Below are 72,089 nucleotides of genomic sequence, written 5' to 3'. Positions count from 1 at the left end.
ATGGGGATCAGTGTTTTGTGCTCCTGAACGCCCAATGATGTCATCTCAAACAATTGCACACCGTCATCATCGTTGTCCGCCTGTCCTGAAAGGAAAACGAAAAAGACAAAGACAGTCTCGTCTTCCGAGAAACCCTTAGCCATGCATCGACGTCACTCCCGGAAAAGACCCTATCGTCCAAAGAAAAGGAGAAGCCAGCAAAGGGGAGGACGTTTTGGCATAGAACATGTGGTCCATCAATTTAAACAAATCCTTGAACAAAAACATTTATCAGATAAAGGTAAAGCCATGGACTTTGTATTTTTTATGTGTGCTCTTGAACGCCCAAAGATGTCCCCTACAATAAGTGCACACCGTCACCACGTCATTAATGTGTCCAAAAAGAAAAGGAAAAAAGAGGACAGTCTCATCATCCGAAAAAAACAATTAGCCAAGCATAGACGTCACCCCCAGAAAAGAAACAGTCGTCCAAAGAAAAGGAGGAACAACCAAAAGGGCTGATTCTTTGGCAAATTTGGGAAACCCATTTTCACCTTTTTGACAAAGCGATAGTCAAAAAAAGATTAAAGGACGTGTGGCAAGTCATCGACGTCAGTGTATTTTTGGTGAGAGCCCCGGAAACGACAAACAAAGATGTCACCTCCCCAGAAAACATTCTTCTTCACTCCCAAAAAGAAAGAAAATGAAACGACTTCCTCCTCGTTAGTCAAACGTTGGGACATGTTGTCCGGCTGTCCAAAACTTCTCCACCTATGCGGGAAAAAAACTCATTCAAACAGCCTCTATAAACGTCATCGATACCGTGTGACAATGTTGTTTGAATGTCTTGAAAAGCACGATACCTTTGACTAAACACCAGAAAATATGCTTAGCCAAACATCGACACGTTCTTCGCCAAATGGTCCAAAAGAAAATACCCAACCTTCAAAAGAAAGAAATGTTGATCCTACACGGAGGATTTTTACCCCTGTTAGGAGCTCTTGTCAAAGGAATAATAGAACCTACATTGGGGCTCCTGGGAAGTATTTTACCCATGCTTCCAGGAAGGTAAAAGGGACCTCTGGAGTCAAAAAATCTCAGATGTGACCATTGAAATCGAATGGAAGGACAAAAACTGGCTTCAGTGCCTTACAAATGATGGATGGACTACCATCGTTGGCATGAACAACGGACCTGGCATTTGCCTCCCAATACTCATTGACCGAGTGTAGTAAGATAACCGGGTGATATTTCCGGATTCACAACAGAACACTTTTGGCGATGATATAAATACAATGTTTAATAATGAATGGTTTGAATGAGCAATTAATTATGAACATGTGCGTGTATATATAATCCAAATATTGAACAATACAAATAAATTGTTGTACAAAATACAAAGACAAGGGGTGAATGGCTCACAACGATTTGACAATGAAAGGATTGATATAGTTTACTCAGCTAGTAAACAATGTAGAATTTTACTCATGTAGTAAAATGAATTCACTCAGGTAGTGAATTTATGGTGATAAAAAAGGACAGATATACAACTTATCTTTACAGCCCCGAAAGATACAATGGGTTTTACGAACCCCAAGATTAGCAAACGGCTAAAGGATTATATGTAAGGAGATACATTCCGTCATTAGCACACTTTATTTCAGCTCCACGGCTGCTGCAGGTCAGCTTCACGGCTACTACGTTTAATTCCTGTGATTGGCTTTACAACTTGCACCACGTCGACCCCGATCACTGACAAATTTGAGCGCTCGGGTCACTGTGGTCACTCTAGACACTCTAGACACCCTAGATACTCTGGATACTCCAGACAGCTCTACACAGCTCTACGCACCCCGAACAATCAGGACACTCGGAACATTTCGAACACTCCGAACACTAAGAACACTCCGAACAGCTGAAAATATATCCAATACCGTGTACTATACATGACACGGGCATAAAAACGTAATGACGTTATATACGGTAAGTTATCCGGATTACATTACCGGTACAATAATTACACAACAACAGGTTCAGAAGTAAACCTAACCATGCTCGATAAGAATCCTGCTGTACTAAACATTTCTTAAATAGGTAGCCTTATATTACTAATAAAAATCCCTTGCTAAGTCGCAAACAAGAATAGAAATACGTGCATTATACTGCATAAACCAAAGCTACATAGCAAACATACAAACATTAACGTAGTAGTACAATAGTTATATCTTATACACAAACAATTAATAAACTTACATACCTCTACAGCTGAAGATATGCAAGTCATTATAGTAGACCGCTGACTGACAAGACTACCCGTAATGTAAAGAGCTTTACCTACGGCGAGGTATTTATACACAGATATCGTCTGTGCACTGAAGTCATTCGGTTCTTCCCATCGAAAGCACTTCACACGTGCGGCATAGGATGAACCGAACTCACAATACACATAAATTACCATAGGGTATCGTTGTATACGAAAAAATGAAACCCGAGTACATGTATTTCATAAATAAAACAGTTTATACTATTCCGTGAAACCGAGATGTCCTAGTTACAACACGAATTGCAATCGCTAATGGATCGCAACGATTTGTCCGAAACAGAAAAATCGCAGAAGTACGATCAGCTGTTGCAACGACTGCAACTCTTTCACCAGAAAGCTTTGGACGAAACAGCTCTGAGAACTTTGAAAAATTGTAAGACCCTGATGACAAGTCCATCACCACCACCACCGCCAGCAGTATAGACGGACGCAACCCCACAAATGCCTGAGGAAGAAAAGGTAAGAGAAGTTTTTCAAACACCTTCAGCAGCTCCCATTCCTAGTAAGGTTGTAGCGTCAATGTTGACTCCCTCCCCCACTCCCCAACGAGAAGAACTTAAAGCTTGGATTAAAAAGATGATGTCCACTATTCCTTCAACAGAAGTCAAAAAGAAAGAGAGGAAACCAAAAGTAAAAAATGAAAAGAAGACCAAAGCCATTCCATAATCACCCCCACTGCCACCACTACCTTCGACTTCTACTCCCGTGGCACATAGGACACGTAAAGCCGTTTCCAAACCACCATTTCGCCCCATCCAAAGTAGCATTAGCAAAGAGTGGGTGACGTATTAAAACATGGAATTGTTTGCTAGCATTTACTACGATCCAGCCCATCCTGCAGGTTACGGAGGAGTTCAAAAATTGTATCGAGCTGCCAAAACCCGTCTGAAAAGTCTCCGTTTACCTCAAGTGCACCAATGGTTACAATAACAAGCCACCTACACTTTACACAAACCCATTCGACGAACATTTTCCAAAAGTTGCACACGAGTGGAGGACATTGATCATCAACGTCAAGCCGATTTAGCCGGTGTCTCTCATTTGGCCACCTACAATCGTGGCTACAAATATTTATTTTGTGTCATCGATGTCTTTTCCATATTTGCCTAGGTCATGCCATTGACTTCCAAAACGAGCAGTGGGTTAATGTAAGCCCTCAAACTGGTGTTAAAACAAAGCAGTCGTCACCCTCTTCGAAGGCAAGCTGACAAAGGCACCAAATTTCTGAACCAAGCTTTCCAAAAAGAATTAAATGAACGTGACATTCATTTCTTCACCACTGATAATCCAGAACCTAAAGGCAACATCGTGGAAAGTTTTCAACGCCCCTTGAAAGAATGCATGTGGAAATATTTTACGCATCAACACACTCTCAAGTACATTGACATCTTACCGCACCTGGTCCAGGCGTACAACCAATCTTTCCATCGAAGCATCGGACGTGTCCCCCCCCCCCCACAAGAAGTTACTCCCGACAACTAAGCGACCGTTTTTGAGCGCCTGTTGGATACGTCCCCGACGGTGGCTGTCCCCAAGAAAGTAAATTATTGACAGCAGGATATTGGATGCACATTGGCAAAACCAAATGCACTTTCGACAAAGGTTGCTTACTCAACTGGACCTCCGAATTGTTTCGTGTCATTGGACGTCTTGCCGTCTATAAATTGGAAGACATGAACGATGAAGAGTTATAAGGAACGTTTCACTTGCCCGAGTTACAACGCGTGTCCAAAAGAAAAGACGAAGTGTACGATATCGAAAGCATTCTCGAACGAAGAACACATAAAGTGGGAAAACGACGTGTCAAAGTAGTCAAAGTACGTTGGAAAGGATATATTCTTATTTTTTATTCTTGGATCGACGCTTCGCAAGTCATCGACTATTAAAAGAGGTGACCATCATGCCCTTCAACATAGCCTCAGCTACCGCTACCCCCTCAGTGACCACCCTTCACCGAGTTCTTTTCTGCAAGATCTACAAAGAAAACTCTTGTGGGTGTCGTCTGGAAAACGTGTGCCTAAAATGCAAATCATTTTTTTTCTGCCAAATCTTTGTGGTGTATTGTCTCATCGGTGCTGCCATTGCCAATTTCAGTTTGCAACAAGGAGACAAACAATTGTGGACCATTGTTCGGAGCAGTTGCATCAGTTACCTTCTTCCCAATCCTTCTCTGAAACAAACCTCTAACGGGAACAATGGGATTCTTGTGCTCAACGCCAGTCACCGCCCCAACAACAACAACCACCAAAATAATCCTCTTTTAGAGACTCCTCTGACATCGAGTGACCCCTCAGACAGCAGAACTCGGTAATTATAAACAACAACCAATTTAACTTAACGTTACCCAGTGACAGTACCATGGAGGTGATTCCCAACAATACTTTATGCTGTTTCACGGCCAAATTACCTCAAGCTATCCATTTGGATCAGGAAACCCATTGGGAAGTGGGTTTGGTCTAAATGATTCATCCTACACAATTCCAAAACACCACTGAAAAGCGATGCACTTTCTATTTCGAAATCCTGCACAAACAATTGCAACAAGAGATGAATACAATCAAGTTTTCAGGTGACATCCAGTAAAACACAATCCATCATTCTTCATCTATACTGTGAAAACTCCGCCAAGCTACTTTTTAGTGGTCAACATTAGGTGGATACAATTGCTGACAGGTTCGAGGAAGCGTTTGGCAAAGCCCTCTTCAGAGCCACAATAAGTGTTAAGATTCAGTACCATAAAGTGGCTCGTCATCTAATGATGAACTTTCAGGATAAGAAACGTTGGCAATTACTTTTAAGGGTACTTTCTTTTAAATTTTGGGCGGATATCCAAGGATGGTAGCACAGAATTTGAGCCCAAAGATCAACAGCAATATGGACTTTTACAAATCATTTCGTTCCCCGATAGAACTGAACGAAGGACTCAATTTGATCTTTGTGTACTCCGATGTGGTGGAGTTCAACGTAGTGGAACACACCTCTGTACCGTTACTGCGTGTCATTCCTTTCAAAGTGGATTCTGTCACGACCACTGACCAGGAAGGTGGAAACACCTATCCGTTCACCACGAATTTGTACATCCTCACTATTTACCCGTCAGTAAGTCGTATTTCGACACTGTCAACATTGCTGTAAAAGGAGATCTGGTATAAAATATTGCATTCACCAAAGGAAAGGTCACGGCAAAACTCCATTTTCGAAAACGATTCTCTAACGAATCGTAAGTCATGTATCCATTGTACCGAGGAGTCGCTCAACAGTGAGGTCATGGTTTAAGAGATATGTTGAAATCAGCCTTTTGTTCGTTACCCCCGTGTTGAAACCGATGGTGACACGATGATTGCACGCGTTGAAAGATATTGCGTTGACGCTCGGCAAAGAATTTCTCCAAAATGTCATCATCGAAAAACAAAATCACAAAGAAGCTTTCTTGAGAGCAGGCAAAAATGTCTTGCTGAAAACGGATAAAGACATTTTGGTTCGTTGAGAAACGCCTATAAATACTCTATACGCTGCTAGTCAGACATTACTGCTTCCCGGACGGCACAGCAAGGACAACGCTGAAAGAGACGAAGAAAACACCCCTTCAGAAGCCTACATACCCCCACAGCTAGAAAGACCAAGAAAAGACGAACATTTCGAGACTTAGACGTTTTCGATTATTGAAAAGAAACAGAGATAAAGAAAGAAAGAAAGTGATCCACCGAGAGTCTTGCGCGCGTTCCAAGTTGGAACTGGATCTGTTTGCCATGCAACCCCCTATGATGACGATGCAAGAATCCCAATGGGTAGAATTTCATCCCGTCTCCTCTTTGACGATATCAGCCCCCATTGAGTTTGAAATCAAAGGACAGCCTGAAGATTACACTGATCTGAAAGGCAGTTACTTGTACCTGAATGTCAAGGTGACTCAAACGGAAAAGGACAGTCTGGGAACCGATGATAGAGTAGCTCCTGTCAACAATTTCGTGCATTCCTTGTTCAGCTCAGTGGATTTGTACTTGAATAACCAACTGCATAGATACTTACCCTTACCAAGCCTACCTGGAAAACCTCTTGACATACAGAAAAGAAGTCAAGAACATCCATCTGGATGTCTGCGTGTTATGGAAACCTGAAACAGCAACCAAGTTCAACAGCACTACGATTGCTGGGGACGATCAACATTTATCGGGATTTATCGAGCGTCGATAGAAGATCAAAGAAAGCCGTAGTTTAGAACGGATGGATCGTTTGCATTTGGACATGTGGTTGCAAGACAAGTATTTGTTGACCGGTGTGAATGTCCGCCACAGACATAACCATAGCAGTGCCGCTTTCTATTAGATACTGCTTACAAAACTGTCATCGAAGAAGCCAGAATTTACCTGCTACGCGTGGAAGTCTTACCTAAAGTGGGAAACGACATCAGTCACACTTTGAGCAGAACGACCGCCAAATATCCGATACGACGCTTGGCAGTGAAAACTTTAACCATTCCCGCTCGACGGCAAACCATGATCGAAGATCATCTGTTCCAAGGACAGTTACCCAAACGTTTAATCATTGGCATCGTCAAAAAGTCAGCCTTCAACGGAATATGCAAGGAAAATCCTTTGGAGTTTAAGCATTACAAAGTGTCCAAGATGGAAGTCAGTCGCGATGGCAAAACTTTGTGTACCAGACCCTTCGAACCTAAGTTTGGTAACGAGAAGAATTATTTGAGATAAAATTGTCCCTGTACGAAGCCACGGGACAGTTACGAACCAACAGCAGTCAAAGTATTACGTTCGAAGATTATGTTTTGTGAGCTTTTTGATTTCACTCCCGACCAAGGCAGCGACGAGACATTTCCACCCTATAAAATCCGGCTAGATTCGTGTGGAACGTCAGTTTGCAGAACCTTTACCCGCAAATAACACGGTGAACGTCATTTTGTATGCCGAATTCGAGAATACCATATAAATCAACAGTTTGAGACAAGTCATTCTAGACTATTAAAAACTATGGAAGACTGTAATTCCTCTTTGAATGGTTGAGAAAATATGGAAATGGAATGGGAGGATACCGTGGAAGCATAACCCCAAGACAAAGACGAAAAGGACATAGTGATGAAGTCCAGATGGCCAGAACAAGAACAACATTTAGTCTCCTGTTTTGCCAAACACATTACAGATACAATTACGGAATAGATCAAGAAAGAGTGTTATGGATGTCAAAACGATCATCCCAGTGAAATTCAACACAATACATATATGATGCTGAGTCAGGAAGAAAAATTGGACGAGTATCTGTACAACGCTTGGGGTCGAATCTCATAAGAAACACTGTGGCATCAGCGGTATACGGACTTGCGTGATCATTCTTCTCCACTGATTGCTCTAGAGATCCATCACATCGAAGTTCTCTTGCCTCAGAATGTGAACATGAAGCGAAGAAACGATTACTTGTCAGAGATTTTTAAACAAAAAGTCAGGATTGAACTGATGATTTACCATTACCTGTGAAAAAACAAGTAAAGAGAAAAGAAAAATGGATACCCAAATCATCTACTTCTTCCTGGAACGTCTTCATTTTATTCATTGTGTTAGAAGCCATCTTCTTAGATTATTCATTGTTGAATGGCACAAATGACGAGCGCTTGACTTTACACTTGTAAAGCACGGACGTGAATGAAAACATCCCGTACACTCACTTCACATATTATCTACTATCCACACAGAAGGGAAGATTAAACTACCCAGTATCTACTATCAAAAACCCGCCAATATTTGCTATCAAAAACCTCCATATCTAATAACCACACAAAAGTGCGAGCAAGCATACAAACACACTCTACTATGCACACAGAAGGGAAGGGTGAAAAAAAATATCTACTATTAATCCTCCCCAACATTTACTATCAAAACCCCCAATATCTACTATCCACACAAACGTATGCGCACACATACAAACACACACTCTACTATCCACACAGAATGGAAGGGAAAAAAACAATATCTACTATCCACACAAACGTACGCGCACGCATGCAAAGACATGCTCTACTATTCACACATACCTACGCACATGCATACAAACCCCAAATCTACTATCCACACAAGGTACGTGAACGCATACAAACAAATACACACACACTATCACTTCAGTAAAGGAGTTTGTGTTTATAATCACACTACATACTCCACATTCATGAAAATTAGCGACTTCAAGAATCTCTTTCCAAGAGATTTGGTTAGCTCTAAGAAGGTCTTCTTTTTCTTTAAACTCCTAATACACCTTGCTATAGGCTACATCTCCCGGGCCTGACACCACAGACACATCTCTGGCTCCAATCCTGCTCCCAATTGATGAGTGTGGCTGGTAACGCAGAGTGGGGTTGACTAACTTCACTCTCCCAGTCTTCACTTTCAGGGATAGTGAAAACTTCCCTCCGTCTCCTCCTATGCCACACGCGTGGATGCTGTGACCTCCTTATTTCCACACCCAGTTTTCAGTCTGGCGAACCACCGATCTTTTTCTGGTGGCAGAGGCTGTGGCTGTTGTGCTGGTACTGTCTGTGGAGTCGTCATCACCTCAGGCTTGACCTCACACAGAGGTCTTATCACGAAGTTAGGCAGGGTCCCTCTCTTATTTTCCTCTTCTTTTTTTTTTTTTTTTGTTTTTTACCTCTTCTTTCTCCTCTATCCTGCCATGTTCGGCTATGGCTTCCATAGCCAGCTCATCCAATAAACGTCAGGCATACTCCCGGTGCATTTGGAGTTCAAGCAATTTAGCAATTCTGTTACTCATGTTGTCCAGTTGAAGTTAGAACAGCAAGGATACCAAGTGGTGGAAATGTGGGAACACGAGTACGACCACCGTTTGAAAACCGACCTCGAGTTTAAACGCATCGTGGAAAGTTACAAGTTGGTGGACACACTGAAACCGAGGGACAGTTTGTTGCTACCCTGTTTGCTGTACCAAGCCGACGAGGAGAAAGGAGAGGAAATCAAATACTTGGACCTGTGTTTGCTGTATCCTTACGTGTGCAAATATTTTCATTTTCACGCAAGGCACCCGCAATTGCAGACGGAACACATTGATCTGGACAACATTCGACAATATGAAGGGTTGATCAAGTGCAAAGTTTTGCGTCCCACCTACTTGTACCATCCCGTTTTACCTCACCATTGCCAAGGAAAACTGATGTTTCCCTTGTGCCGTACTTGTGCAAAAGGTGCGACCAAGATGGACCTTGCCAACACACCCAGGAAGAACGCGCTTTGACGAGAACGTGGGTCAGCGTGCAATTTTGCTCAAGCTCTGGACTTGGGATGCTAACTGTTAGAAGTGTACGAACTTTACTACTTTCCCAAGACAGAACAGTACCACAAGAGCGACTAGACTCAGAAAGGCATTGTCGCAGACTACGTGGATGACTTTTTGAAACTGAAACAAGAAGCCAGCGGCTATCCTTCCTGGTACCACACTCCCGAAGATCAAAAGGCATTCAAAGAGAAATACTGGGAACAGGAAGGCATCACTTTAGACCACATCAAGAAAAACTAAGGCAGGCGATCGTTTGTCAAGTGATCTTAAATAGTTTGTGGAGCAAAATGGTACAACAACCGTGTTTCCCCAAGACAGAGTGTTTGACAGAACCTTCCCGTTACTTTCAGATGATTCACGACAAAACCAAATACATGAAACACGTAGATGTCGTTCGTGAGGACTTTATCTTAGTAAATTATGAAGAAGAACTGGACTTTGTAAAAGCCGACAAATTTGGAAATGTCATCATTGCGGCCTACGTGACAGGCCATGCTCGCTCAAAATTCTACGATGCTTGCGAACTGTTAGGTGATCGCATCCTGTACTTTGACACGGACAGGTGCATCTACATCGATCGACTAGGTCAACGTCACCATGACATCGAAGGAGACTGTTTAAAGCCTGGACGGACGAGCACCCCGATAACAAGATTCTAAGTTTTGCTAGTGGCGGTTCCAAAAATTACGACTACGAATACCGGGACCCACAAGGAGAAGTGCACCCCGAGTGTAAAGTAAAAGGATTGACTCTCAATTATCGCAACAGTTGAGTGGTGAACTTTGGTGTATTGAAAGAAGCCTTGCAGTCTGGACATGATGGAAACTTCAAAGTGACCACCTATGAACCGCACACGATTGTATGTTTACGCACACACCTAATCGTCAGTCGACCCTTGGAAAAACTGTATAAAATCGGGTACCAGAAGCGAGTGAGGCTTCCCAACCACTTCACTTTGCCGTACGGTCACGTCGATATTGGTCAGCATACAAAAAGGGACATTGTCCAAGACCGATAGTTCATTGTCACTTCTAACATCAATTGAGATAAATGAATCCTTTCAAAATGCAAGTATGGAGAGTAAGACTCAAGTCCAATGAGAAACTCGGTGTGATTATATGACACAATCACATCACCAATGTAGGACCACATCTTAGTTGTTTATATACTAACGCCATGACAAACTACGTCCAACCATTGCAACTTCCAGACCACAAAACTTTACCTTATGGACATACTGATATCACCCAGTATAAAAAGTGACGACTTCCAAGAATGACACTTCATTGCGAGGACGAGCGACGAGAAAGATGAATAACTATATTCAGAAGAAAAAAGAGAAGGAACAAACATCATTGTCCTCTTTAACCAGTATACCGTCACAGCAAAGTGCGTCCAAAAAGGGAAAGGATTCAGTAGACCTAAAGGAGTATTTTAGCATCCAAATGACTCAGACAGCGACCTCGAGAAACTTTAGGATGACAACTTACACCTACACGGTTAAATGTAAAGATTTCGCGTCCGACGTTCCAGCCGAGGAAGTAGCAGGTTTCATTACAGACCTACTTGACTCACTGTTAGAGGAACTCAAATGGCATTGCCACGCCAAAGTTCTAGGTCGTTTGAGCCTATCTATGTATCACGACAGTTCGAAACTGCCTGTATGTCTCGGGTTTAGCACACCTGCAGGACTAACTTCTTCCAAACTTTAGAGGGCTATAGAAGATGTGCAGACGATGAGAGAAAAATTTGATGGAAAAGTGATCATTCATACAGCATACGTTTTAACTCCATGGGAAGAAGACGATGACTGCACTTGTACTGCTTACCGATAAGTGTACCTAGCACGATGGACGTAACAGCAGATTTACTAATGAACGGGAGTAAGTGATGGGAAACATCTACGCTGGGACACAAATGGTAGCTGACCAGATTTTTAACAACGTGTGTGACGGATATAGAGAGAAACATGAACTTTGTCCTACTTGATTGGTTGTTACTTGTTTTGTTTGAGCTTTTTCTTATAAATGAACATTAAATGTAAATATGTTGCATATGAAGTGATTTTAGAAAGGCGTGAACTTTAATTTTAAACAGTAGTTTACTAGAACCAAGAACTAAATAACTGGTAAATATGTTTGTTTCATGTCCAAATGTTTATGTATTAAATGGATAGTGCTTAGACCAAAGCACAGGCCAGAGAGCCCATGTATATACTTGGATAAATGTTTTGAACCCATACAATAGACTTTTCTTTTTCGAGTCTCTATTCTATCTGTGAGTCTTTCTTTAGAACATTTCTGTCCTCTTTTCTGTGTGTTTGGATGTGTATTTGTTTGTTTCTGTATGTTTATGTTTGTCCCTATCAACCCTTTGTCCCTACAAATACAATTCACCCTATAAAAAGTTTTGACCCTATTAGCCTCAGGACGCCACCCAATGTTCAATTCTCATTGATCTCCAGGTGAAATTCCCTATGTTAAATTCTCATTGACGCCAAAAGTGCAAACCCCATATTGTAACTTTACAGTCTCATTGATGCTAAAGTTTCCCACTATACTACTGGTGTAAATACAGGTTTGTCAAACAGCGGCATGTACTATCTTGGACAGGTGTGTTACTGGATGATATCAGTATAATTTAAGGGCGTGTCCGTTGTGTATCTGTCAGATGCATATTTACTGTCAATGGGCTTGCTATTGAATTTTAGCTATTTGTCTTTATTTAGGATGTATATGGATGTGTATCGGTTAGACACATACACATTGAAAGACGGTTATACTGACTGATGTAGTCTATATGTCTCTACTAAGACGGAAATTATTTATATTGGTCAGATCACATATAATATAGGATGAAGCTAATGACGGATACTAATTAGCTGTCTTTATTTAAACTGTGTTTGTCTATATCAGTCCGATGCATAATGATGCCTATTAATGGATACTCCCTGGAAATCTTCACAGACGTTGTGGATGTAAGAAATATGTATCATAAAGGTCAATCTAATTTATGAATGTTGTTTGTCAGTCTCTGTACGTGCTTTCTTGAGTTACAAACACGCACACACACACTCACTATATATATATGAGAGATAGATAGATATACAGACTGACAGATTGATAGACAGACAGATAGATAGGTAGATAGATAGATAGATAGATATACAGACTGACAGATAGATAGATCGATAGATAGATAGATATACAGACTGACAGACAGACAGATAGATAGATAGATACATAGATAGATAGATACATAGATAGATAAACAGATAGATAGAACCTGTATTTTTTTCTCATCCTGAAAGCCAAATATTCAATCAATTGTTCCAGAGCTGTACGTTATTTTATTTTCTTCTTTTTTTATAAATAAAACCAATTCCCTTGGTAAAAAGTTAATGAAAAGAAACGGTGCAACATTAGATCTAATATTTCATTGACAATTTTCTTCAATAAATGTATTTGATTTAGATCAGTGCATATACATTTCTTAATTATCCGCACTTCGGCATTTTTCTTTACATTAGATACCATGTCCGCGGCTATTCTGTTTAAGGAAACATCAAGGCTGACAAATGTCCATACAAGCTATGATCACATTAACTTTCCTATATTGTATGTACATTTGTTTTTTAGTAATGCACTTTCCATTTTCCAAATCTTGAGAAAGATTCAAATTGCTAAATAATGATTCAGATGGCCGCCCTTCCTTATAAGGCTTGAGGCAGCTGTTCTAGAGTTTTGTGCTGTTTCTCGTATGTGTTTGTTGATTGTTTTCATCTGTAATGGTGGGTTTGCCATCCATAGGCTTTTCTGTTGGAGTGTGTTTCTTCATTTGCTTGTTTTTCAGGGCTGGGGAGAACTATTAGACCTGTTCTTGGTCATTGTGCCCCAATTGTACTACAAGCATCTTTTGTTTTAAACGCGATGTCCTCACGTTATAATCGCCAATCAACCCATTTATGCATAACGGTCAGGATATTGATGAATCTTTCCTAACAGAAAAATGGCTAAAATAATCAGGTAATGGGCCAAAGTTTGTGGATCGAACACTCTCCAGTTACTATATCAAGTTGTTCCCACAAAATTCCCACGAAGGCGGCATTGCTGTCATAGCAAGCAACTCAATAGTTAATCATACATTCATTTACGTATTCTTTATTTTCCTCATTCCATTCACTATGGTAATAATAATTTTCATCAGAATAGTGGCAAAGATGATGCATATGAAAACAAATGTAAATGACAAGATCAGGATTCCTTGCTAAACTGAAATGCATAGACTCTGTCAGTTTATGAGAAATAAAATTCATTTTGTCACAGTTACTTAAATAAAATCATATTTTGTCTGCTGCGTATTTTTAAGGTGTGGGCATTAATTCTAGGTGATGCATTTTAATTAACAAACATAATCTATTTCACTTAGTTTTTGCTTTAGTGACATGCAATGGTTATATCTGATAATGAAATCTGGAAAAGATGATCAAAGATATTCGTTATTATTTCTGGTTTATTTCAAGAAACAATAAAAAAGGTCAAACACAACAAACTAACCTTAATGATGTATAAGTGGATAACATTATTGGAACCACAGCAATTACTGTGTGCAGTATGTCATCTGACACTCGTCAACAATAAAAGTTATTTGGAAATTATCATGAGGACGTGGCTTTTCCTTTGTGAAATGTTGAATTATGCAAGATAACTCAAAGTAAGCACTATACTGCAATGGTAATTTATAATTGCTAATAAAACAATACATGCATTTAAAGTAAATCTAACTAGCAAAGCAGTCACAGCATGAAAAACCAAATTTGAAACAACTCTTTTCATTATGCATGTCTTCATCTATATGGCCACTGACAAATAATCAAAATGAAACAGAAAATGAACAAATGTTGACAAACTTGTAACTGAAATAAAAATAAATTGAAGCACAAAATATTCTGCAATTTGCTCACATGAACTAAAAAGTATTGGGTTAATATGAATATTCAGAAAATTAAATAAAAGAAATCGAAACTATTATATATATATATATATATATATATATATATATATATATATATATATATATATATATATATATATATATATATATATATATTGCATACAAAAGAAAAGAACAAATCACAAGACAAACTGTGATTTGACATTGGATCAATTATCTCATTTTTGTAATTTACACAAGACCATAGAATCAGGCCTCCTAATAAACGATTGGTAAATTTTCTGACAGATCACTGAAATTCCTGCCCTCATCAAACTGCCACAGCAGGAAATTTTCTGCCATCGTTTTGTGTCAACTTCATCTGATGAAACATCGGATGGAATTCTGTTTCATGATTAACTGATGTATTTATTGTGTTAACAGAGTAACTTCAAGAAATGGCTATGTGTTCTTTCATGTATCAAGTAAATATGGGTTCTGATTGTCAAAATAGACTGCACACTAATCTACCCAGGTATACTGATCATATTCACTCATTCCAATAATCAAGATATAATAAGGTATTAGGTAAGTCCCACAGCCACAAATGGTGAATGTAGCCAACACAAGACTCTAATAAAAATACAGATAGAAACACATTGGCAAAAACTTTGCTAGTCACAAAAGTTAATGTTAACTGAGTCAGATGAAATATAACAAACAACAGATTACTGTTGATCAAGACTCACTGAGACAAGAACTGAAAAAATATGGATGTTCTTGCATCGTGCACAGTCATCACCTAAACAACAGAAATTTGATGATGACAAGAAAGAGAGCAATGGTAAACATCATAAAGATAAGTGAGTGACAAAGTACAAGAAATCCTGGAAAAATTAATCTGAATGGTCAAAATATGACCCAGAAAAGAATATGATGTGTAGTTTCCTCATTGAGCATTTTGAAAGATATGATGTACAAAGACCTGGAAAATGTAAACAGGATTTATCTGTTAACTGCACTTGTATGGGAAAATAGAAACGACTTTTTCGGATGGATATACTGCATGACCTCAGGAGTGTAGTATATCCATCCGACAAAACAAGTTCATATTTTCCCATACAAATGTAGTAACCTTTTTATTATTTTCTTATTCTACCTAAGGTTTAATTATATCAATAAAAATACACTAAAAGAAACAAAGTAACTGAATTTATGCTGTATTTCAAACTAAATACACAAGCACAGATTCATCAATACACAATAACAACATTATTAATGTGCACATAACTCCGCCCAGATAAATTTGAACTTAGTCGTGCATTAGACATCATTTTCAAAAGAAAATGGCATTTTGGTCTACCTAAAATTGAAATTTAGAGTCATATTGTGAATGAATGCACATTGTAACAACTTTTCCATTCGATTTGGAATGAATGGAGTTTGGTATTTTAGTTGATTCTACTAACTTTCATGCTTAAGGACTATATTTATTCGTGTCAATTATACAAGAAGTTCATCTTATTTCAGCAGCGTGGAAGCAGTGTGTTCACATCATCATGTGTGTTTCTGTTCTGTCAATAAATGTTTGGAATCATAATGTGGGAAAAATATAGTCTTTTTACTGTAATTATCAAAAAGACGCTATGGAATATAATATTCATTTCATTTTGAGTGCAGTCAGGAGGATGTAACTGCACCTGGAATGTAGTCGAAATTACAGTACAATAACGAAATGTGTAATCAAGCTTTAGAACCGATGACATAGCTCATGTAATTCGGATTTGTGGAATTAAGAAAATACATTTTGAGGTAATTCAGGATCAAAACTGTAAGTATATTTTTTGCCATTCTTATTACCAGCTAAAGCAGACATGTTTATTCATTGGCACATGAATGCTCTTTGTAGAAACCCCAGCTACTTTATGATCTCTCTGACGTCTATCACTGGCCAAGATCTGAAACACTGTATCAAAACGTTAATGCGGAATATTGCAAAGAAGCTGGTATTTGGCAGTCCAAGAAACAGATGCTTTAGTGCATTCAGAAGTAATTTAAGCTATCAAAACATAAAGCGTCTACTACATAAGTGTAAATGATTTGTTTTCAAAGTAGTTCATAATACACTATACAAATATTGAGCACACTTGTCGTGCACATGAGTGCAATATGAAGGTGTGCAATATCGTAAAATATTGCGCCATTATTACTAAGTAAAATTTACGGAGACAAAATTTAAGCATGTAAGAAAACTAAAAGTCATATGCAAAGAGTTAAACTGACTTGCAAACTCATGGTATACATTATCAATGGCAAGATTAAAGGCAAATCACATGCACTTCATTTTTCTTTAACAAGAAATAGCCATTTCCCAATTTTCACATGCATTGTTTTAAATAACATTAAATATAAGATGATGATGCTTTTATATTTATTTGATAAGGTTCATGATATGAGTGATACTAAATAAATATATAGATTTATTTTTATCCATCTTTTGCATTCCAAATTGGTGGCATTCCTGTCTTGTTTGCTTTTATTCTCACTGTCTGCATTTTGGGACCATTTCAGTTTGTTCCATATCACAGGCCTCCTTAATCAGCTTTTACCTACTCTCTTTCATAATATGTGATAAATTGTAGCCACCTTCATTCCTGCTCCAAGTTCATCTTATAACTTGCGCTAAACACTAAATATCTATTTAAGAACTTGATGAATTTGGGGATTATGGGGAACGTCCTTTTGGGATTACCCATGGTGAATGTGGCAGTCATTTGATTGTTTCACTGACAGCTGCCTGCAGAGACTTTTACACACCTGTGGAAACAGTATTCAGCATGTCCTAACTAAGGTAAATTGTCAATCATCTGTAGGCCAATTGTCTGTATGAAATATACATCCCCCAGTGAGTCCGGATAATCAACATTATACTGCAACCAGATTTGTGAAGTTTCCTTATACCGACTTTATTTAGCTGCTGAAAGGCATATTTGTATGTCATGGCGATGCTGACAAGAACACACAGACACCCTTTAAGTATGATTGGCTTTACACTGTTTCTTCAAATGCCACCATGTGTGATTATGAAACTCTCTACCAACAAAAGATCACACAACATTTTATAAAAATAATAATTAAATAGTATGGTGCCCTAAGAAGATTAGTCAGTCACCATGAAATTTATTTTGATAATAATTGTTATGGCAAGTCTTTTTCTTGTTTAGAAAGTTTTAGAACCATTTCAGACAGTATTCCATTATTCCATCAGTATCGGTACCTCTGTCTTCAATCTAACTGCATCTCATTATTGTCTTTTTGACAAGACCATGGGCCCTGAAGTAAAACAAACTTTGATTCACCATAAATTAATATGACACTGATCCAAACATGCTATTAGAATGTAATGGTCTAGTACAAAAACCGTTCACACAAAATACATCTCCTTAAATCTAAAATCAGAAGGACATGCACATCAGGATTCTATTTACTTGAAATTTCATCATCAAATAAATATTACTGCATATAACAATGAGGAAAGTTTTACCAAAGATGAGATAACTGTTTTGTTTTGTTGGTTTGCTTATTTGCAAATTATTTAATAGCAACAGAAAAAAAGACATGAGAGGAAATATTATCTTGATGCAGCTGTAGTGTATTGTTTTGCCCAGGGAGACTCTAGTGTAGTGTAGTGTCTTGCCCAGGGACACTCTAGTGTAGTGTATTGTCTTGCTCAAAGACACTCTAGTGTAGTGTATTGTCTTGCCCAAACATACTCTAGTGTAATGTATTGTCTAGCCCATGGCCACACTAGTGTAGTGTATTGTCTTGCCCAAAGACACTCTAGTGTAGTGTAGTGTCTTGCCCAAAGACACTCTAGTGTAGTGTAGTGTCTTGCCCAGGGACACTCTAGTGTAGTGTATTGTCTTGCTCAAAGACACTCTAGTGTAGTGTATTGTCTTGCCCAAACATACTCTAGTGTAATGTATTGTCTAGCCCATGGCCACACTAGTGTAGTGTATTGTCTTGCCCAAAGACACTCTAGTGTAGTGTAGTGTCTTGCCCAAAGACACTCTAGTGTAGTGTAGTGTCTTGCCCAGGGCCACACTAGTGTAGTGTATTGTCTTGCCCAAAGACACTCTAGTGTAGTGTACTGTCTTGCCCAAAGATACTCTAGTGTAGTGTATTGTCTAGCCCATGGCCACACTAGCGTAGTGTATTGTCTTGCCCAAAGACACACTAGTATAGTGTATAATCTTGCCCAAAGACACCCTAGTGTAGTGTATTGTCTTGCCCAGGTCCATACTAGTGTCGTGTAGTGTCTTGCCCAGGGAAGTGAGAGTAAGGAAGTGTCTTGTGAAAGGGAGGAGGAAACAGTATACCAGTAATTAATGACCATATGTATTTAAGTGAATTGGTAGAATATTAGATTTTAGGTCTCTGTTCTGTTGGTTTGATGTGGCTGTCCTAATATTTGTGTGTTGGTGTGACATAAAAATCGCTTAACTTGAAAGGAAATACTGAAAGCAATGAAATGACATGTGTAAGATATTAATATATATACTGCATTTTTCTTACTATAATGATGCTGCCTGTGTTGCTCCATCCCTCTCTTTGTGGTAAATTTCTTCTCACAAATGTCGCACTGATAAGATTTAATATCTGTTAAAAGAAATTATGATAATAGAAAGCTCTTTGGAAATGCAACACAACATACCGTGGAAGTAGTAAAGCATGATAATAGAAAGCTCTTCGGAAACGCAATACAATATACCGTGGAAGTAGTAAAGCATGATAATAGAAAGCTCTTCGGAAACACAATACAATATACCGTGGAAGTAGTAAAGCATGATAATAGAAAGCTCTTCGGAAACGCAATACAATATACCGTGGAAGTAGTAAAGCATGATAATAGAAAGCTCTTCGGAAACGCAATACAATATACCGTGGAAGTAGTAAAGCATGATAATATAACTCTATTCAAACTGAATCTAATTTGATTGGATATGAAAATGATTTTTCATTTATCTGTTTAGTTTAATGTTCTTTAGAATAATGTAATATAATCAAACTCAGAATGTGCTCAATGTTCTTTAGAATAATGTAATATAATCAAGCTGAGAATGTGCTCAATGTTCTTTAGAATAATGTAATATAATCAAGCTGAGAATGTGCTCAATGTTCTTTAGAATAATGTAATATAATCAAGCTGAGAATGTGCTCAATGTTCTTTAGAATAATGTAATATAATCAAGCTGAGAATGTGCTCAATGTGCTTTAGAATAATGTCATATAATTAAGCTGAGAATTTACTCAATGTTCTTTAGAATAATGTAATATAATCAAGCTAGGAATGTGCTCAATGTGCTTTAGAATAATTTAATATAATCAAGCTGAGAATGTGCTTAATGTTCTTTAGAATAATGTAATATAATCAAGCTAGGAATGTGCTCAATGTGCTTTAGAATAATGTAATATAATCAAGCTGAGAATGTGCTCAATGTTCTTTAGAATAATGTAATATAATCAAGCTAGGAATGTGCTCAATGTTCTTTAGAATAATGTAATATAATCAAGCTAGGAATGTGCTCAATGTTCTTTAGAATAATGTAATATAATCAAACTGAGATTGTGCTCAATGTGCTTTAGAACAATGTAATCTTTAGAATAATGTAATATAATCAAGCTGAGAATGTGCTCAATGTTCTTTAGAATAATGTAATATAATCAAGCTGAGAATGTGCTCAATGTTCTTTAGAATAATGTAATATAATCAAGCTGAGAATGTGCTCAATGTGCTTTAGAATAATGTCATATAATTAAGCTGAGAATTCACTCAATGTTCTTTAGAATAATGTAATATAATCAAGCTAGGAATGTGCTCAATGTGCTTTAGAATAATGTAATATAATCAAGCTGAGAATGTGCTCAATGTTCTTTAGAATAATGTAATATAATCAAGCTAGGAATGTGCTCAATGTTCTTTAGAATAATGTAATATAATCAAGCTAGGAATGTGCTCAATGTTCTTTAGAATAATGTAATAAAATCAAACTGAGATTGTGCTCAATGTGCTTTAGAATAATGTAATATAATCAAGCTGAGAATGTGCTCAATGTTCTTTAGAATAATGTAATATAATCAAGCTGAGAATGTGCTCAATGTTCTTTAGAATAATGTAATATAATCAAGCTGAGAATGTGCTCAATGTTCTTTAGAATAATGTAATATAATCAAGCTGAGAATGTGCTCAATGTGCTTTAGAATGATGTCATATAATTAAGCTGAGAATTCACTCAATGTTCTTTAGAATAATGTAATATAATCAAGCTAGGAATGTGCTCAATGTGCTTTAGAATAATGTAATATAAGCAAGCTGAGAATGTGCTCAATGTTCTTTAGAATAATGTAATATAATCAAGCTAGGAATGTGCTCAATGTTCTTTAGAATAATGTAATATAATCAAGCTAGGAATGTGCTCAATGTTCTTTAGAATAATGTAATATAATCAAGCTGAGAATGTGCTCAATGTTCTTTAGAATGTAATATAATCAAACTGAGATTGTGCTCAATGTGCTTTAGAATAATGTAATATAATCAAGCTGAGAATGTGCTTAATGTGCTTTAGAATAATGTAATATAATCAAGCTGAGAATTGCTTAATGTGCTTTTTATAGCAAATGATTACAGTCAGATTCATTTCATCCAATTAACATTCTTAGATTTTATCCATCACAATAAACACTCTATGTGCCACCATGCCTTTAACTAGAATTGTTTGCATATGGAGCTGACTTTCTGCCTGTGATAAACATAATAACACTAAAGTTACCAAGAAGGTTAATTCTCTTTCTTTTCTTCTGAAAACTATGTGCTGACTTATGGAACAGTCTATTTTCAAAACTTACTCAATCCTATTACCAAATGAGATCCAGAATTATAGTTTACCGGGCTTTAATTAAAGATTTTTGAGGGTGATGGAAGGAAGCCTCAAGGGATGGTTAAAAACAAAAGTAATCAAACTGTTTCATATGATCATGGAAATCATATTATTTTCTTTAAAGAAGTAGCTGCATCCTTATACATTAAGTTTGGAATATATAAGAAGCCAGAAATATATGAAAGATACACAGGTCTAATTTTTGGTTACATGCTGCTTTTGACACTCACTTTATCAAAAGTTGTGTTTGTTTAAGCTTGAGTTGAAAAGATGCCGACCTAACCAAAATGTATCTCCAATTCTTTTCAAGTCATAATAACTGTGTCATAAAAATCATACAAATTTCAATTATTCTGAAACATCAGTTGTTTCGGATGTGGAAGATCAGTTCTATTTAGTGAATGGCACATGTCCTTCAAAAATAATATCAATAGCATAACTAAATTGATTTTTATAAACAAATCATAGTGTAAGAAATATATGTTTACGTGCACTTGCTATTGTACTTGTATCTTTTAGTCCCATTTCCTTAAATTTTAGTCAGCAAATATAATTAAATGTTGCATTTAGTAAAATAGAATGTGTTTTTAGAAGCAGCTGGTTCCAGCCATTAGATGAAAGAATATTGTATTCTTAAGGCATTTACCTTTGAAAACTCTTCAACTTTAATGGCTATTTCTCCTTGCGAACATTTATTTATATTTAATATTAGATGACAATAATGTTCTACTGCAGAGCTGCTAATACTACCAGCTCTACTTTTGAAGAAAGAAGCTAACATATTTTGAGCTATATTTAACACTCTCTGCTTATTTCAATAGTTTCGTTCTACATTGAGTTTAATCAATAATGAGTGTTATTCAACTGATATTTTTATATACATACAAATTTCAGAATGTGTCATTTCTAGACAAGAATAAAACACAAAAATATACATAAATTGTGGCTATGCTGGCCACAAGATATATAAGTAACACGTGTACAAAATAGACAATCTCTTAATATAAGAAAAGTAATGATTTCTTAAGGGAGGTTCTATACTATTGTGGAAGGAGGTGGATATCAGTAAAGCTGAAATTACAGTACTCCTTCATTATAATGCTGTCAATCGAATCCATTCAGCATATAGCCTTATACTGAATTCAGCTTCTAATGAAGTACACTACACATACAAATTTTAATACTACATAATAAAATAGGATCGTACCTACCTTACAACCGAAAGTGTTATAATGAAAGGCTTTATAGTGAGGGAGTACTGTACTGACAATATGGATGTAAGTGAACTGGGAGAATATCAGCTTTCTATGTCATTATTATGTTCCATCACTGCATTCGGGTGCAATGTAAAAATTGCTGAACAAACAAGAGCAAATTTTAAACAATTAAATGAACTCTGCAATAAAATATACTGTTCAGACCTTTATGACATTTCTTATGCTGCTCCATCCCATTCTTTGTGGAGAATCTCTCATTGCAGACGTCACACTGATATGGTCTGAATTCTGTTAAATGACAGTAAAATCATACAATCATAACCAGTAAAACATTTCCTGAATATATCTAATGATACAATCCTATCCAGTAAAACACTTCCTGAATATATTTAATGAGACAATCCTATCCAGTAAAACACTTCCTGAGTATATCTAATGAGACAATCCTATCCAGTAAAACACTTCCTGAATATATATAATGATATAATCCTATCCAGTAAAACACTTCCTGAATATATCTAATGATACAATCCTATCCAGTAAAACACGTCCTGAATATATATAATCCTACAATCCTATCCAGTAAAACACGTCCTGAATATATATAATGCTACAATCCTATCCAGTTAAACATTTCCTGAATATATCTAATGATACAATCCTATCCAGTAAAACACTTCCGGAATATATATAATGATACAATCCTATCCAGTAAAACACTTCCTGAATATATATAATGATACAATCCTATCCAGTAAAACACTTCCGGAATATATCTAATGATACAATCCTATCCAGTAAAACACTTCCTGAATATATATAATGATACAATCCTATCCAGTAAAACACTTCCTGAATATATCTGATAATAGAATCATATCCAGTAAAACACTTCCTGAATATATATAATGATACAATCCTATCCAGTAAAACACTTCCTGAATATATCTGATAATAGAATCATATCCAGTAAAACACTTCCTGAATATATATAATGATACAATCCTATCCAGTAAAACACGTCCTGAATATATCTGATAATAGAATCCTATCCAGTAAAATACTTCCTGAATATATATAATGATACAATCCTATCCAGTAAAACACTTCCTAAATATATCTAATGATATAATCCTATCCAGTAAAACACTTCCTGAATATATCTAATGATACAATCCTATCCAGTAAAACACTTCCTGAATATATATTATGCTACAATCCTATCCAGTAAAATACTTCCTGAACATATATAGTGATACAATCCTATCCAGTAAATAACTTCCTGAATATATCTTATGATACAATCCTATCCAGTAAAACACTTCCTGAATATATCTAATGATACAATCCTATCCAGTCAAATACTTCTTGAATATATCTAATGATACAATATACTTTGGACACAAATAAAGCATCATAATATTATTTCATTCCACTTGAACGTCATTTGCATAAATATGAAGAACAAAATTAATTCATGATCCTCTTCAATAATTTAGTTATTACTTTCCATAGCAAACAATAAACATCAGCAATATAAGCAGAGAATGTGATCAGGGTACATGCTTATAACAAAGTGTCAGAAACAATGTTTAGGTACTAGAGGCATTTCATCAAATTAAGTCTTGAGTAGTTAACCCGCATTACCCACCACATGAATACCCTTAATGCCACCACATCCACTGAGTTGGAATGGTATGCATAGGGGCATACCTTCTGCCTAAAAGTTCTCTATCTTTCCGATTTTTTTCGCTGCAAATGAGTTCTGGCTCAGAATGGATCATTTATTATACCTGATACTAAACACAGTTTATGTTGTAGTGAAGTTCAGTAAGTATTTATACACTGGACTCTCCTTCATATTTTGGATATCCCTAAGGTGTTCTTTTATTCTTGCTTCAAATTCCCATTTAGTGTCACCCATACTACAGATGTGGCAGGTAAGTAAATGACACTACATCTAGTACAATTACCTCTAAACTGGGAAGTATTTTTAAGGTTGTCAATGTCCTACTAATTAAGATTTACATGCAAATGATGCGATCAGTGGATCTGCAGTCTAGTACTTTGTGAATGATTTATAAAAAAAATCCAGGTGTTTACTTGAAAACTTAATTCTTATTAAATGGTTACTCAATTTAAGACCAATTATGCGTGCAAACAGACTTTGGAACATATCTCTCAGAGTCAGGTTGACAACTGACCAGAGAGTTCTAATTGCACATTGGAGAAAATAATTATCTTTATCATATGTAAATATAACCAGTAATACACTACTAGATTTGTTAAACTTCTGAATATGGTCATTAGATGTTAGGTAACGGACTTTACTATAATTGCCTAAGTAGTAAATAACCTACTTGTGTTGCTGTGCGAAAAACCAACCAACCAATCTCTTTGTAATAAACGTAACACCTCATACCTTCGCAAGTGATATTATGATATTATACAACTCATAATGTCGCAAATGACATTAAAATATGCACGTATAACATCACAAATGACGTTAAAATATGCAATCATAACATCGCAAATGACGTTAATATATCATGCAACTAATAACATTACAAATAACATCAAAATATCATGCAAGACAAAGATAAAGACTAAGAAAACGAATGTATCTCAAAGTCATTTCACCACAATATAAAAAGGTGACTAGACCACCTCAGCAGATTGGGGGGGGGGGTCATTTCACACTCTACATTTCTTCAGACAGTACCTTCAACATGTGAACACCAAACGTTAACCAAAAACTCAGGTTAATACTCTTTCCCTTTCTACTGAAAATCTGCCTGTCATAGTGGCAAGCGAAAACTAGTTATTTTAAGATCTAATTCCATTACCCTTGAGATCTTGAGTAAAATATAAACAGCTTTTCCATAGGGCACCTTGTGGATGTAATAGAAACATTTAATGGATGGTGGAACATAACAAAAATAAAATGAAATATAGAATTCCCATCTATTCTTGAACGAAGTTGCTGCTTTGCTTATATAAAGGGTTCCTATGTATATTTAATTAGTATGCAGGCTTTTATCTATCATTATAGATTGTACGGGTCATTTATTAAACAACATATTACATAACTAATTAATATGATTGTACATTTAAGATAATTATTACCTGTAGATAAACATATTTACTTGGATTTGAGTTCATGACACTGGTTTTCCCTAGAAATCATTCCTTATCTACTTGGCGTTTGTCATCTTCTTTACTAGTTTAAGTGAAAGACATGACCTTTTGTATAACTTAGAAATTTTACCATCATCCTTGTCCTGTTATTGTGTCTTATGTTTTTACAGCAAGGTTGTTTGCATCAGTATTATTAATTCCTGTCTTAACATCTAAGTGGAATCAGTCTTTTAGTTGTGTTCAGTTTTAATTTGAGAGGATTCATTTATTTCAATTTTCACTGGACTTACAACGTGCGTATTAATACTTTCAGGCTTATTCACTATTTTGGGATTACTGAGAATTCCTTTAGAGACATTTTGGATAATATTAATTGTAATACATAAGAATGTTAGAACATCAACACTATTCCTGTCTATAGATACATCAATATATTCAAAACTAGAATTCATTCGGAACGTCATTGGAAATCAATTAAAACTCAATGTTTTTGGACTTGTGATAGAACTTCTAGGACCATTTGGGATTTAATTTACAATACTGTAAATCCTTTTCTAATTTCACTTTGTACTCTAGGCAAATAAATTGTTTGTTGAAATTCACTCAACTTGATGGTTTTCGCTCTTTTCCGTTACTTTGTTTAAGACCAGAGTCATATCAGGATATTGAAACACGTATGCAGCCAGACATATACAAGTGACACCTACCAGGCTTTTTATACATAACTCTTACATTAACACTCTCGAACATTTTGCTTCTTTAAATTTTGATTCAATAACATGCAACAAATTGACATAAAACCCATTTCAATTAAACTAAATTCCTTCATAACAAGCATCATTGGTTCAACAGTTATGCAACATCATTTGTTTCAAATGTGGAAGGTTAATGTTGGTTAGTGAAGGCTTATGCTGGTTAGTGAAGGTTTATGTTGGTTAGTGAAGGTTTATGTTGGTTAGTGAGCAACAGTATCTCCTCTTAAAGGAATCATAACAATTGTACTAAATATATTTTGTAAACAATTGATGTTGGAAGACATTACATTTATTCTTTAAATTTTATTACATCTTATAGTCATGAATGTTTAATATCCTTATAATCTTGACATAAATCTACAATTAAATTTTGCACTTGGAACACTTGTACCAGTTGTGAAGCAGTTGTATATACTTATTAGGTGAAATACTATTTTATTCTTATTGCCTCTAGCTACAAAATGCCATCTGCTTTAAGCGTAAATTTTCCTACGTTCGTTTCATTTCCTTTAAATTTTACAGATATTTATCCTTTGAAAGGGAATGTGCATCAAACTTATTTGAGAGGGAAAGGAAGTGTAAATTGGATGGACAATACTGGTTTACTGCATAACTATTAAATACTACCTGTGTAACTGATATAGACCAATAACATATGTCCAGCATTCTTATGGAGATGCTAGATGAGGCGAAAATAATAAACGGATACATTAGCCATGCTGTGCTGGATACAACATACATCAATAAACGTTAAAGAAAGCAAGCTCGTTTTTTTAACAGTTTGCAAATTAAAAGTGAACATTTCCAAAACAGAAGATACCATGTTGCTAAGGAAGAAAGTAGGACACAGTATATCTAGAGTTACTGACAAAAAGTGTTTAAATAAAACAGCAGCTTAATAACTTAATATGTCAGTACTTTGTTGGTTTGATTTACATATTCACACAATGAAAAACCTCCCTAACTTCCAATAAATCTTTTGAAGAAAGGAAGTATTATGATGCGAATATAAATATATTTTTCTTACCTTCATGATGTTTCTTATGCTGCTCCAGTTCATTCATTGTTGAGAATATCTCATCACAAAAGTCACACTTATGGTGAGTTAAGTTTCCTAAACAAAATATGATTGTACAGTGCTCTTTCAGAGGGGAATATATGTTTCTAATATACAGTATAGGTCACATAGCACAATAGTGTATTTGTGTTCCATTTGATTTGCACAGAGAAGGCAAATTGCTTTTAATGTTCCCATGCATACAAATAAAGTGAATGTTGCTAAAATAAGACAGAAGAGAATGTGCTTCTTAATTGCCAAATGTAATATTCTGCTGTCATGGGTCACTTTATTCAATGAAATATTAATTACAACAGCTTAGAAACACCAGTTGTTTGAGAATGTTTTTAGAACTGCTAAATATACAAAGTAGGTGAAAGATTGTTTTTTCTGTAGGCATCTGACATCAATGCTCATCAATTGCAAAAGAAAATTCCACATCAAGTCCTTTTTTCTCTGTACATCTTATAGTAATTTCCTTTTAGTCAATTGCAAATAAAGGAAAATGGGAGTATATATTTGTCAAGACAATGGTGTTACTGCTAATGGAACCTAAAAGCACTGTCGATCTAGAAAAATTACATATTTTGAATTACATTCTAGTCTTCAATTTATTTTCTCTCTTCATGAAATTGGGTCAATATTGAATCTTATTTAAATTACACTATTGCATGCATATTTCTATCTATGTCAAGAAACCAGTTTTGAACGCAAGTTTCTCTGATAATAACCTCCTAATTATCATACTTCAAACTAGTCTGAAGTAACAGAGTTGTCTTTCTGGATGAAAGTTTAGTCACACAAGAGGGAACTCCCCATGAAAAGAGTGACTGGCACAAATTCCCATCCATACTTCAGTAACTACTGGATCAGAAACAAAGTTAGTACAATTTAACTGTGTGGAGGTTGTGAGGGTGTGACCGTGTTATGATCAAGTAAACATTATTGAAGAAACATATTCCACGTTAAAAATTAGTTTCCTCTTCAGATATAAACCCAGTCATGATGGCTTATAAGAATAGGTAGGCAGTTGAGGTAGTTACATCCATTGATCCCAAAGAAAACCTTAACTCCATTCCTCTATGGTAAGCGAAACAGTTTAAAAGTTTGTAAAATATATGGGATAGAGTAGCAATTATATGACTAATAGCCTCCACCACTACCAACCCTTTGCCCTCACAGTGAATCAAATAGAAGTTGAGTCACTGCATCATTGTGAAGCTGCCAGTTGACTCAATATGATGTTATATTACTAGTTTATACTTCAACTAAACTCTCTGGGATGAATGAGTTCCAAGAAAAAAGCACAAGTAAGAAAAATCTGCCCTCATTCCCAAGGCTCTCATAATGTCAGTTATGGAACAGTTGCTCTCATATCCTATGTCAGTCGCCACTGCCCTAATTTCCTGAGCTCGTGAATGCATTTGGTCTTGGGTAAGTTCTATATGTGTAGAGTGAATAACCCAGCATATTTTGTCTGTTAGAGTCTAAGCTGAAATATTGACCTTTCCTACCTTCCATTGTGGAACTAAAAAGAAAATATTAGTCTCTGCACTGGCTCAGTTCTTTTCAGTACCACTTTAAACTTCTTAATAAACTTGCACACTCCCCCAAGGTGAAGGGTCCAATCAGGAAGGAAGTTTCAAAGCAATGGGTTGATTCACCTTTGAGCAGGAGCCAGATGCTTGTAGCAGTGAAAGCAAGTACCGTCATGAGTAAAACTGTACAATAATGATGAAACTGTAGATAGTTTATATGAACCGACAAAGCATGCATATCATCGATTCTGTAATAACTAGAATGACAAGAAAGCGTGTCTTATAAGAGATAAGATAAACAGGCTGAAAAGAGAGGTTAAAACAGTTCTTTATTCATCTATATCAGAACCTAGGTTCCATTTTTGGACACACTGCCAAAGCCTTCGGTTGTGACAAGTCAATGTTCACCAGAAGGTCAGAAAATGTTTTATTTTAACCTATGTTCTTTCTTTTACGGTTACAAATCATGTCTTAGATTGTGAAGCAGTAACCTTTTATAGTGACGGTTCGTAAATGTAATGATTAGCATGTCGGCCAGTCTCTTGTCAGCACCTGAAGTATTTTAATTTTCTTTTATGGATATACAAGTATCAGCCTGGAATCTAAATACAGATTCATATTTTGATGGATCTGATTAATGTGCTATTTCTCAGAGTGTAAAATCTGACAAATTAGATCTATTTTAATCCGGTATTTTCCGAGCACGAGGCCGTCTAAAGTTAATTATTGCAATCTGTACAGTTTGTGAGGAAACTATAACTATTTAAATTTTAAAGTGTTTGCACAATGGAATGAGACTGATGTACAAATTTTTAATCAGTCTCTCTGGTGAGTAAATTGTATATTGTTCCTTTTGGACATTTACTACATTAATTAGGTTTAAAGTTTACAGTTTGGGTTATTGCACACTTAAGAATATTCAAATAGTTGTGAACAGTTTAATGGTTTATATTTAAACCTACCCTCTAATAGTAACTTACAAACTCACGTAGTAACTGAATTGGCAGAATACTGGCCTCCTAGTTCACTGTAATGTTAATTTGATGTTGAAGTACTAACTTGTCTGTGTTGTTATTACATAAAACATACCCGACATGAAAGGTGATATTTAGAGCAATGAAATGATATATGTAAGATGTGGGTATATAATACATGGTTCTTACCTGCATGATGTCGCCTGTGTTCCTCCATCTTAGTCTTTGTTGAGAATTTCGTGCCACAAATGTCGCACTGATAATGTCCAACATCTGTTAAATGAAACTATTATTGTATTGAGCTCAACAGAAACCGATTCCTGAATACTCCTCATAAAAATATTTATCATAAACCCGTTACGAGTTTAAGGTTCTTTTCAACTGGATAGCTCAGTCAGGTTGGTTCTTAGAAGCATTATTTTACATAATGTGAGTTTCTGTAAGATGTGGGGTACTGTGAAATGTCACAGTGAATAGGAGAATGTTTTTAGCCCCGTATATGTGTATGGAGAGAAAAGCAATTAATTCAATCCTATTTTCAATTCTTATTTCATATCTTCTTCCATTAAAATCAGTCTGCAGATGTATTTAATGTTATGTTTAAATATACTATGAGAGAAAATATTTGGATTATTCACTGGAATTACAAAGTGCTCATTAGACTAAAATATTATTCTAGGACTATATTCCGGGACGATTGTGAAATTATTCAAAAGGAATTCTGGACAATGCCATATTGATATATCAGGACTGATGGCAGACCAGTACAATCGAGGATCTGGAATTCATTTGGAAAAATCGATTCTTTACTACTTATGAAAGAACTTTTGGAGTTATTTTGTATTTAATTCATAATATTGCAAGTTCCTCTTAGACTTTCATTTATAACATTCATAATAAAATTAATTGTTAAGTTGTATAAATGTTGTAGGTTTCGCTTCTTTTCTGTTACCTAGTTATTTACCATAGAGTCATAACAGAAACTGGTGCAAATCACCAATACAGGATACAAATTTTAGAAATATTTAAATATTTTAGAGAAATTAAAATTGTTTGAAATTTCAATTTATTTTGTTCACGAGTTTCTAAGTCCCTGCTCTTTTTATTGCACATAGTAAAACAACAAGCTTTCACAAAATCATCTATAGTGGAGATCTTTGTTTCTGATACGACCCAAAAAGGGCTGATGTGTTTAACAAAGAATGAGCTGCTGGAACTTGGCAGCAACAATTCTCTTTCTAACATAAAATCATCTTTGTTAGAAGGGGAAATTAAAAATATTTTGATGCAATATTTGGTGGAAAACAATATGTTTGATACAAGTGCTTTGGGTTTAATTAGTAAACCTGTATCTGGCTCTGAAATGAAAGTTTCAGAATTTAAATTAATAAACCATACTGAAATAAAATTAAGAAAATGTCAGCTTCAAAAAAATTATGTAAATCAAAATCAGAAAGAGGAAAAAGAAAGAGAAAATTAAATTCAAGTTCAGAAAGAAGAAAGAAAAAGAGAAAGACAAGAAATGTAAATGAAATGTAAATTAAATAGTAAAAGCGAAAAGAATAAATAGAGATACAAATGAAGTGGCAAATGCAAACGGAATTAACAGTGATACGAAGAGAAAAAGAAGACATGAAAATGCAACTGAAATGAAAAATTCAAACTAGCAAGCAGAAAGCACTCCCTTTAAGAAAGTTCAGGTTTTGATGTTGGTAAAAATATTAGGTTAGAAACCTCTTTTAAATGGAAGAATGTAGATCAATATTTTCCTCATTTTGAGAAAACTGCTGCAAATTTGAAATGACCAAGAGAGCACTGGAGAACTGAGTTTACTTATTGTCATGGTCCGTGAATTTATTTCACTGTCAGTAGAAGCAAATGGTGATTATGATGTGGCTACGGAATGTATCTTGAAGGGTTATGAGTTAGTATCTGAAGCATATAGACAGAAGTTTAGGAATTGCAAAAAAGAAATTAGCTAGACCAATGTCGTCTGTGCGGTGAAATGAACAACTGGTTGACAGGTGGTTGACAACTGGTTGACAGGTGGTGTGTTGTCTAAAAAGAGTAGTAAAAACCTTATGACAAACTTAGTCGAAGAGTTCAAGAATTGCACCAACAATGATGTCAAGAAATATCTTGATGAGCAAAAGGTAGGACCATCAGATGTTGCTCACACCTATTCCTTGACTCATATAATTTAATTTGTCAATCAGTCTTCCTCTCATCTGATGTGAAGTGTAGAAAACCATCGCAGTCTCAAACGAGTACTTCCATAAATCGATCTGACACAACTTATAGGAATCAAACTTCTGATACAAAAATAATCAGAAATCCTAATCTCTTCCTACATGCACTCACTGTAAGAAAATATGGCACGTTATTTCTGATTGCTACAAACTTAAAAATAGGAAACATAATAAAGACAGCTATTTTAAATGCTCTTATTTTTAAAAGGTCAATGTCATGGTCATTTATTGAAAGCAATACATGTGTTGGGTCAAACAACCCCCAGCCTGGTCTTATTATGGAGAATTATGAACCATTCATGTCAAATGATTCTATATCACTTATAGGTGTGTTTGCGAATTCTATACCTATTAACATATTAGGGGGCAGCTCCATGAGCTTTCATAGTCTTTTATTTTCATGTACTTGCGGCTTTTATTTAAAGTCTTTTTATAGTGAAAATGTTATTCATAGAGTAGAGTGCCATTTTGTTACTGCTCTCTCCATTATGTAAATTTGTTATCATACATTGTCTCAGAATCTGAGTCAATCAGAGCGATGAATTCTTTGTCCATTGAAGGCGTTCATTTAGTGTGAGGGAATGTTTTTGCTGAAGATAAGGTTGTCGTTAATCCACAAATTAAAATAAGAAAAGCAATAATGTCTGAAATTGAAGGTTCCATACTACTGTGAAAGGACGTGGATATCAGTTTACCTGAAATTACAGTACTCCTTCATTATAATGCTGTCCATCGGAGCTATAGAGTAGATTGCCTTATAGTTAGACTGCCTTATAATTAAGTAATTAATGCATATACTTTCAAAATTACATAATAAAATGGGATATATCTATAGCCACACACTGTCTTATAACAGGAATGGTGTTATAAAGAGGGACCTACGAGTGATGGAATGCTATACTTACAATATGAGTGCCAGTAAACTTGGACAATATTGGTTTTCTATAACACTTATATCCTAAAGCTACATCTGAGTCTAATAAACAAGCTGACTGACAAACAAAGCGATATTTAAAACAATGAAACGAACTCTACAAGATGTGGGTATAGCGTTCTTTATTCTAACCTTTATGATCCCTCATATGCTGCTCCATCCCACTCTTTGTGGAGAATCTACTGCCATAAATGTTGCATTGATGGGGTCTGAATTCTGTTAAATGATGACAAGATTATTCAGTGCTCTCCAGAACAAAAGTCTCCTCGAATATACCTAATGATACAATTTTTTTGGCCTTGGAGTCAATTCATCAAATTAAGTCACTTTGTTAACACCCATCACAATGAATACGCTTAATGCCATAACTTTCATTCAATTGGAATAGTATGCACATGGACAAACTTTCTATCTTATTTAGTACACATCTGAAATCTAAAACATAACCAAAAATAAATAATAATTGTTCCCTTTACGCTCAATATCTCCATGTTATTGCAAGGTAAAGAACAGTCCAGTCTGTTTTAAGACCAACTAATTATACTGACACCTGAAATCTTGAATTAACACTTAACAGCTCTTCAATACTCTAAAACGTTTCACTTGTTTAAACCTGAATTCAATATTAGGAAATTGATACTATACCCTCTATAAGTACTTGATTTTTTTACCCTTTTAAAGTACAGAAATTTCAGTCAGAAAAGTCGTAAGTGTTTCGACAATTTTGAATTATCACTTGCTTCAGGTTTGGAAGGTCTATCTTGGTTAGTAAGTAACAACGTTTTGTTTCAATGATTGTAACAACTGCATAATTAAAATCGCATTACTGCATGTGAGAAATTAATTAACTCTGTATTTTCTTATGTGATCTAGCCTTAAATATCCCAGATCCTTGTATTCTGGATAGCCAGTTGAATTCAGTGTTGCTCATGATACACTGTAGATTTGTATTAAAAAAACAGTTATACTCATTAGGTATGTAGAATATTTCATTCGTATGGCATTTAACTTTGCAAACTCATCGGCTTTCAAGGAAATTTCTCTGGAATCCATTTCATTCATTTTAAACGCTTAAAACTTATGGATATTATTCCTTAGGCCTCTTGTGCAAGGGAATTACCATCAAACACTTTCTGGGATAGAAAGGGGCCATAGATTGGATAACTAATGAATTCTATCAGTGCAACTGATATAAAAATAATAGCACATTTCCAAATATTTTTAACATATCATTTAACTTCAACATTTTTTCTTCTCGAAATTGAATAAATAACTATCATTTCCTAAATAACTGAAACTTTTATATATATAATTCTGTCTTTTAAGTCAATACATTTAATAATATGGAGATTCCAGATGAAAAGAAAAAAAAAACACGTTTATACATTATTTATGTTGGATACAACCGACAATGAAACCAAGATTATTTTGTTACAACGTTGACATTAATAAAAAGAAAGGATTTCCAAAGCAAGAGACACCACACTACCATGGAAGTAAGTGGACAACATTATACCTGAAATTACTGATAAGTGTTTAAGTCAAAGTGCACAGTATTAGTTTTATTCTTATGGCATTTAGCTTAAAAATGTCATCTGCTTAAAAAGGCAATTTTCCCTAAAGTTCACTGCTTTTCCTACAAACCTCGCCAATATTATTCCATCCTTTGAAAGGAACTTTGGATCAAACACTTTTTTGTGAGGGGAATGAAGTGAAGACTGGATGGACAATACTGGTTTACTGCAGGATTATTAAATACTACCTGTGTAACTTATATAGAAGCAATAACATATTTCCAGATATTCTTAACATTCTTTTGGAGATGATTGATGAGGAGAAAATAATAAATGTATACTGAAACATTTGGATCAAACACTTTTTTGAGAGGGGAATGAAGTGAAGACTGGATGGACAATACTGGTTTACTGCAGGATTATTAAATACTACCTGTGTAACTGATATAGAAGTAATAACGTATTTCCAGATATTCTTAACATTCTTTTGGAGATGATTGATGAGGAGAAAATAATAAATGTATACTGAAACATTAGCTGTGCTGGATATAACAGCATCAGTAAATGAAGGTAATATCATTCTGTTACAACTTGCAAACTAATAGAAAGTAACCATTTCCAAAACATGAGATACCAAATTGCAATGGACGAAACTGGTAAACATTATATCTGGACTTACTGATAAAAATTGTTTAAATGAAACAGCAGAATAATAACTTTATACATCTCTGATAATTTGGTCAGATTTACATATTCTGACTAAGCTTTTGGGAATGATGAAAAATCCCTGACTTCCAAGGAATCGTTTGAAGAAACGAAATATTATGGTGCAGATATAAATACATTTTTCTTATCTTCATGATGTGTAATATGTTGTAATGTGGAAGGAGGTTTCAAAACAATGAACTGATTCACCTTTGAGCAGGAGCCTGCTTGTAGCAATTAAAGTAGGTACCGTCATGAATGAAACTGTACAATAATGATAAAACTGCAGATAGCTTTGAACAACTGAGAAAGCATGCATGTCACTGATTCTAAAATAATTGAAATGATTAGGAAGCATATTTTATGAGAGGTGAACCAAACAGGCTCTGTAGGGAGGTCAAAATAGGTCTTTCCATCCATATCAGAACCCAGGTTATACTTTGGACACAGGGTCTAGGCGTTCGGTTGACAGGTTAAAGTTCACCAGAAGGACAGAGAGAGGTTGTTTTTTTTAATTTATACCCTGCCATTTTTTGTCAGCACTTCAAATTTTTCAATTTTCTTTTTTGCCTTTACAAGTATTAGCATGTAATCTACTGAAAGAGTGGTGTTTTGATAGACGTGATTAATGTGTTAGCTACCTGTCAGGTTGGAAAGATGTTTTGTGTAAAAATACTTCAAACCAGGACTATTTTAATTAAATGGTTTCTGAACATGAGGCTATAAAAAGTTAATTATTGCAATCTGTACAATTAATGTGAGGAAACTATAACTATTGAATTTTTAACTGTTTACTCTGCAGATGGAGAGACCTATGTATAAATTCTTAATCAGTCACTCTTGTCACTAAATTATATCTTGTTCCTTTTTGATATAAACTATATTTTTCAGTTAGGTTTAAAGTTTAGGTTAATACAGACACGAAACTATTCAAATTAGTGTAAATAGTTTAAAGCTTTATTTGAACTTACCATTAAAAAAAAATAAGTTATAAACTTATGCATTACGTGAATTGGCAGAATATTAGCTTTCAAGGTCACTGTTACGTTTAAGTACTAATGTGTATGTGTTGTTGTTACATAAACCAGCCTGACTTGAAAGGAGATATTCAGAGCAATGAAATATGTAAGATGTGGGTATTTAATACATTGTTCTTACCTGCAAGATGTTGCCGGTGTTACTCCATCTCAGTCTTTGTTGAAAATGTCTTGCCACAAATGTTGCATTGATAACGTCCAACATACGTTAAATGAAACTATTATCATATAGTGCTCTACAGAAACCACTTCCTGAATATTTCTCATTATACAATACACTTTGGAGGAAATAAGGCAAAGACAATTCTAATCAAACTAAATGCAATTTTTATAAATAGGGAAAAGCACGTTTTCATTATCTGTGCAAATAATTCAGTAGCAATGTACCTGGTGTTGTTGTGACATAAACATGCCTGACTTAAAAGAATATATTTAGAGCAATGAAATGATATATGTAAGATATAGATATATAATACATTGTTCTTACCCATATGACCTCGCTTGTGGTCCTTCATCCCCTTCTTTGTTGAAAATTTCTTGCCACAAATATCACACTGATAACGTCTAACATCTGTTAAACGAAACTACTATTATAAAGTGCTATACAGAAACCGCTTCCTGAATATTTTTTGTGGTAAAATATACATTTGAAGAAATATATATATATATATATATATATATATATATATATATATATATATATATATATATATATATATATATATACACTTTTGTTACATTTGGCATACGACTATCTATAATGTGGGACATTTTTTGTTCATTACTGTAATTTGTAGTGATAATCTATAAACAAGATATTAGATAGCTATTTTGTGTACATGGGTATCGATTCTATTTTAACATATTAATAGCGCCTGTACATTGCATAGCGTCTATAAATAGGTGTTTAAAATCCTAATAATAATATCGATATTAAAACTTCTTTCAAGTTTGGGTTGGTTAAAGTTGGTCACGTGGGTTCTTAGAAGAATTACGTTATTTCAGTTTGGATGGGTGGGTCAGGTGAGTTCTCTTTCGATGTGGTGTGAAATGTCATAGAGTAGACATGAGAACATTGTGCTTTAGATCTGTATATATTTATACAGGCCTATGCATTTCATAGTCTTTTATTATCAGGTACTTTCCCCTTTTCTGAGAAGTTTTCTTATAGTGAAAGTGTACCTCATCATGGTTTCGGGACCTGTGACAGTCAGAACAGTGTAATCTTTGTTCATTGAGGGTGTTCATTTATTGCTAGGCAATGCCTTAACTGGAGATAAGGCTGTGGTTAATCAATTTGTAACTGACAAGCATTGTTTGGATTAATAAATTGATCATGTAGAGATTGAAATCCCTGATTAATATCTGGTTTGTGTAGTTACTAGGGCTATGGCAAAAAGAACTCCTCAAAATCCACTTCAGGCTAAGTATTATGGTCCCTATAGAGTTTTAAAAAATAAGTGACTTAAAATATATCATCAGATATACTGAACAATCTGGATCAAAAACGTTTGCATCTACAAATCTACATTGATTTTGGAATTGTAGATTCTACACGTTTTGAAACAGCATCCTAGCAGGATGAATCCTCTCAAGCAGGAATGTTTGAAAATGGAAATGGAATATTCGCTGGAGAATTACTTGATTGAACAAAGCAAAAGTACAAGGAGTTTTTCATGTATTCTAGTGTCAAAACCATATAATACCTTCCGAATGTGCACAGACTACAGAAAAGTGAACAGTGTCACCAACAGATTCGTTTCTAATACCATGATTCGAGGACAAAACTGACAAAATTGGAAATGCAAAATATGTCAACAAGTTTGAGTTGTTATAAGGGTATTGGCAGACTCCACGTACGGAGAGAGAAAATAAATTTTGGCTTTTGCAAATCCTGATGGGCTCTACCAATATAAAGTGATATCATTTGATATGACAAATTCTCCCTTACACATTCCAGGATTTAATGAACATGGAAGTATCTCGTATAGATGACTATCATGGGTACACTGATGTACAACTTGATCTCCATTGCTTCTGAAGTCATAATAATTGTGTCATAAAGATCATAAACATTTCAACACTTTCAAAATATTTTTTTTTATTGCAGAAGTTTATTTTTCCGTCATAAGTGAAAATGTTTCCCTCAAATGTAATCATTCAACAACTGCATATCTAATGGAATTTTATAAATCGATCATTTTGTTTCTAGGAAATTTGCTTTTACATATACTTTATGTTTATTAATATCTTATAGTCTTATTTCCTTAAATTGTAATCAGTTAAAATAATTGAATGATGCATTTAGAAAAATAGATTGTTTTCGAATCAGCTGGTTCTATGCGTTAGGTGAGAGACCAATTCATTCTTAAAGCATTTAGCCCTGAAAACTCTTCAACTTTAAGGAATATGTCCCCATGTGCTCCTTTATTTTCTTTAATATTTCATCAACATTGCTGTTCTACTGCATAACCAGTCTTGCTGATATCGGAAACAAAATAAAACATTTCAAAGTATATTTAACAATTCATCCTGCTTTAATACCTTCTTTCAAAAGTTGAATCAACCTTGAATGCCATTCAACTGACATTTTATATACATACAAATTTCATAATGTATGGATTATATACATGAATATAAAGTATATAAATATACTTAGATAGTTGCCATGATGGATATAACAGATACAAGAAAAACTGGTACAGAAAATGACTATCCCTTTGTTCAAATCCACCTATTAATAATAGATGAAGTAATGATGTCTGAAATGGGAGGTTCCTTACTACTGTGAAAGGACAAAGAGAACAGAATACCTGAAATTACAGTACTAATTCATTTTAACGCTGTCCATCGGAGCTATTGTCTTACAGTTAGGCTGCTTTATAATTTATACAAATGGGATCCAGGACAATACCTGCCTTTTAACATGAATGGTATTATAAAGAGAGACCTTAGAGTGATGGATTGCTATACTTACAATATGAGTGGCAGTAAACTTTAACAATATTAGCTTTCTATAACACTGTTATATCCTAATGCTACACACAAGTGTAATGTAAAAGCTGGCTGACAAAGTAATATTTAAAACAATTAAATGAACTCTGTAAGATGTGGGTATAGCGTTCTTTGTTCTAACCTTTATGATCCCTCATATGCTGTTCCATCCTACTCTTTGTGGAGAATCTATTGACACAAATGTCGCATTGATGGGGTCTGAATTCTGTTAAATGATGACAAGATTATTCAGTACTCTCCAGAAAAACATACTTCTTAAATATATATAATGATACAAAATATATTATGAAAGAAATAAAGCATGATAATGGAATGTGATTCCACTTGAATTCATTTGCATGAAGGCATTTTCAAGACCGTCCTCAGTAATTTAGTTACTATTTTCCTTGGCAACAAATTAACATCAGTTATGTAAGGAATATCGACACTGTGCTTAGTGTGGTTCCATATAGCCAATAATCTAATAATATTTTGGTACTGGAGTCATTTCATCAAATTAAGTCACTGTGTAGTTAACACATCACAATGAATACCTTTAATGCCACAACTTCCATTCATCTGGAATAGTATGCATGGGGACTGATTTTATGCCTTAATTAGCAAACATGTGCAATCTAAAAGATAACCAAAAAAAATAATTATTATTCCCTTTTTGCTAAATATCTCTATGTTACTGCAAGATAAAGAACAGTCTGTTTTGAGTCCTATTTATTATATTGCCACCTGATACCTTGAATTAACATTAAACAGCTTTTCAATAGGGCAACTTGTAGATGATAAAAAGAAAAGATTGTTGTATGGTAGAAAATAATATTTAACAAAATTGATCAAAGTAATTACAGAAATCTCATTTATTCCTGAATGAACTGTTGATGCATCCTTATATACCCGTAATAGTTTTAATCATATAAGCAGCCAAGACACCTGCTAGATTGTTATTACATACCGCTTTTACATTCATGCTCTAAAACGTTTCACTTGTTTAAACCTGAATTCAAAGTTAGGTATATGGAAATTGATACTAGACCCTCTTAAAAGTATTAGAAATTATGTCAGAATAGTCATAAGTGTTTCGACAATTTTGAAGTATTACTTCCTTCCGGTTCGGAAAGTCTGTCTTGATTAATGAGCAACAATCTTTTGTTTCAATGGTATTGTAACAACTGCATTCTTTTTAAAAACATCATACTGCAAGTGAGAAATTAATTAATTCTGTATTTTCTTATATGATCTAGTCTTATATATATCCCAGAACCTTGTATTCTGGACAGCCAGTTGAATTCAGTGTTGCTCATGATACACTGTTGTAACGTATTTAAAATCAGATAGTTATACTCATAGGTATGTAGAATATTTCATTCATATGGCATTTAACTTTGCAAACTCATCAGCTGTAAAGGAAATTTATCTGGAGTCCATTTCATTCATTTTAAAAGCTTAAAATTTATGGATTTTATTCCTTATGCCTCTTGTGAAAGGGAATTACCATCAAACACTTTCTGGGAGTAGAAAGGGACCATATATTTATGAATGCTACTGCTTTACTACAGAACTAATGAATACTACCAATACAACCGATAATAGCACATTTCCAAATTGTTTTAACATATCAATTTACTTCAGCACTTTTTTCTTCTCGAAAATGAATATTTATCATTTCCTACACAACTGAAATTTTTATATAAACAACTGACACTTTAATATCCATAATTTTGTCTTTTAAGTCAATAGGTTTCATAATATGGATATTCCAGATGAGAAAAAGGCACCCTTATACCGAGATTATGTGTGCTGGATACAACAGATGACAAGATCATTTTGTTACATCTTGCAAATTAATAGAAAGAAAGGATTTCCAAAATGGGAGATACCATACTACCATGGAAGTAAGTGGACAATATAATATCTGACATTACTGATAAGTGTTTGTGTGTGATTTGAAATTTTAATGTAGCTTTAACAATTGTTCAGTCATATCGCTATAATGTCTGCAGTGTGACAGTTTATAGTGATGTCTAGCAATGAGGGAAACATGCCGCAGACATGTAGCATGATGTCCCACCCAGTCACATTATCGTGACTCCAGGCCGACCAGTCCTAACACTAGCCTCTTAATGCTGAGTGCCGAGCGAAGCAGCTGTGAGTACCATTTTTACAAATCTTTGGTATGACTCAGCCGGGGATCGAACCCACGATCTCCCACATCCACTAGGCCACCGGAGCGGTCAAATGGCAGAGTAATAGTTTTCTTCTTATGGCATTTAGCTTCAAAATGTCATCTGCTTTAAATACAATTTTCCCTTAAGTCCATTTCTTTTCCTTTAAAACTTACATGTATTATTTCTTTGAAAGGGAATTAGGATCACACACTTTTTTGAGAGGGGAAGGAGGTGGAGACTGGATGGACAATACTAGTTTATTGCAGGATCATTAAATACTACCTGTGTAACTGATATAGACCAATAACATATTTCCAGATATTATCATTCTTGTGGAGATGCTAGATGAGGGGAAAATAATAAATGTATACTGAGACATTAGCAATGCTGGATATAACATCGTCAGTAAATGAAGGTAGTACCATTTTATTACAACTTACAAATTAACAGAAAGTAGCCATTTCCAAAACAGGAGACACCAAGCTGCTATGGAAGATAATGAAAAACAGTATATCTGGATTTACTGTCATTAAGTTTAAATGAAACAGCAGAATAATAACTTTATACATCTCTGATAATTTTATCAGATTTACATATTCACACTAAGCATGCGGGTATGATGAAAAACTCCCTGATTTCCAAGGAATCGTTTGAAGAAACGAAATATTATGATGCGGATATATTTTTCTTACCTTCATGACGTTTCTTATGTTGCTCCAGTTCATTCATTGTCGAGAATATCTCATCACAAAAGTCACACTTATGGTGATTTAAATCTCCTAAACAAACAAATAATTGTACAGTGCTCTTTTAGCGGGGAATATATGAATATTTCTAATATACAGCATAGGTCACTCAGCACAATAGTGTATTTGTGTTCCATAAGAATTTGATTTGAACAGAGAAGGCAAATGGCTTTTTATTGTGACATCAAGTAATTCAGTTAATATGTTCCTATGCATACAAATAAAATGAATGTTGCTAATATAAACCAGAAGAGAATATGCTCAATGTGCTTCCTTGTTGTCAAGAGTAAATCTTCTCCAGTCAGGGAGTCATTTTATTCAATGAAGTTTCTGTGTAATTAACTCAATACAAGGAACACCTTTCATGCCACAACTTCCTTTCAGTTAGAATAGAATGCATAGGGAGGGCAGATTTTCTGCCTTGTGTAAACATATTAAGAGTAATTGTCAATAAAAAAAAAATTTTTGTTTTCCATTGTTCCAAAAAGCTGCATGATAATACTACAGTAACAAGATGTTGAGCCAAAATGTTTGTTTTCAAAAAGGGCTGTTGTGGACAATAAATGGATAATGTATCAAAGCGATTACGTAAGTCTCTGAGTAGTTAACTCACCACAATCAACACCTTTCATGCCATTACATCCCTTCAGAATGAATATGAGAGCTGATTGTCTGCCTCTTATAAACATATGAGCAGTAAATGTCAATCAAAATATGTCAATTCTCCATTCATCGAAAACACTGCACACTATGATGACATATAAGGCAGTTGATTTGGGGATGGATTGATTCATATTTTTATCGAGATTTTGGATCAAAATTTACAAAATTTTCAAAAAAGGTTCAAGTGACAAACAGATTATGGATCAAAGTGATCTGGTAAATCATCCTGACTCTTGAATAAGTAACAGTTTTGCTTATAAAATAGTTTTCAAGCACATGAGCCAGAAATACAATATAATTACAAATGCTGGATTTTCGTTACATCCTGCTTTCACATCAACACTCGCAACATGTTTGCTTCCTTAACTCTGTATTCCACAGATTGATTTCTCAACAAATTCATCACTACAGTTTATCAAGCATTAATAAATTTGTCATAAATGTTATAGCCGTTTCAATGATTCTGAAACATCAGTTAAATGTTATAGCCGTTTCAATGATTCTGAAACATCAGTTAAATGTTATCGCCGTTTCAATGATTCTGAAACATCAGTTATCTACTTTGTGGAAGATAACTGCTACATAGTGATCAAAAACAATTCCTTCAAAAAGAATCATAATAATTCCATCACTAAATAAATTTTGTAAAATCATACATAAGCAGAATTTTCTTTACAAATAGCTGTCACATACATGCTTTCAAATATTTTATTTAAGATTTGATTGTAACACACCTACCAATAAATGTATCTAAAAAAATCTTAATACCTGCCTCATTTAAATCATTACACATTAAAACAATTTTGATAATTGGTCATTTTTGATGTGGATTATTAGCGTTGCTTCGTAACAAAAAAATGTTTTTTCTTAGGCAATCAAAACAATAGAAACCTAAATTGATTTTACTTAAACAATTCATATTGCATGAGAAATTTATTTTCAAATGTAATTTAAATCTTGATATATCTTCTTGTCTTCTAAAAAATATATCTTTATAGTCAAATCAGATAATTTAATTGAACATTATACTTGGTAATGTGTTTCAAAGCTGCTTTTGTAAAAACAAAAAGTGTAGATTTTTATGACATTTTGCTTCACAATCAATCCATTTATTTCCCAATCCTGCTCATTTAGAACCAATATCATATTTCATGGTAAGTCAAAATCTTTTACCTGCCATACATATATGTCCCACATGAAGCTGTATCAATGTCATGCCTATATCACGCCAGTTGAAATAGTAATATATATGATTACAACTCTTTCATGTGTGAATAATATTCATGTCAAGATTCAAGAGGAAGGCAAAAGAAACACATTTGTACTGTGCAAATAACCACAAGGAATAAAAAAGTACATCTGTATATAAAACCATGACCCTTTTGTTAAAAAATGCAAATTAATTAAAAGAGAAAAGGGATCTTAAAACGAAAGATACCAGACTATTGTTGAAGGAAGTGCAAAACAGTATACCTGAAATTATCAACAATATGTGTTTAACTAAATTGGAAGCATACTAGCTTTCAAGGTTAATATTAAGTTCTTATCAAGGAGGAAGAAACACATTTATACTGTGGCAATGGCAATTCTGGATGCAACATGCATATGTAGATAAAGTCATTATCCTTACATTAAGGGATACAAATTGATATAAAGAGAAGACAGGATTTCCAACATGGAAGATATCAGACTCGTGTGGAAGGAAGTGGTCAACTACACATGAAATGAGTGATAATGTGTTCCACTGAAATGAAAGAATGTAAACATTCTATATTATTATTATAATGGTTTGATTACAGAAGACCTGACTAATCATGGATTCTAAAGTATGACTACCTAACAATTTGTTTTCAAAGTTTAACAAGTATTAACAATTGCATCTTAAGCATCATAACAAATTCAACAGTTTTGACTCATCAGCTGTTTTACAATGTGTTAAAAAGTTGCTAATTTTATGCATCAGAGGAAAAATATGTTTAGAAGTTGCTAGTTGCAGTGGAGGAGTGTGAAACGTGATGCAGAATCCTGGTTTCATTGGAGCAGATTCTGTCCCATTCAGTAGCAAAGAAAAGAAGCCTTCCTCCTACCAGGATCTCTGGAAAGGGTTGATTGGAGATGGCACCATTTTTTGGGGGGAGGAGAAGGCTGTTGAGAGGAGATATGCTGAGACGAATGAAAGGCTCCCCCCTGTGTTTTATTAGCTTTGGTTTGCGATAACTGTGGCTTATGCTGAGTGGATCTCTGGTAGGACTGTTTTCCAGAGCTTTGTGTCCTACGGGTGGTTCTTGGATCCCATTCCTGATTTCCCGTAGTATCCCTGTAACAACGCTATAGTGGCGAGTTAGGGAAATTTGTTTCTTTGGTGGCCTGTTTACGAATCTCTTCAATCTGGCCATTAAACAAAAGGTTGGGTGATAAAGGTCGAGTGTACAGCCTGGCTTTATGGTGGTACTTTATAAAGGTGGAGGACACAATTTACTGAGTCTCATTCAGCTAACTGCAGATTAGTAGTGGCGGTGATGGCATTAGCCAAGGTGTGTTGTGCTACCCTTTCTAAAACACTATCTATGCTTGATACTGACTCCCATATATGTCCTCTAAAAGTGGAAGTGGAAGGAGAGAGGCTATGTTCGGCTTGTTGAAAAATTGACATGGAAACGAAGTCAAGATGAGAGAGGGCAGAGACGATACTGCGCACTTACTGTTGAGTATCGTTGAAGACAACTCGATCCATTCATATGGAATGTGGTTTGGACATCCCCAAAGTAGCGATATGCCAGTCTATTGCACGTGTCTCCAAGTGGAAGGCTGGTGTGTGACAGCGGTAGAAATGCCGACAGAAGTGAGATGGAAGAAGATTTTGTGTAAAGAAAAGTCTGTTAATGCTGGAATAGTGCACTTGGTGGTGAACACAGCTCAGAATGTCTGTAACCCTCCCAGACTGTAGAAGTAACTTGAAGGTAGGTTCCTCCTTCTTTGTCGCATAAGATCCTCAGAAGCTGAGACTCTAGTCCAGTTTGATGTTGGTGTAGGGATGTGGTAGGCAAAACTCAGGGGGTAAAAGGATGAATATTTCCTCAATGTAGGCCCGGAAGGCTAAATCTTCATTTGACATCGGATAGTCTTGAATCAATCATATTCCTTGAGAACCATTATTATCGTCCTTCGTGGTATGAGGTCAATCTGAATAGTGACAAGATCTGCCGCCCATGAAACTCGTAGTACTTATCGAATTAGAAACCGTGACCTCTAGACGGTCACTGAGGAGGGAGGCTCTTCCCATGGCAGTGTCAGGTGACTGGTGAAGCAATGTATGTAGAAGTCTGAAGAGCTAAACGAGGCATCGTGCGGAAAGGGAGTCCAGAGGAAGAATATGTGTTGGAGCAGTCGCTGGGGATGTCGGCATAGGTCTGTTTCGATGTACTGTGAAGGGCTGTTGTGTGACTGAGGATGCTGGTGCCACTCCAGATCACTCGAACATGGCCTAGGCTGGTAGTAACGGAAATTGGCCATGTGTGTGGGAGGAGTTATCCTCCAACTCATAACGTTGTGCCAGATCACAGGATGCTTGATCCAAGTAACCTGACTGTACATCTGTAGATTGAGAGGGAAGTAATGGCTGTTGGTTAAGCTCCTTCCCTCATTGCAAGGCAAGAGAAATAGAGTCAAGTCCAATTGGAATTGCCAGTAACGTTGGGTCTGGAGAGGTGACTTGGGAGCTGGGCAGTTTCTGATCTTGTTACTTTTCGGTGCTTTGTGGCAGAACAGAAGGGAGAGAGGTAGAGCTGTCCCCCTTTTCAACCAAAAATTCCTGTATGGATGAAAGGTCAGCTTGTAGATTGATGATGTCATCATGTGTGCTTTGCCCATAGTTCAAATCTTAAGTATAATAAGCAGAAAGAAAATAAACATGTGGGTGCTTGCCGATGAATTTTAGCCAATACTACCTGTTGGAGAGGTCAAGGAAGTCGTGGACAAGTAAAATCATTGAAGCATGATGTCTTCACACAAAGATTGTCTAGGTTAAATATAGCAGACAAAGTAATAAAGGTTCTATATATCTCTAAGTATAAATATTTACGATATACAGAAAATACTACCTGTAAGGAGGTGCAGAGACAGCCTATACAAGTACAAGTGTATAATTAGCTCATGTAAGCATGGCACCAAAGCACTAAAAATGACATGCAAAGAATGTCCATCTGTATGTACCGGTAAGAAGGATTTATCCAGACAAAACACCAGGTTTTGAAAAGTATAAGAAACTTGCACAAGTAATTAATGCAGCCCAGACCTATCCAGTGGGGATATAATGATCACCCATGCAAGTGACGAAGAGCTCTAAATATATATATATATATATATATATATATATATATATATATATATATATATACGAACAATATGAACAAATGTGCAAGTGAGAGAGAAAACATGGAAACAGAAATGGAGTACACTTTCCTTGAAATGAAAGGACTCCTCCAACTGCAAACAGGTATGCTTCCAAAATGAAAATGGATGGCGATGTCTCTTGTTGAAAAGAGCGTGCTATGTCGCACATGCAGAAGTAATAACTGGAATATACTTACTCACTGCCGCCAGGTCTTATAGGTAGGGGAGGGGGTCACTCTGTCCGACTTCCACATGGGCCGGCAGACAACTTTTAGCTCCTTTTAGCTAAAAGTAGTATGTGGGAGGGCTGGATTTGTCAGGTAGTGATAGCACTCCTTATGTGTTATGACTGAGTAATGTATTCAAAGAAGAAAAATATTTGAAAGAATCAGGCATTGAATATTCATCTACTTAAAAAAAAAATTCTTCTAAAGTACAGTCAATTCTCTACAAAGCATTATTCCTTTGGTTTTGTTGCAAAAGCAACTTCACAATAGAGGCAGTATATATTTGATAGACAATGCTGTTTACATGTGAAGAAAACTACTTGTGCAGTTGAATACGAAAAAATAATGTATTTTGAAACTGAATGAACACTGAGTCTTTTTTATACTACACATTCACATTGATATTTTTCCTATGTCAAGAAACCAATCTTTAAAGAAAAGTATGCATCAATGATAATACCTACCCAATTATAATACCTGAGGATATGACATCAGACTTGCAAAGCCAGTGCAATGAAGCTAGATTTTAGCAACAAAAGCTAAAAGCCATTTGGATATATAGCTGATTCAAACAATATTACTTCCCCCAAAAGAGGGATAGGTGCCAAATCCCATGCATACTTCATTAAACTACTAGATCAGAAATGCACTATTTGTCAGTAAAATTTAACTGTGTGGAGGTTGTGAGGGTGTGACTGTTATTATGATCAAGTAAGTAATATCAAAGAACCAGATTATTTTAAAAACTTGTTTCTTTTAAATATATTACCCATTCAGGTTACCTTAGGAGGGTAGGAAAGCACTGGACACAGTACATACCCTGACCCCAAGGGTGGCTTTATCCCCATTCCACTAAGGTACATGAATCGCCTTCAAATTTTGTGAAATATATGGGGTCATATAGTGATTCCACAATCCCTGTATGGAAACTACAGATACTGAATGTCTGAGCTGTGCTTTATGTGCAGAAGACCCTGAGCACGTTTCACAGCCTGATACTGAGAGACTAAATGCTTTACCAGTGTCCCTGGTGCATAAATTGTATTTAGTCTTTTGCAGACATGGACTAAATATTCTGCAATTTGTTTGGGTTATATGAGGATAGTCAAATCGTTGTGAAAGATGTGATCATTGACATTTAAACTTACCTTTAAATACATTTAACAGAACATACGTAAAGTCTATCTTGTCAAAAGTTACAAATTTACTGTGGTTATCATATAAAGTGATAAACAGGTTTGTCTTTGTTTTTCTGCTGGTATTTTGATGTGATTTTCTTTTAACATGCCATCTGCAAGAGTGTAAACCAGTTCCTTCCAATCTGTAAAATATTCTACAACACTGTTAAAGCTGAAAAACTACTTTTTCCTATGCAAGCAACAAGTGGTTGTATTTGTGCCTGAGACAAACTACGACCACTTACAGAAATGGTTATTAAACTTGGAAAATGATGAATAATATAAAGTGAGTTTTTCATTCAATGGATCATTGAAAAGACAATAATTCCAAAATATTATGTTCCTCAGAACTATTTAGTCTGCATGTTGTATCATATCAAACAAGCTATCTGGGGCTAACATTTCCCAGAACAAGTTCTAGATGGAATCTCTTCTGCAAGAAGGCCCCCACTCTAGAAGCATGTGAGGGCTAGTCAAGAATGTTCTCCCATAACACAAGCTAACTTTCTCCGGTGATGTTTTAAGTATAAAAGTTAGAGCAAGCCCAGAAAATAAAATTTCTTACTAGTTGTGTGTTAAGTGTTGTCAGGAAAATAAAGACCATCTTACATTAAGTACGTTCTACATCTAAGAAAGACTGAGGAGAAAAGAGAACAGAACTCGGTTAGGACTCAATGCCTGCAGTTCAGGTCATATGAATGAAAGGTCAAAGAAAGTCTTTGTTTTAGCCTACATCCTTAATGTGATGACAAAACACATCTCAGACTGATGAAAGACATTGATTTTACTGGTTGACAGTGGGTCTCAATGTGGATTTGATGATTACAACACTACCTGAATAAAATCTGACACCAGAATGCAAAGATCAAGGCATTTAGTTCCACCGTGTCTTCTGATATAATTATCACAGTGAAGATGGAAGAATGAGAATGCTCTCCATTCATGACTGAAATGTACTGACTGGTTTACATCTCCAGGGTATGAACAGGCAATGAATGCTCCTAAATGTACTGACTGGTTTACATCTCCAGGGTATTAACAGGCAATGAATGCTCCTAAATGTACTGACTGGTTTACATCTCCAGGTTATGAACAGGCAATGAATGCTCCTAAATGTACTGACTGGTTTACATCTCCAGGGTATTAACAGGCAATGAATGCTCCTAAATGTACTGACTGGTTTACATCTATAGGGTATGAACAGGCAATGAATGCTCCTAAATGTACTGACTGTGGTTTACATCTCCAGGGTATGAACAGGCAATGAATGCTCCTAAATGTACTGACTGTGGTTTACATCTCCAGGGTATGAACAGGCAATGAATGCTCCTAAATGTACTGACTGGTTTACATCTCCAGGGTATGAACAGGCACTGAATGCTCCTAAATGGGCTACATCCTACTCATTTCTCAAAAATGGGCAGGAGGGGATAACCCTTGTAAGCCATGCTGACATCCATTTTGACTGTAATTCACAGAGGCTGAATCTATCAGGGAATACCCACCATAAACCATCTGTGTTTCTCTCTTTTGCTGTTGTTAATGTTGTTAAGGGGAATTGCTATCACATTCACTTTTAAAAAGTGAAAGTATAAGGTGAAACTCAATGATGTTTTACTGTATAATTAATCAATAATACTAACATCAGTGATATGTTGTTGTTGTTGTTGTTGTTGTGGGGTTTAACGCCATTTTTCAGCACAAGATAGGCTATACATGGCGGCCAGTATTAATGGTGGAGGAAGAACCCGGGAAAACCCCGGAAAGAACCACCGACCCTCGAGAAGCTACTGGCAAGCTTTCTCACATACCCACATTGGCTGAATCTTAGACTCGAACCGCCGCAGACAGAGGTGAGATGGCAGTGATCCGTAATGAAAAGCGCTTTAGACCACTCGGCCACTCGGGGCCCCAACATCAGTGATATAAAACATGTTTCAAAGTAACATAATATATTGGTTTCAATAGTTATCATTCCAAAGGACACGGTTCTATACTGAATCCTATTTAATGATACTCTTTTTAATAGATATAAGAAAATCTTTCAACAATGAAGTAGCAACATTGTATTCTTATCAATGTGAAGCCACAAGTAACAGTGCTGAAAGCTTCCCCTTCACAAGTGAAATATTTTCTTGTATCTACTGAAAAAGTTGATTTTCATTGCATCATCTATGTTTTAAGACATAAACTATCCATTTACCAATTTCACATGGACAATTATTTTTATTCTGTGCCAGTGTGATTAAGTGTTGTATTACTACATCAATATAAAATATTTCTAAATTTTTGCAATAATTTTCGTTTAGCTACATATTGCAAATTTAGTTTCTATAAATAAATCATTCACGTGTGTATTTCATTAAATTAACTTCATAAGCAAATATGATTTTTATTATTGTTTGCACATTTCCACCACAGTCATATCCAACTTCAGAGTGTTGCATTTTTAAACAAATGCATTGAATGATTATGAGTTTACCTGTAATGAGTTTGGTTTATTAGTTATTGGTTTTGATTTGTTCATTTGTTTTTGCATTCAAATGTGAACTGTGTAGTCTTGATAAGCCTGCAGTTTAATCTGGTAATAAAGGCCACATCCAAATTGTGACTGACACTTGATTTCAGTTCTACCAGTGTCTTCTTTTGTACTGAATGAAATGAGTGAAATAAGTGAAATGAGTCCATAGAGAATATGCTCAATGACTTCTTTAAATCAAATGATTGCAAACAATCTTCTGGTGTCAGCCATTTCATAAAATGAAACCATTAATACACAAACCTTAATGAACAGCCATCATGACAGGACATCTTTTAATTGTAATGGTGAGCAAACTGAGCAAATTTTCTCTCTTTGGCAGACATGCTAAAAGTCAATGAGTAATTCTCATTCTTTTAAAAAGTGTAAAAACTGTATGCTGTAACTGTCGACCTTTAGACCTTTTCATACCTACTACAGCTGAGATCTTTAAATTACAGCTGAATAGCTTTCAGTAGGGCATCTTGTGGATGACAAAGAAAACTATGGTGCAATATTATAATCATTAATTGATCAAAGTGGTCATAGAAATCATATTAACTCTTGAATAAAGTGGCTGTGCTGCATAAACAATTCGAATCAGAAATGTATGTTATTGACATGTGCTGGAATTTTCATCTCCTTTATATAAATAGTTGTTTTTTTTCTAAGTCAAGAAACTTGACAGATTGTATGTTTGAGAGAATAAAAACAATAAAATGAAATTCTATGGATATAACACAGATTGTTCTCACCATTATGATTTTTCTTACCCTGCTCTGCTTCACTGTTTCGGGAGAACCTCTTGCGACAAAATTTGCACTGACAACTCTTACATAGTTTTCTCTCCTCTGTCTTACGCAATATCTCCTGAAAACCTCCAATTTCATAGAGGGTAAGATCTATTAAATGAAAATGAGACTTCACTGTGATCTCTCATAACATATTTCCTGAACATTTTCCAAAACAATATACTGTGGAAGTAAAGAAACATAACAATATCAATTTTTCAAATGAATTTGCTTTGCACCAATATGAAAAACTACATTTTATTATCCAGCTGTATAATTTAGTTACTATGTTCTTTAGCATACAATATATGCTAGAGATAAAGGCATAAAGACGTTATTCTCAATTTGCTTCATTAAAGCAAATGGGTAAAAGCAACTTCCTGCAGTCCAAGTCATCTGATCAGATTTAGTCTGAGTAGTTAACCCAGTACAACAAACAAACCATATCGATTTAATTAGAATAGTATCCAACCAGGGCAGATTATATGCAATTGTTAAACATGTGAACACTAAACGTTAAGCAAAAGAAGCTAAGTCTCTTTCTATTTCTTCTGAAGAACCAAATGGAATGATGACATAGAGAACAGTTCATCTTGGCAACTGAGATCTTCAATCAAAACTAACAATGTTGAAAAGACTTCTTCAGGCTGTAATAAAAACCTTAATGAATGGTGATAAATGATAAAAATTAACTAATCAAGGCAGTGATAGAAATTATTTTTACTCTTCAATGATGTGACTGCATTGCTTATATCAAATGTTTATTTTTGAATATTATTATTTGCATCATAACTGTCAAATTGTTTCAACTGTTTTCAAACATGAATACTTGTAGATGTGGAAGATTAGTCTTGCTAGGTCAGCAAACATGTTTCCTTTGAAAGGAATCAGTACAATTACATAACTGTGCAAACCTTACCTTATATTTTTCAGCATATAGTCCTAAGTAATCTATATTGTTATATTATAGTCAGCCATGACAAAAAAGATGGCACTTGAAAAATTATAATGCATTGAGAAGAAGCTATTTAATAGGCACATTAACTTAAGGTATTTTCCTCCAAAATCATAGCAATCTTCAGAAGAAATTTCCCTTTCATTCATTTATTTGTCTCTAAAGCTTAAAGGTATTATTTCTTTGGTCTTTTGCAGAAAGGGTGTTGTTAATAAACACCTATATACATAGGAATGGAAGCATTTATTTAACAATCGGGTTTACTGCAGAACTAATACTCCCATTGCCGCTGATAAAGAGAAAATAACATATTTCTCAGAATACCCATTTTTACTTCAATACTTTTCTTTCTGTACAAAACTTAATTTCTATCATGTATTACATCACTGCCAAATTAATATACAGCTATTTTTTTTTCATCAGACATACAATTTCACAATTCTATTGATTCAAAAGGATGAAGAAAAAAAAAACATTATGAGATAACTGATATGGTGGACCCAACAAACATCTGTAGATAATGAAACAATCCTTTAATAAAGACTTTAATAAAGACTTACAAAAAAATACAAAAATTAGGATTTGAAAAACTGGAGAAACCAGACTCTTGTGGAAGGATGTGGAAAACAGTTTGACTAAAATTACTGACAACAGCAGTTTAAGTAAATTAGCCAAATACTAGCTTTCTTGGCCACTAATATAATTTTGAAATTATTATATCTGGAAGTTCCAACTTTGCATGTGGGTTTCACACAAGCAATGAAATTAAAAAATTTAAATAAGGGTATAACATGCATTGTTCTTACTCTTGCAATGTCTCCCATGTCCCACAGCCTCCATCCTTTTGATGATTCTCTCACTGGGTCTGAAATCTGTTCAACATAAAGAGGATTTAACATAATTAATATTATCCTTGTACCTCAGTACCATTTATCAGCTTTAAATTGAACTGACATCATACTTTCTATTACTGATACACTTACATAATTTGTGTTTCCTATGAGAGGAAAATTTAAGATATGCACATTTCAGATCAGCATTAAAGCACACATTTTTGTTAAATACTGAGAAAAGAGACATGCTAGGAACATCTGACCCCTGAGGATAATCCACAACCCATTTAATGAAGTCTCACACATTAATGTAAATATATGTAAGGACTTCCAAAACAAAAGATACCAGAGTATTCTGGATGAAAGTGGGGAAATATTGTGCCTGAAATTGTTGACAATATGTGCTGAAGTGCATTATCAGAATATTAGCTTTGTATATCACTATTAAGTTGGTTTGATTCATATTCCCAACTTTACATGTTAGTGCATGGCAAAACATACCTTTCATACAAAGAAAATAAAACCAATAAAATGAAATTTATTAAGAGGAGGATAAAAAAAATGAATTCTTCTTTCCTTTATATGCAGGGAAATGTTGCTGTGGCTGCATCTTTTCTGGGTATTCCTCATCATAATCGTTGCATTTATTGCATCTGAAATCTGTTAAATGAAAATAACATTTTACAGTGTGTCCCAGAACATAATTCCTGAGTATGTACCGTGTAATCGATTCAGCAGGATAATATTATTTGCCTGACCTGAATTTTATTAGCACTGATGGAAACAAAACTTTATTTGTTTGAGTTATTCTTTTACAATATTCTCTAGTGCTGAATAAATATTGGTGATAAAATATGCCAAACCTAAACTAAGACATTTAAAGTAATTAAAAGAAATTTGAAGATGAGCATAAAGGCATCTGTTAAATGAAAAGATTTGGTAAGCTCAAAATACTTGCATAAAAAAGAAATTGTAATAACTGCATAAGTAAATTTTAAAAAAGCAATCATAGTGTGTTTGATAAGTTTACTTTCCTTCATATACTTCATATTTTGTACATTATATTCCTGTATAACTAATATCCATATATTCTGGACATCCAATATAATTCAGTATTCCTCTTGATTAAATGGGAAGAGTTGAAAAGCAGTTAGGTGACATTGCTTGTTATTCTCAAGACATTTTTTTTTAAACTCGTCTTTGTTAAACAAAATGTCTCCTTGACTTTATTCTTCTTTAAAGCTTACAGAACTTTTCTTCACACAAAATTGAATTGATTTTATTTTATATATTATTCACATGCTTATACACATATTTTGTTTCTCTTATGTCAAGAAAATTCTAAGGGAATGCAAATACATTACACTGATATACAATCTATGCTTTCATACAACAGATACCATTGTTTAAGGCTCCAATATGAAGACAAGTAAGGATTTCCAGAACAAGAGGTCCCATACTATTAAGGAAGAAAGTTGAAAACACCTAAAATTACAGACAATATGCATTTAACTGTATTGGCAGAATATTCAGATCACTTTTAGGTAAGCTTCATTTGTAGTTCCAACTTTGCATGTGCATTGCAAGGTAAAACATTGTTGACATAAGACATTTAAAGTAATTAAATAAAATGAGGATATGAAATAAAATGTTCATACCTTTATGAACACGCAAATGTTGCCACAGATCCCATTGTGTTGAGTATCCGTCATCACAAATGTTGCACTGATAGGGTCTGATATCTGTTAAATGATACAATTGTTACAGTGTTGTATCAGAATATAATTCCTGGACATTTCAAACAATACATTCTATGCTGGAATTAATAAAGCATTTGCAAGGATGAAGAAAACAACATTTTCTTCTTCTGTTGGAGTAATTCAGTTATACTTTTTCTTAGAGCTGAATAAACATCAGTGATATAAGTATGAAAGGTACACAATATGTTCCTTTATAACTAATGTGGAAATATGAATATTCTGCTGTCTCACTCGTTCATGACGTTAAGTCTCTTAGTAGTTAACCCACTACAAAGAACACTCATTTTGTTGCTATATTCCTTTGATTATAATATCAATTAATTTATCAAAGCAATCACAGAAATCCTCTTTAGTCACAAATGAAGTTTCAAGCATATCCGGAGTAAGAAATATATGATAGCAATACATGCTAGATTTACATTATATGTTTTACATCCATGCTATAAAAAAGTTTTAATTGTTTAATATTGTAAGAACTTAACACTTTTGATGGTACCTAGTCACTGATTACAGAAATGTATACTACAGAGTCTAATCTTTGCACATATTTTAAGATCTGTTCATGGAGAGACAGAGAAGAGGAAGCGTGTGAGAGAAGTAGCAGAGGAAGAAACATGAAATAGGCTGATATATGGAAATACAGGTTTGAATAACATACATAATGGCATATAAATGTCTTCAGTGGGAAAAGAAAAGTTGTTCTGAATGTGATATTGACAGTTGTGAATTGTGGCAGTCTCATTTTTCTAATACAGATATATTTCTACATTTCAGCGTCTCATTAAGAAACATATAATACAAAAGGATATATTTTTCCAACCTTTATGTCTCCTGTGCTCTTTCATCTCCCTCTTTGTGGGAAATCTCTTGCCACAAATGTCACACTGATAGGTACTGATATCTGTTAAATGAATATAAGATCAATCTGTGCTCTCTAGAAACAGAATTGACTGCCTATTTCGAACAATATAATATATTACTAAAGAAATGAAGCAAGAGAATAGCATGCTGCTCCAATTTGATTCAGTTTGAATGGATGTGGAAAATTTTCATTCTCTATTCTGGTAATTTTTGAATGCTGAACAAACATCAGTAAAATGAGCCCATGGAGATCATGCTCAATGGCTTCTTTCTATCAAAGTTTCAAAAACAATCTTCTGGTGTAAGTCATTTCATACACTGAAACCATTAATACACCAACCTTAATGAACACCCCTCATGACAGATATCCCTTTGAATGGAATGGAAAATGTGCAAATACTAAGTCAACCAAAGGAAAAATTCTCTTTCTTTAAAAATGTGTAGGGTGCTGTGACTTACAGATTAGTTGATTTTAAGACCATTTCATACCTATGGAAACTGAGATCTTTAAATTACAGCTTAAAAGGCATCACGTAGATGAAAAAGGAAAACATAAATTTTATGGCATAATATTTTAATTATTAACTGATCAAACTAATTAAGGAAATCCTATTAATTCCTCAATGAAGGAGTTGTCCAGCTTGTACAATAGGAATGATTTTGACCCTTAATGGATTTTTTCTCTCCTTTAAAAACATTTTTTTTCCTAAGTCAAGAAAGTTCATAGTCTGCAGAATGAACAAATTTTATCTCAAACGCTTTACAGCTATTAATAACTGTGTATATAATATAAGTTACAATAATTTTGAAACAAGCTTTTCTGCAAAAGGAACTTTAACAATTACATTAATAGACATAATTCCTTAAACACCAATCATACCATGTGTGGAAAATTTACAAATAACTTATAGTCTGATAAATTAAATATCCTTATATTCTGGACAGCTAGTATAAATAAATCTTACACTTGGTAAACATGCACAAGTTGAAAATCAGCTAATTTTACACATTAGACGAAAGAATATTTTATTCTTAAGTCATTTAACTTAAGAAATCGATCCATTTTAAAGGAAATGTTTGACCAAGTACATTTTCTATGCTTAAAGCTTACAGGCATTAGTCCTTTGGAGTGTAGGAGAAAGTGAATTGCTATTAAACAATTTAGAAAGAAGGGGGCATTTTTTGCAAGCCAATATCATTTAACAGCTGAAATAATGAATACATCCAATAGCAGGTATCAAATATTACAAGCATTCTTTTTACTTTAGTGCTATTCCTTCAACACACAAAAACTAAATTCATATCAAATCTTATGACACTTTTATACATATTATATACAATGGTGAAAAGAGAGTTTTTTTGTTTTGATATTCTAAGACATGGAACAAACCAAAGTATTGTTGTGGAATGAAGTGGGAAATACTACATCTGAAATTACTGATAATATGAGCTTAAAATAAATAACCAGAATATTAGCTTTCCATATCACTATCATGTTGGTTTGATTTGTATTCCCAACTTTGTGTATGTGTGCATGGCAAAACAGGCCAAGACATTAAAAACAATAAAAGGAAACATATGAGGATAAAAAATGAATTATTCTTTCCTTTACGAAGATGCAAATGTTGACAAGTTTCCCTCCTTTCTGAGTATTCCTCATCATGCTTGCTGCATCTGAAATCTGCTAAATAAAAATAAGAGTTTACATTGCTGTTATTAAACATAATCCCTGTGCAGATTTCTAATGATGCAATATACTGTGTATTCACTGAAGGATGATAATACTCTTTTGCTTCACTTGAATCTGATTTACACTGATGCACAAAATGCTATCATGTCCCTTTGATTAGCTTGGTATAAACATGGGATAAATTGTATGACTTTGATAAACATGAACAAACTAAGAATTAACCAAAATTAATTCATTATCTTCACCCATTTGTCTGAAAGACTCAACAGTAAGATAACATGTAGAATAGTCAAATTTGAAACCTAGATACAATTTGGCAACAACGATCTTGAATTTATGATAAACAGCTTTTATAAGGTCTAAAATAGTTCTGTTTCTTTATGCTTGGATTCTAAAGCATGGCTACTTAACCAACTTATCTCAAAAGCTTTTTAAGTTATAATAATTATGTTATAAAAATCATAAAAGTTTAAACAATTTTGAGACATTGGACATTTTTATGTGGATGATTCATCTGCTTAGACAGCAAACATGTTCCCATCATAAGGAATCATTGATTGATACCTGGATTTATCAGCCAATCATATTGTGTGATAGAAACTTTCTTTCACATGTCTTATATCTTATAATCCTATATATCCAGTATTCTTATATTCTAGACAGCCAGCACAATTAGATGGTGCATTTGGTACACTAACACGAATTGAGAAGCAGTTAATTATATTTATTAGGTGAGAGAATTTTATTCTAAGGCATTTAACTCTGGAAAATCATGATTTTTAAAGGAAATTTTCCAAGGAGTCCATTTATTTCTCTTTAAAGTTTAAAGGCATTATTCCGTTCTTGTGTAGGGAAAGGGAATTGCTGTTAAATACTCTCAGAAACAGAACAGCTGTATATAACTGAAACACAATTCTGTTCAACAGCAGAAGTAACAAATACTCCTACTGTTTTTGACATAGAAATAATAACAGATTTCAAATGTGACTTACACTTTCATTTTTTTTGAATACTTTTCTCTGCATGAAACTAAAAGCATGTCTCATGTTAATGACACTTTTATATACATAATAATCATTTTATTCTATGTCAAGAAAGTAATGGCTTTAGTAAATTAGATTTCTCTGAGAGTACTTACCCATTCACATTAACATTAGGAAATAAACTCTTCTACCTCTGAATCCAGCCCTCCCTAGAGGAGCAAAAACGTTTTCCATGCTAGATCATATAAACCAAGGGAATTAACTCTTAAAGATTAACTCCCCTTCATTCAACTCTGAGGCAAACTATATGATAGATGTTTACTAGTTTAAGCTTAAGCTAAACCTACAGCAGGTTGCTCAATTTTGCATGGAAGGATAGGATGGATTGACAGTAATCTGATTAATTTGCAAAGTATTCTTAAAAATACATAATTTACTACTAATTTCCTTTTTCAATCAAATACATTACCCAATGACAATAACATTATTCGAATAGGTAAAAGGAGTAGGAAATGAAAGAGCATTCCATCTCTACCCATGTCATGCTGTCAGAGCACAATCACCGGTCTACTAAAAGCATGAACTTCTTATATAAAGGCAGCACAACCAAAGATTATGCATTTAGCTCAAACGAAGGAGATTCTTCAGGGGATATGCACCCAGCTAAGACCTTACTCGCAAATTTTTCTTGGGTGAATCCAGTGATGTCATGCTAGGACTGAAGTTGTGCTGCAATGAACTGGGCATGGTAACTGGCTAGATGGCTACAATGGCACAAGAGGATTTAGATTTCTTATTTGCATGGCCATGTCCAGTATACATAAAAAAAACCTGGAAAAAGCAGACTGGGCATGCCAACAGGACAATTCTACTATGTCTTGAACTGAAACATTACACTGATGAAAACTTTGTATTTCATGAGCGGAGATCATAACAAGTTGTACCCGATTCTGTAACAGTTCAAGATATAAAATTTTAATTACCCAGTATAACCAATTACTCAACAGACCTACCACATCCCCAGGCATGTTTGTGTTTTTCTTAGAATCAAAAGTACGTTTTGAAGTCCCAAAGAGGGGGCTTGGGCAGGGTTAAGTGCGCCAGACCCAAAAGTAGCAACATTGTCCAATTAAGAATGAATTATCTTTTCATACAGGCCTATAGAAAATTACTGGAAATTCAAATCTAAATAAAAGAAAATAACTTTTCTGTTTTCTCTCTGAAGCAAAATAATACACTTACAAAGAAAAACATAGTTGGTCAACTTAGCATTGTCAAATAATGTCACTACACACATTTGTGCCTACACTCATAATCACAACTAAACGTACAATAAATAAAAAACATACACCAAGATTTTGTCTTTATAATCCATTGGAGGACAAAATATATGAGTGATTATATGCAGTCTTTCTTTGCTGCTGTAGTTCAGTAGGGCAGGATGTTGCAAGCAGTACAAGTTTATTTTATGTCTATCTTTGCCCACATTAGAGACTGAGTGGTACTGTTGTTCAAACTTGCTGGATTCTCTGAGAAAATTCCTGTCAAACTGAATCCAATGCTGTTTGACTACAATACATGCTTGTCTCTATGGCAAAAGGAAAATATACATCCCTTTGGACTGACAATTTCAAACGGGGAGGGGGAGGAGAGGACACCATTTTCCAAGCTTGGGGATGCATGAAGGTGATACAGAAGTAATAAATGTCTCTGTCCAGTAAGGTTGTTAATACATAGTCTTTATCAACAAAAATCAACAGTGCAAACATGAATGTGTGCTTTATTATTCTCTTTCAACAAATCTATCACATGGGTAAAATCATCCTGAAAAATACTGATCATTAACAGCTAGCAGCTTAGCATGATTAAGATAATGAATAATAAAATTAATGATAATAATAACGAGAACTAATTTAAATGTTTAATTCAACATGTAAAATAATTTTTGGTTCATCCCTATGTTACATACAGGTGGTTTTGCCATACTGATGGTTGCTGTGCACTTCTTGTCACACAAGGCATCCTTGACTAGATCAAGGTGTGAAGGATGAGCTTCTCTTGATGCAGATTGAATACTGACAAAATTGGAAGCTTGAGCAGTGTGGGGTTGCTATGGTTTTTCTGGGTATGTCTGTGATGAGATCATTAACCCAAGATCCATTCCATTGGACAGAAGCATTCAGAACTATTTTACAAGCTTTGCACTGCATTTTATGGATTGGTTTTGATATTAAAAGCACTGGGAGAATGCATAGGCCCATCTTTGCAAGCCAAGGTTCTGATATGTTAACCCTACCTAAACCATGGAGGACCGAGCAGATATTTCTGTGCTTTTGGTCTTAAATTTCATTGGATGCGGGGGCAAGCCACCACATCCAATCCAAATCAGGTTGTTCAAATTTGAACACTGTTCCGACATAATCAGGACAAAGGGTGCAAACAACTTCATAAATAAATAATTGTCCACTGCCTGTTGGTGTTTGTACAAAAACTCAAATACACCTGTAATGACTTCTCTCTGGTACATAGTCATACTTTTGATGTTAAACTTACAAATTATCCTTTTGAAGTCAATTACCTCCACCATTTTCACCTGATGTAAAATGCACCGATGTTATACACTGTTGGTTAATTGGCAATAGATACTACAGGAGACAACTCATAACATCCAATAGATGTCACTGGGACAAAACACTAAATGTATCTGCTCAATCTGCAAAGGTGTAGATAGGGTTAACATATTAGAACCTTGGCTAGCGAAGATGGCATAGGTTCACATTCCTCACAGCTGACCAAAAGGCATACCTGCCATCCCCAATATATGTATAAGCAGCAGGAACACTTCATCTAGCATAAAAAGAATAATCCATAATTACAATTAACTGTATAAAAAATGTACATTTATTTTTTTAACTGACCTAGACCTGCAGCTGATTAAAGTTCTTGCCACACATGGGCAACATCTATGTGGCATAGCACCATAATACAAATACAATACATGCTGCTAATATATAATATACACCTGAAGTAGTCTCCGTGTCAACTTTCTACTAAGTGCTTGTAAAGTCAATTTTACAATTCCTATGATGAGCATGACTTCACCTTCATATTTGTTTTAAATGTTTAAAGAAACTTTTCTTATCTGACATGTTTTAAAGTTGAAAAGATCCATAGTTATGACTCTATGGTCACAAACACTAAGTAACAGAAAGAAGCAAAACCAACATGTTTTGTAAAACTTCACAAAAAATTTAATTAAAAAAGTTGTAAATGAAAATGAGAGGAACTTACAGTGACATGAAGTGAATCCAAATTAATCCTGATAAAGTTCTATGAATGCCCTAAATGAATGAAAGGTTTTGTATAAATTTAAAAACTGGAAATGTACTGGTCCACCAAGAATCATAACAGTTCCAGAATAATATTATATTCAAAATAATGAGCACTTTCTTTTTCCAATGAACAGTCCAAACAAATGTTTTTCCTCTCAAATAATGCTGAAGTATAACATAAAACACATCTGTAGACATACAACAGGAACACAAGAAATGAGGATGACTCCAAAAAAGGAATGAATCTGAATGCTCAGTTCCCTCCTTATATACACCTTATGACTATATTTCAAAACATACCCTAGGTGGCCCCTCTTACTACTCATTTTGCCTCAACATTGCCTATTCAGATGACCTAGCACAACCAAAAATGGGAAATTAATGAATTCTTCTAGAAACATCAAAACCCCATCATCCAATGAGAAGTTAACCCAAAGCCACAATTAAGTCTTATTATTAAGATTATTACTAATAACTGTCAAAACATACGTAAGCATCTATTTATAGATATTATGTAAATGTATGTCGTTAAACAGACTCAGGTCATGTAGGCAAAATCTAACTAAAGATATTCTTTACAATTGAGAGCCATGAATAAAATTTATAAAATTAGATAAAGCCATGTACCAGAGTACATAAAAATAGACATTCTAAGCACCATCTCCTCCACATTTTTTTTTCATTTAACATTCAGGTGTCTCATTAATCAAGTCTGCTGTACTTAACATCTTGCACCATTATTTACAGTAGAGTCTGCAGAAGTTTTCAAACTGAAGAATCCTTTCAGTTTTCTTGGATATATATATATATATATATATATATATATATATATATATATATATACACCTCTCCCTGGATAACTCATGCGCAATGGGGTCCACAAACATAGACTGCACTATAAGCGAGAGCACGAGTTACCGAGGGACTCCAAAATTTTTACAAAATCCTCTTAGCTATACTTTGAGAAAACTGCAGGGGTGTGTGTGTGTATTTAGGGAACTGGATTGTTTAATGACTGAATCCTCGTTTTACAATCACGTCGATAATAATTGTTAATAACATGCATTTTCTAATGAAGTTGTTCATTATTCTGTATAAATAGCATTTATTTTAAAAATGTCCAATAGGTGAAAGATAGGTAACAACTGGTTTTAACAATTATCACATGTACGCGAAAACATCTGTATTACATCACAGTTTTTTGTTTTGTTGATGAGTCTGGTTCCCAGTTGATTATTTAATAGTATACTGCTAAGTCAGGAGTCGGAGCAGCAGGGAACTAGACTAACTTTTGATACACCACGAAACAAGATTCCTTTTTTTTTCAAAAACTAGCGACATTTATTTCATGAGACAATTGTCTATGTCAAAACTCAAATTTTGTATTGTTTGGTTTGTACATTACTGATGTTGTGATTTCTTTGGAAGTGATAGTGAAACTTCTTATCATCTTTGATGATACCTCTAAGTGCCAGTTCAGGAATTCTCTAAAACTTGCTTGCCCACAATGGTCCATATCTGTGAAACCAAGCTCTTTATTTTGCAAAGTATTCATTTCACTTGGTTGTCTTGCTATCTTTGATCACAATTATGAATGAGATGGTTAAATTAAGGTACTCTATGTTACATAAACAGTAACATTTATAACAATGTTCGGTTGATCAAATGAAAGTTCACCCGACATACTACCGAGGCCACTAGATTTTCAGTTGGATGGATTTGCATGCCTTTTAACTTTTCTTTTATTCCACCTCCTTTTTTAGATTCAAAAGACATAAACATTGACGTAATAATACAAAGGATCCAAGCTTTTATTTCAGTGCAACAATACAACCAATACTTCCACAAGTCTCTTATCAAAACATGGTCGGGACTTAATTGGTTTCTCAGAGAAAAGCCTGCGGACATAGCTGACTCATTTTACATTTAAATACACATTGCATTTATGATGAGTACACTTAAGAGAACTAAAAGATAGAATTAAAACACAAATTTTACTTAATAAAAATTATTTAATTAGCTTTTAAACATTAATGTACTGTCTACCATAGGTGTAAGTGACATTTTCATTGATAGAAATTTCCTTAAATATCTTTAATTACGATGTACTAAGGATGTCGCTTGGAAAGAAAATGATACCAATTATAAGGCTCCTTATGAAAAGCTGATAGTTTCAAAACGTTGATTAAATTTCCAGATCCTCTCTACCATTTTCAACCATCAAATGAGCGATATATCAATGGTTTAGTTAGCAATTTCAATTGTGATTTTCTTCAAGTTCAATAAATAGGGATCACTTTTTGGGGGATATTTTCTGGTTTTAAAAATGGGATCCATGCCTGACCCTGCCTTATAAGCGGGTTTGCAAGTTATATATATATATATATATCTTCTGCAAATAGTTAATTATGATAGTGTTAGGAAAGTAGGTGTTGGTCTATGATGGATAAGTGTACTATTGTTGCACAGAAGCCGTTTTCTAGACAATTCTACCATTTTTACAATGTTTGGTGATTCCAGAGGTGATATGAAAAATGAAAAAACTTTTGTTACCAATTATTTATTGTTTTAAATTTACCAAGTGTTAGCGTAATATATATATATATATACAAAATAAGATGCAATTCAGTGAAAAATCACATAATGATTACGACAAAAGCATAATGGTTGACAGATATGAAAAGGGATCAATGGTCCATACTTCCAACTTTAGGAAAAGAGAGATGATGGTAGGCAGTTTGTTGTTTCACTTCACTGTAAACAGGTCTAGTTTCGGTCAACATAATTAAGTGCAAACTTGACTACCAAATATCAAGTAGCTGATCGCTTCTCAATAATGAATCATCCTGTACACTTATAGCTGTGTATGATACTGGACTTGCAAATTACGGAACTACCATACCATAATGCAGAGCCCCAATGAGTTTGTCCCAATTGTTTGAAGAGGCAGTTCACCACTGCCAAGTTGTTCGACAATGTCAAAATGGTCATCCTATGAATATGTTTCTACCAATTATTGAAGGCATGAAGAATGGCCTTCATTTTCAAGAGACTTATGTGAAGGGCTTTTTCTTGCACTGTCCACTTATCAGTGACAGTCCAGAAGCCTAGTGGCAGGTCGGCTCCCAACATACTCGACAAACTGGCATCCGTATAAATTTTACTTTTAGTTTGGGTATTGGGTGGGTTTCCAAATATGTTCATACTAAAAGTCACTCCCTGTGTTGCTAGTTATTCAGGAAGTGTTTTATTTTGGTTGGGATCATAATCTAGTGATTTAACTGACCCAAGATCAGGAGCTAGAAGGGCCAGATGAAGACCATTTGCAAAGGGCACAGGTGAAGGCAGCTAAGACAGAGTAAGACCACTACCATACCAAACAGGCCTAGGAGTTTAAGACAATGTATCCGATGCACAGACAAATAAGTTCAATGCATTTGGTAGGAAGACAGACCAAGCTAACTTAAAAAATCCATAATCAGATCAACAAATTGCTGAGAAGGTTCGACTTCTTCACAATGACTATTCACTCCACAGTGAAGGACAGAGAGGAAGCTGCTCATATTCTCAACTAATACCAAATTTAGTGTTTTGCAGAACATTGTCTAAGTTGCCATTAATATTGAGAAGGATGTTCTGACTTGGGATGTGGCATGCAAGCCCTAAGGCTGAGGTTGAGGCCAAATGGAAGCACTCGGGAATAGGGAAGGAACTTGTGATGTACCATGTGAATAGGGAAATGGAAATATGCATATGACTATAAATTGTGTAATTATAATGCTGCAATGACAGCCAAATTAACCTTGCCATCTTGATTTGAATTTTGGGTCTGCAGTAATCTGACTGAGCTAACTCATGTCTATCACAGGGCTCAATTTCCCACTGGTTTTTTGAGCCAAAAAGAATCTGGAGCATCCCCCATGAAAATTTTTACGTAGATTCTGCCTGGATTTTAGGTAGATTCTGCCTGGATTTTAGGTGGATTCAGGGTGTATTCTGCCTAAAAAAAAACGAATTTCAGATGGACTTTAGGCAGACTGGGAATACAGCTAAGGTGACAGACTGAATCCATCTAATAGTTAAGCATACTATTTCTAATATTCCTCCAAAAGGATAACTGTTAGACAGAAATTTCTGATTGCCCAGTTCATTTTCCTTCTTTAAGATGGAGGTTGGACTTGGACTGATTTTAGCAGAAATGTTAGGCATAATTTTGAACTTTATCAAAAGAACTACAAGCATAGATGAATCATTGAACTTAGAAAATTTAATGCAAGATTGATTTTGGACTTCATCTAGTGTTTACTCTGAAAAATATTTTTTTTCTTTCTTCCTATTATAATATGCTCTATAAAAATCATACCCTCCTTTTTTCACTAAAATTATGGTATTTTAGGAGATTTTACCAAAATGTATGAAAATATCAGTGACATTTTGTGATTGAAATTTCACAGACTCTGCCAACATTTCTGAAAATATCAGTGAGAATTTGTGCTTGAAATTTCACTGATAGTTTGCCAAAAATTCTGAAAATATAGTGACATTTTGTGATTGTAATATCAGACACTTCAATAAAAAATATCAATAAGATATAATAAAATTTATTTTATGTTTCTTGTACAATCTGAATGATTTTCAGCAACATTTATATTCCTGTTTCTGATGGCTGTAATTTTATTGTTCATTTTGGGAACAATAACTTCCTTCCACATCTTTCCTTGTTATATTTCATTTTCAAATTTTTGTTGTTGTTTTTGTTGTATTTAACTTCAACTGGATTTAACTGCCCTCAAACAAAATTGTTTTCTTGTTTTCCATTTTAAAGCAGAATTTTGCTTTTCTCCCAACGTGAATCTGATCTTCCTCGATATGGACCTTTTTCTAAAAATATTTCTCTGAAACTGTTGGGGTTTTTTATTGCATTTTTTATATAATGCTCTTTCCGGTCCCATTCCACAATGAGTTTTCTAAGAAGTATTTGTTCTGGATATTACTTCACAGATGACTGCTGTAAAGAGCTTTCTGACTGGTCAAAAGTTTGTACTTGCCAAATGAATCGTCACACAGTGGAAACTGATGGGAAAAAGCATTCTTGCTAAACATGGTGATTCAAATTTTCGAGTTGGATACAAGTTTGAATAACCATTTGAAAAATGTACAGCAGTGAGAATAGCTTGAATGCAAAGTCGATGGTAATGTAACTGGTCAATCTGTATGAAAACTGAATTCCAGGACTAGCATTTTGCTTTTTGTGTCATGAAGAGCTTTACAGTAGCAGCTAACATGCTAAATATGACAAGGAACTGAACCAGGATGATTTCAAATTTAAATGACTCCAAACTGGTTAACTTCCAGAATTTAAGGAGGGACAATGTATAGATCACTGGTCGGAAGTGTTGATATCGTTGCCAAATACCCATGTCTATCATATATAGTCATATCTTTGCAGAGTTTTCTTGGCCCACAAGTAGAATCATCCTTCAATATCGTGAGTGGTATTATTGTTTATATTATCAAAATATTCTAGTTGTGTTAGAATTCAGTGTAAAATAAGAGTAATTATATCATGATAAATATTTGTCACGGCTGCTTATGGAACAAGGACTAATTCAAGAGACCACAACAGCATCATACTTTGTACATTAATCAAAAATCAAGTCTACAGGACAAAAGTGACATGAGGCAGGCTCCTAGCATTTCTTCTCTTAATAATAGTGATAATAATGTTTTATTTATAGAGGGTGACTCATTAGTCAAGGACTATTCTCCCTTGAGGTCCTCTTCAGGAGAGTATAACAATGCACATTAGATCAAGATAGCAATAATTACTGTGTATTTTAACATGTTTAGTATTAAAATACTAAATTCCATATATATTAGAAACACATACATGCTCATATCTTTTCTTAAATACTCTAATATTTTCAGCAGATTTTACATGTAGTGGAAGCTTGTTCCACATAACTGTACCAGAGTATTGGAAACTCTTTTTAAATTGCTCTGTTCTTGGTTTTGGTACGTGTTAGAAGGTTTCCATGTGATATTGATCTCAACTGGTATTGTGTTGAAAAAGGCCTGAATAAGTCCTCAAGATACTCTGGTGCACTTCCAAGTAAACATTTATATAAAAGAACTACCTGGTGAAAATCTATCCTGTCATATATTGTGAACCATTTGAGTTCTGTAAATAATGCTTTTGAGGGATGATCAACAGATGCATCTAAAATTACACATGCTGCTCATTTCTGAAGTTTATAAATCCTGTCAAGCTCAGATTTAGCACAGTTTCCCCATACATTTGAACAATAATCCATCGTTGGAAGAATATATGACTTGTGGTACAGATTGCAAGTTTCCATAGGCAAATATTTCTTGATTCTGCTGAGAAGGGCAATTTTGGATGACAGTGTTTTACAAAGCTTATCAATATCGTCATTCCATAATAAATTATTATCTACAGACACACCTACAAGCCTTTCATGTTTTACATTTTCTAATGGATGATAATTTATTGCAACAGATAGTTTTGGGTTCCCTGACTTCTGTAACTTTTGTGATGTCCCCAAAAGCATACATTTTGTTTTACCTTCATTAATTACCATCCTATTTTGTTGTGCCCAGTTTTGGACTCTAATAAGGCCTGAGTTTAATCTTGTTTGGATAACTTCAGTGTCAGAACTAGATGTATGCAAGGTTGCATCATCTGTAAACAAATCTGTATTTGTGGATTCATTATTTAATGGTAGATTAGGAAGATGAGAGGGCCCAAAACTGAGCCTTGAAGGACCCCTGAATGAATAGTGCAAGTTTGAAAGCTAATATTGCCAATGCTTACTTGTTGAGACCTTTGGTTTAGCTATGATCTAAACCAGTATAAAGAAGGATTGTTGAACCTGTAACAGTTCAACTATTGCAGCAGAATTTCATCATCAACAAGATCAAAAGCTTTTTTGATGTCAAGGAAAACAATCCCAGTCATGTGTCCATTATAAATTTCCTTCAACCAAAGATCAATTAATTTGGTAAGTTCTGTTTGGCACAAGTGGTTGTTGTTGTTGTTGTGGGGTTTAACGCCAATTTTCAGCACACGATAGGCTATACATGGCGGCCAGTATTAATGGTGGAGGAAGAACCCGGAAAACCCCGGAAAGAACCACCGACCCACGAGAAGCTACTGGCAAGCTTTCTCACATGCCCACATTGGCTGAATCTTAGACTCGAACCGCGGCAGACAGAGGTGAGATGGCAGTGATCCGTAACGAAGAGCACTTTAGACCACTCGGCCACTCAGGGCCCCGGCACAAGTGGTACTTTCTCAATCCTGGTTGTGCTTTATGAAATAGAGAGTATGTTTCAAAGAATTTATAGACCTGAATGGCTACATGCTATTCAAACAGTTTTGACAATGCAGGTAGAATTGATATTGGTCTGTAATTCCTGGATCCTACTTTTCTCCTTTCTTAAAAACAGGTGTAACCTTTGCACATTTCAGTGTTTCTGGAAAATTACCACTCATTATACTGAAGTATATGATATGCGTTAGCGACTTTGTTTCTACTGGTGCAGCAATTTTAAGAATTCGTGGACCAATACCATCCAATCCAGAGGATTTATTAATATTCACCTTAATTAGCATATCACATTAGCTTCACTAACATTACCTATTGAAAAATAATTATCATCAGAAATTTTAGCTCTTATAAATAATATATTATTATCATTATTATTTATAATCAATGTCTCTGTAATTTTGCTTCATTTTCACAGTTGAATTTTTCAATACAGGATAAAATTGTATATTTTATATATGTTTATGTGTTCACAGATGCCTGTGCATATGTTCCAGGCTTGATACTTTGACTTTTAAAATCACTTAATTATTTAGTGTCAAGTCAGATTCTTCACATCATGTACATGTATGTACATAATAGATAGAAGGCCTCAAGGTAGATTAGTTCTGTAACTAATCAAGTTACCTTCTCTAAATAAAGTCTTTATTTTTTATTATTATTATTATTATTATTATTATTATTAATGTTATTATTAACTCCCATATCTCTTGCCTTGGATGTCATATAATTACAAAATCTGTATAATTTTGTTCCATGTACACTGAAATATCACCTTGGTTAATAAAGTCCTGTTTAATTCATATCCATTATTTATTTGAAACCTTTTGAAATATCTGAAAAACTACTAAAACATCAGTAAAATACTATGTAACGATCAAAATTTTAGTGAAATCTCACCAAAGTTTTTGTAAACTCTCACAAAACTTTCAATGAAATGCTAGAGATCTCGCCAAAACTTAAGGGAAAGTTTTGGTTAAACTTTTTGTGAAACCTCACCAGAATTTCGGTGAAAGTTTTGGTCAGAATTTATTTGAAATCTCACAAATATTTCAGTGAAATTTTAGTGAGATCTCACCAAAATTTCAATGAAAGTTTTGGTTGAAATATTTGTGAAATCTCACCAAACTTTCAGTGAGATGAAAAAGATTTAAGTGATGCTATCATGGATTAGGTTTTGTATGCAAGAAAGAAAGTGAGGACAAGAAAAACCTAAATCTTATTTGATAATGTCATTTTAAAGATTATTGTGAATATTTATCACTGATTCCCAATAATGTCCAAGAATCATTAGACAGTTTAATAGAAATCTGAAGCATATTTTTTATTGGATGATATTTATGTTGACATTTTAGGCAGCCTTTTTTAAAATGGAAACCTTAGGCAGATTTTTATTTCGGGTGTAAATTTCAGGCAGTTTTTTTTTCAGGTAGAATTTTATTTTGGGCTGAAATCATAGATGGATTTTTTTGTTTAAGCGGAATCTTGGGACAACTAATCTGCATATTTTGCCTAAAATTCCACTAGCAAGCTACCTAAAGTCGGCTTGAAATTCACCTAAGCTTCTTTCAGTTTATGGTTAGGCAAAAAACACTTAAGAAACCCATCTGAAATCCGCCTTAAGTCAGCATGGAAAATTTTGTACAGGATTTCTGATGGATTTTATTTCAAGTGGAAATCTAAGATGGATTCTTTTTTATTCAAGCAGAATATTGGAACAACTAATTTGCATATTTGCCTAAAATTCTGCCCCAACTCCACCTGAATTCTGCTTGAAATTTCCCAAAGCTCCCATAATATGAGCAAATATGGTTTAGGCAGAAAGTGCTTAAAAAACCCGCCTTAAATCCACCTGGAAAATTTTGTATGGGTCAGGGGAGTCCAGTTTTAGGACTAACTCCACTTCCCACTTTATGAGTAATGTGTCTGTGTTATCACTTGGGACCTCTGTCCTGAAGAGGAACAAAGACTGGGGAAGGGGATAGAAGAACAAAGTTTAAAGTCCCTCTGAAATGACTTCAAATTACCCACTCATTTGTGAGAAAAAGGATAAACCA

The 72,089-nt window shown here is 34.7% G+C and overlaps 1 protein-coding gene across 7 annotated transcripts; it reads right to left on the bottom strand.

Annotated features, from left to right (window-relative positions):
* Positions 1-14,090: 14,090 nt before the first annotated feature.
* On the bottom strand, positions 14,091-62,567 carry LOC149776049 (uncharacterized). 7 transcript variants are annotated; one of them, XM_089942294.1, is made up of 16 exons: positions 62,157-62,178; positions 58,284-58,359; positions 56,638-56,717; positions 55,716-55,799; positions 54,636-54,717; positions 54,031-54,098; positions 52,252-52,380; positions 42,447-42,533; positions 39,717-39,800; positions 37,068-37,151; positions 33,457-33,540; positions 30,331-30,414; positions 27,600-27,686; positions 22,884-22,967; positions 19,100-19,183; positions 14,091-17,857 (listed from the first exon to the last, which is right to left on the bottom strand). In XM_089942294.1, exons 1-16 carry the CDS (start codon positions 62,161-62,163, stop codon positions 17,829-17,831), a joined length of 1,233 nt encoding a protein of 410 aa, XP_089798420.1. In that variant the 5' UTR covers positions 62,164-62,178; the 3' UTR covers positions 14,091-17,828. The 7 variants fall into 7 exon arrangements, 5 of the variants coding, with proteins under 5 accessions (XP_089798420.1, XP_089798421.1, XP_089798424.1 ...); XM_089942295.1 differs by having other exon boundaries at positions 56,638-56,720; positions 58,287-58,359; XM_089942298.1 differs by lacking the exon at positions 33,457-33,540.
* Between the last annotated feature and the right edge of the window lie 9,522 nt (positions 62,568-72,089).

Source organism: Sinohyriopsis cumingii, chromosome 18 (genome assembly GCF_028554795.1).
Source record: "Sinohyriopsis cumingii isolate HCF-2022 chromosome 18, ASM2855479v2, whole genome shotgun sequence".
Classification (NCBI taxonomy): domain Eukaryota; kingdom Metazoa; phylum Mollusca; class Bivalvia; order Unionida; family Unionidae; genus Sinohyriopsis; species Sinohyriopsis cumingii.
The sequence above is the reverse complement of the archived record's forward strand: the minus strand, read 5'-3'. Positions and strand labels throughout refer to the sequence as shown.

Bases quoted from the DNA above. Each gene is read 5' to 3' on its own strand.
- LOC149776049 (XM_089942296.1), bottom strand. From the start codon at position 58,402: ATGTTTAATAACAGCAATGTAAACTCTTATTTTTATTTAGCAGATTTC. The intron at 37,152-39,716 runs GTTAGAACAAAG...TTCGTTTAACAG, and splicing joins GCATATGAGGGATCATAAAG to ATGTTAGACGTTATCAGTGT. The intron at 22,968-27,599 runs GTAAGAAAAATA...GTCATTTAACAG, and splicing joins GCATAAGAAACATCATGAAG to AATTCAGACCATATCAGTGT.